The following is a 72,089-nucleotide window of genomic DNA, read 5'->3' as shown; positions in this document are numbered from 1 at the left end:
CATATCTCATGATGATGGTAGAGGACATCAAGTAGGACTATAATAACTCACTTAAAGAAATACAGGAGAACACTGCCAAACAGGTAGACGACTTTAAAGAGGAAGCACAAAATTCCCTTAAAGAATTACAGGAAAACATGACCACACAGGCGATGGAATTGAATAAAACCATCCAAGACCTAAAAAGGGAAGTAGACACAATAAAAAAAAAAAACTCAAAGTGAGACAACGCTGGAGATAGAAACCTTAGGAAAGAAATCTGGAACCATAGATGCGAGCATCAGCAACAGAATACAAGAGATGGAAGAGAGAATCTCATGTGCAGAAAAGATTCCATAGAGAACATTGGCACAACAATCAAAGAAAATGCAAAATGCAAAAAGATCCTAACTCAAAACATCCAGGAAATCCAGGAAACAATGAGAAGCCCAAACCTACAGATAATAGGAGTGGATGAGTATGAAGATTTTCAACTCAAAGGACCAGCAAACATCTTCAACAAAATTATAGAAGAAAACTTCCCAAATCTAAAGAAAGAGATGCCCATGAACATACAAGAAGCCTACAGAACTCCAAATAGACTGGACCAGAAAAGAAATTCCTCCCGACACATAATAATCAGAACATCAAATGCACTAAATAAAGATAGAATAGTAAAAGCAGTAAGAAAAAAGGGTCAAGTAACATATAAAGGCAAGCCTATCAGAATTACACCAGATTTTTCACCAGAGACTATGAAAGCCAGAAGAGCCTGGACAGATGTTATACAGACACTAAGAGAACACAAATGCCAGCCCAGGCTACTATACCCAGCCAAACTCTGAATTACCATAGATGGAGAAACCAAAGTATTCCACGACAAAACTAAATTCACCCATTATCTCTCCACGAATCCAGCCCTTCAAAGGATAATAACAGAAAAAAACCAATACAAGGACGGGAACCACGCCCTAGAAAAAACAAGAAGATAATCCCTCAACAAAACTAAAAGAAGACAGCCACAAGAACAGAATGCCAACTTTAACAAAAAAAAAAAAAATAACAGGAAGCAACAATTACTTTTCCTTAATATCTATGGTCTCAACTCCCCAATAGAAAGACATAGACTAAGAAACTGGCTACACAAACAAGAGCCAACATTTTGCTGCTTACAGGAAACCCATCTCAGAGAAAAAGATAGACACTACCTCAGAATGAAAGACTGGAAAACAATTTTCCAAGCAAATGGTATGAAGAAACAAGCTGGAGTAGCCATCCTAATATCTGATAAGATTGACTTCCAACCCAAAGTCATCAAAAAAGACAAGGAGGGGCACTTCATACTCATCAAAGGTAAAATCCTCCAAGAGGAACTCTCAATTCTGAATATCTATGCTCCAAATACAAGGGCAGCCACATTCATTAAAGAAACTTTAGTAAAGCTCAAAGCACACATTGCACCTCACAAAATAATAGTGGGAGACTTCAACACACCACTTTCACCAATGGACAGATCATGGAAACAGAAACTAAACAGGGACACAGTGAAACTAACAGAAGTTATGAAACAAATGGACTTAACAGATATCTACAGAACATTTTATCCTAAAACAAAAGGATATACCTTCTTCTCAGCACCTCATGGTACCTTCTCTAAAATTGACCACATAATTGGTCCCAAAACAAGCCTCAACATATACAAAAACATTGAAATTGTCCCATGCATCCTATCAGATCACCATGGACTAAGGCTGATCTTCAATAACAAAATAAATAATAGAAAGCCAACATTCACGTGGAAACTGAACAACACTCTTCTCAATGATACCTTGGTCAAGGAAGGAATAAAGAAAGAAATTAAGGAGTTTTTGGAGTTTAATGAAAATGAAGCCACAACATACCCAAACTTATGGGACACAGTGAAAGCATTACTAAGAGGAAAACTCATAGCTCTGAGTGCCCCCAAAAAGAAACTAGAGAGAGCACACATTAGCAGCTTGACAACACACCTAAAAGGTCTACAAGAAAAGGAAGCAAATTCACCCAAGAGGAGTAGAAGGCAGGAAATAATCAAACTCAGGGGTGAAATCAACCAAGTGGAAACAAGAAGAACTATTCAAAGAATTAACCAAACGAGGAGTTGGTTCTTTGAGAAAATCAACAAGATAGATAAACCCTTAGCTAGACTCACTAGAGGGCACAGGGAAAACATCCTAATTAACAAAATCAGAAATGAAAAGGGAGACATAACAACAGATCCTGAAGAAATCCAAAACACCATCAGATCCTTCTACAAAAGGCTATACTCAACAAAACTGGAAAACCTGGACGAAATGGACAAATTTCTGGACAGATACCAGGTACCAAAGTTGAATCAGGATCAAGTTGACCATCTAAACAGTCTCTTATCCCCTAAAGAAATAGAAGCAGTTATTAATAGTCTCCCAGCCAAAAAAAGCCCAGGACCAGATGGGTTTAGTGCAGAGTTCTATCAGGCCTTCAAAGAAGACCTAATTCCAGTTCTTCACAAACTATTCCACAAAATAGAAACGGAAGGTACTCTACCAAACTCATTCTATGAGGCCACAATTACTCTGATACCTAAACCACAAAAAGACCCAACAAAGATAGAGAATTTCAGACCAATTTCCCTTATGATTATCGATGCAAAAATCCTCAATAAAGTTCTTGCCAACCGAATCCAAGAACACATCAAAACAATCATCCATCCTGACCAAGTAGGTTTCATCCCAGGGATGCAGGGATGGTTCAATATACAGAAATCCTTCAATGTAATCCAGTATATAAACAAACTCAAAGACAAAAACCACATGATCATTTCATTAGATGCTGAGAAAGCATTTGACAAAATCCAACACCCATTCATGATAAAAGTCTTGGAAAGATCAGGAATTCAAGGCCCATATCTAAACATGATAAAAGCAATCTACAGCAAACCAATAGCCAACATCAAAGTAAATGGTGAGAAGCTGGAAGCAATCCCACTAAAATCAGGTACTAGACAAGGCTGTCCACTCTCGCCCTACCTATTCAACATTGTACTTGAAGTCCTAGCCAGAGCAATTAGACAACAAAAGGAGATCAAGGGGATACAAATTGGAAAGGAAGAAGTTAAAATATCACTTTTTGCAGATGATATGATAGTATATATAAGTGACCCTAAAAATTCCACCAGAGAACTCTTAAGCCTGATAAACAGCATCAATGAAGTAGCTGGATATAAAATTAACTCAAAGAAGTCAATGGCCTTTCTCTACACAAAGGATAAAAAGGCTGAGAAAGAAATTAGGGAAACAACACCCTTCTCAATAGTCACAAATAATATAAAATACCTTGGCGTGACTCTAACTAAGGAAGTAAAAGATCTGTATGATAAGAACTTCAAGTCTCTAAAGAAAGAAGTTAAAGAAGATCTCAGAAGATGGAAAGATCTCCCATGCTCATGGATTGGCAGGATCAACATTGTAAAAATGGCTATCTTGCCAAAAGCAATCTACAGATTCAATGCAATCCCCATCAAAATTCCAACTCAATTCTTCAACGAATTAGAAAGGGCAATCGGCAGATTCATCTGGAATAACAAAAAACCGAGGATAGCAAAAACTCTTCTCAAGGATAAAAGAACCTCTGGTGGTATCACCATGCCGGACCTAAAACTGTACTACAGAGCAATTGTGATCAAAACTTCATGGTACTGGTATAGTGACAGACAAGTAGACCAATGGAACAGAATTGAAGACCCAGAGATGAACCCACACACCTATGGTCACTTGATCTTTGACAAGGGAGCTAAAACCATCCAGTGGAAAAAAGACAGCATTTTCAACAAATGGTGCTGGCACAACTGGCGGTTATCATGTAGAAGAATGCAAATTGATCCTTTTCTATCTCCTTGTACTAAGGTAAAATCTAAGTGGATTAAGGAACTCCACATAAAACCAGAGACACTGAAACTTATAGAGGAGAAAGTAGGGAAAAGCCTCGAAGATATGGGTACAGGGGGAAAATTCCTGAATAGAACAGCAATGGCTTGTGCTGTAAGAACAAGAATCAATAAATGGAACCTCATAAAATTGCAAAGCTTCTGCAAAGCAAAAGACACTGTCAATAAGACAAAAAGGCCACCAACAGATTGGGAAAGGATCTTTACCTATCCCAAATCGGATAGGGGACTAATATCCAATATATATATAAAGAACTCAAGAAGGTGGACTCCAGAAAATCGAATAACCCCATTAAAAAATGGGGCTCAGTGCTGAACAAAGAATTCTCACCTGAAGAATACCGAATGGCAGAGAAGCACCTGAAAAAAAGTTCAACATCCTTAATCATCAGGGAAATGCAAATCAAAACAACACTTAGATTCCACTTCACTCCAGTCAGAATGGCAAAGATCAAAAACTCAGGTGACAGCAGATTCTGGCGAGGATGTGGAGAAAGGGGAACACTCCTCCATTGTTGGTGGGATTGCAAGCTTGTACAACCACTCTGGAAATCAGTCTGGCGGTTCCTCAGAAAATTGGACATAGTACTACCGGAGGATCCCGCAATACCTCTCCTGGGCATATATCCAGAAGATGTCCCAACCGGTAAGAAGAACACATGCTCCACTATGTTCATAGCAGCCTTATTTATAATAGCCAGAAGCTGGAAAGAACCCAGATGCCCCTCAACAGAGGAATGGATACAGAAAATGTGGTACATTTACACAATGGAATACTACTCAGCTATTAAAAAAATGAATTTATGAAATTCCTAGGCAAATGGATGGACCTGGAGGGTATCATCCTGAGTGAAATAACCCAATCACAAAGGATCTCGCACAATATGTACTCACTGATAAGTGGATATTAGCCCAGAAACTTACGGTACCCAAGATATAAGATACAACTTTCCAAAGGCATGAAATTCAAGAAGAACGAAGACCAAAGTGTGGACACTTTACCCTTTCTTAGAAATGGGAACAAAACACCCATAGAAGGAGTTACAGAGACAAAATTTTGAGCTGTGACGAAAGGATGGACCATCTAGTGATTGCCATATGCAGGGATCCAAACCATAATCAGCTTCCAAATGCTGACACCATGGCACACACTAGCAAGATTTCGCTGAAAGGACCCAGATATAGCTCTCTCTTGTGAGACTATGCCGGGGCCTAGCAAACACAGAAGTGGATGATCACAGTCAGCTATTGGATGGGTCACACGGCCCCTAATGGAGGAGCTAGAGAAAATACCCAAGGAGTTAAAGGGAACTGCAACCCTATAGGTGGAACAACAATATGAACTAACCAGTACATGGGAGCTCTTGTCTTTAGCTGCATGTGTATCAAAAGATGGCCTAGTCGGCCATCACTGCAAAGAGAGGTGCATTGGACTTGCAAACTTTATATGCCCCAGTACAGGGGAACGCCAGGGCCAAAAAGGGAGAGTGGGTGGGTAGGGGATTGGGGTGGTGGGTATGGGGGACCTTTGGGATAGCATTGAAAATACAAACGAGGAAAATACCTAATAAAAAAAAAAGAAAATGCAAAATGCAAAATGATCCTAACTCAAAACATCCAGGAAATCCAGGACACAATGAGAAGACCAAAACTACAGATAATAGGAGCAGATGAGTATGAAGATTTTCAACTCAAAGGGCCAGCAATATCTTCAACAAATTATAGAAGAAAACTTCCTAAACCTAAAGAAAGAGATGCCCATGAACATACAAGAAACCTACAGAACTCCAAATAGACTGGACCAGAAAAGAAATTCCTCCCAAAACATAATAATCAGAAGAACAAATGCACTAAATGAAGATAGAATAGTAAAAGCAGTAAGGGAAAAAGTTCAAGTAACATATAAAGGCAAGCCTATGAGAATTACACCAGATTTTTCACCAGAGACTATGAAAGCCAGAAGAGCCTGGACAGATGTTATACAGACACTAAGAGAACACAAATGCCAGCTACTACACCCAGCCAAAATTTCAGTTACCTTAGATGGATAAACAAAAGTATTCCACGACAGAACAAAATTCACACATTATCTTTCCATGAATCCTGCCGTTCAAAGGATAATAACAGAAAAAAAAAAAAAAAACAATACAAGGACGGAAACCACGTCCTAGAAAATGCAAGAAGGTAATCCCTCAACAAACCTAAAAGAAGACAGCCACAAGAACAGAATGCCAACTTTAACAATAAAAATAATAGGAAGCAACAATTACTTTTCCTTAATATCTCTTAATATCAATGGACTCAACTCCCCAATAAAAAGACATAGACTAACAGACTGGCTACACAAACAGAACCAAACATTTTGCTGCTTACAGGAAACTCATCTCAGGTAAAAAGACAGACACTACCTCAGAATGAAAGGCTGGAAAACAATTTTCCAAGCAAATGGTTTGAAGAAACAAGGTAGAGTAGCCATTCGAATATCTAATAAAATCGACTTCCAACCCAAAGTCATCAAAAAAGACAAGGAGGTACACTTCATACCCATCAAAGGTAAAATCTTCCAAGAGGAACTCTCAATTCTGAATATCTATGCTCCAAATACAAGGGCAGGCACATTCATTAAATAAACTTTAGTGAAGCTCAAAGCACACGTTGCACCTCACACAATAATAGTGGGAGACTTCAACACACCACTTTCACCAATGGAGAGATCATGGAAACAGAAATTAAACAGAGACATAGTGAAACTAAAGGATTTATGAATCAAATGGACTTAACAGATATCTACAGAACATTTTATCCTAAAACAAAAGGATATACCTTCTTTTCAGCACCTCATGGTAACTTCTCCAAAATTGACCATATAATTGGTCATAAAACAAGCCTCAACAGACACAAAAATATTGAAATTGTCCCATGCATCCTATCAGATCACCATGGACTAAGGCTGATCTTCAATAACAACATAAATAATAGAAAGCCAACATTCAAGTGCAAACTGAACAACACTCTACTCAATGATACCTTCATCAAGGAGGGAATAAAGAAAGAAATTATGGACTTTTTGGAGTTTAATGAAAATGAAGCCACAACATACCCAAACTTATGGGACACAATGAAAGCATTTCTAAGAGGAAAACTCATAGCTCTGAGTGCCTCCAAAAAGAAACTAGAGATAGCACACATTAGCAGCTTGACAAAACACCTAAAAGCTCTAGAACAAAAGGAAGCAAATTCACCCAAGAGGAGTAGAAGGCAGGAAATAATCAAACTCAGGGGCAAAATCAACCAAGTGGAAACAAGAGGAACTATTCAAAGACACAACCAAACGAGGAGTTGGTTCTTTGAGAAAATCAACAAGATAGATAAACCCTTAGCCAGACTCAGTATAGGGCACAAGGAAAGCATCCTAATTAACAAAATCAGAAAGGAAAAGGGAGACATAAGAACAAATCCTGAAGAAATCCAAAACACCATCAGATCCTTCTACAAAAGGCTATACTCAACAAAACTGGAGAACTTGTATGAAATGGACAAGTTTCTAGACAGATACCAGGTACCAAAGTTAACTCAAATCAGGTTAATGATCTAAACAGTCCTAAATCTCCTACAGAAAAAAGAAGCAGTCATTAATAGTCTCCCAACCAAAAAAAAGCCCAGGACCAGATGGGTTTAGTGCAGAGTTCTATCAGACCTTCAAAGAAGATCTAATCCCAGTTCTTCACAAACTATTCCACAAAATAGAAGTAGAAGGTTCTCTACCCAACTCATTCTATGAAGCCACAATTACTCTGATATCTAAACCACAAAAAGACCCAACAAAGATAGAGAATTTCAGACCAATTTCCCTTATGAATATCGATGCAAAAATCCTCAATAAAGTTCTTGCTAACCGAATCCAAGAACACATCAAAACAATCATCCATCCTGACCAAGTAGGTTTCATCCCAGGGATGCAGGGATGGTTCAATATGAGGAAATCCATCAATGTAATCCAGTATATAAACAAACTCAAAGCAAAATCCACATGATCATCTGGTTAGATGCGGAGAAAGCAGTTGACAAAATCCAACATTTATGATAAATTCATGAAAAAAGTCTTGGAAAGGTCAGGAATTCAAAGCCCATATCTAACCATGATAAAAGCAATCTACAGCAAACCAGTAGCAAACATCAAAGTAAACTGTGAGAAGCTGAAAGCAATCCCACTAAAATCAGGGACTAGACAAGGCTGCCCACTCTCACCCTCTCTATTCAACATTGTACTTGAAGTCCTAGCCAGAGCAATTCGACAACAAAAGGAGATCAAGGGGATACAAATTGGAAAGGAAGAAGTCAAAATATCACCTTTTGCAGATGATATGATAGTATATATAAGTGACCCTAAAAATTCCACCAGAGAACTCCTAAACCTGATTAACAGCTTCAATGAAGTAGCTGGATATAAAATTAACTCAAACAAGTCAATGACCTTTCTCTACACAAAGGATAAACAAGTTAAGAAAGATATTAGGGAAGCAACACCCTTCTCAACAGTCACAAATAATATAAAATACCTTGGCATGACCTTAACTAAGGAAGTGAAAGATCTGTATGATACGAACTTCAACTCACTGAAGAAAGAAATTAAAGATGATCTCAGAACATGGAAAGATCTCCCATGCTCATGGATTGGAAGGATCAATATAGTAAAAATGGCTATCTTGCCAAAAGCAATCTACAGATTCAATGCAATCCCCATCAAAATTCCAACTCAATTCTTCAACGAATTAGAAAGGGCAATCTGCAAATTCAGCTGGAATAACAAAAAACCGAGGATAGCAAAAACTCTTCTCAAGGATAAAAGAACCTCTGGTGGAATTACCATGACTGACCTAAAGCTGTACTACAGAGCAATTGTGATAAAAACTGCATGGTACTGGTATAGTGACAGACAAGTTAACCAATGAAATAGAATTGAAGACCCAGAAATGAACCCACACACCTATGGTCACTTGATCTTTGACAAGGGAGCTAAAACCATCCAGTGGAAAAAAATACAGCATTTTCAACAAATGGTGCTGGCACAACTGGCAGTTATCATGTAGAAGAATGCAAATTGATCCATTCCTATCTCATTGTACTAAGGTCAAATCTCTTTGTATTAAGGAACTCCACATAAAACCAGAGACACTGAAATTTATAAAGGAGAAAGTAGGGAAAAGCCTCGAAGATATGGGTACAGGGGAAAAATTCTTGAATAGAACAGCAATGGCTTGTGATGTAAGATCAAGAATCGACAAATGGGAACTCATAAAATTGCAAAGCTTCTGCAACGCAAAAGACACTGTCAATAAGACAAAAAGGCCACCAACAGATTGGAAAAGGATCTTTACCTATCCTAAATCAAATAGGGGGCTAATAGCCAATATATAAAGAACTAAAGAAGATGGACTCCAGAAAATCAAATAAACCCATTAAAAAATGGGGCTCAGAGCTGAACAAAAATATTCACTTGAGGAATACAAAATAGCTGAGAAGCACCTGAAAAAATATCCAACATCCTTAATTATCAGGGAAATGCAAATCAAAACAACCATGAGATTACACCTCACACCAGTCAGAATGGCTAAGGTCAAAAATTCAGGTAACAGCAGATGCTGGCAAGGATATGGAGAAAGATGAACACTCCTCCATTGTTGGTGGGATTGCAAGCTCATAAAACCACTCTGGAAATCAGTCTGGCTGTTCCTCAGAAAATTGAACATAGTACTACTGGAGGATCCTGCAATACCTCTCCTGGGCATATATTCAGAAGATGTTCCAACAGGTAAGAAGGACACTTTCTTCACTATGTTTATAGCAGCCTTATTTATAATAGCCAGAAACTGGGAAGAACCCAGATGCCCCTCAACAGAGGAATGGATACAGAAAATGTGGTACATTTACACAGTGGAGTACTACTCAGCTATTAAAAAGAATGTATTTATGAAATTCCTAGGCAAATGGATGGACCTGGAGGGCATCATCCTGAGTGAGGTAACACAATCACAAAAGAACTCACGTGATATGTACTCACTGATAAGTGGACATTAGCCCAGAAACTTAGAATACCCAAGATATAAGATAAAATTTGCTAAACACATGAAACTCAAGAAGAACGAAGACCAAACTGCGGACACTTTGCCCCTTCTTAGAATTGGGAACAAAACACCCTTGGAAGGAGTTACAGAGACACAGTTTGGAGCTGAGACGAAAGGATGGACCATCTAGAGACTGCCACATCTGGGGATCTATCCCATAATCAGCTTCCAAACGTTGACACCATTGCATACACTAGCACAATTTTGCTGAAAGGACCCTGATATAGCTGTCTCTTGTGAGACTATGCTGGGGACTAGCAAACACAGAAGTGGATGCTCACAGTCAGCTATTGGATGGATCACAGGGTCCCCAATGGAGGAGCTAGAGAAAGTAACCAAGGATCTAAAGGGATCTGCAACCCTATAGGTGGAACAAAAATATGAACTACCCAGTACACCCCCACCCCCAAGAGATCGTGTCTCTAGCTGCATATGTATCAGAAGATGGCCTAGTCGGCCATCAGTAGAAAGAGAGGCTCAGTGGCCATGCAAACTTTATCTGCCTCAGTACAAGGGAACACCAAGGCCAAGAAGTGGGAGTGGGTGGTTGGGGAGTGAGTGGGGGATTGTGGAGGGGTGGACTTTGGGATAGCATTGGAAATGTAAATGAAATAAATACCTAATAATAAAAGATGAAAAAAAGAAAGAATATTTTTATTTCCTTACTTATGTCAAACTGCAGTGATAACATTTTCATTCTTCAAGTATCCCAAGTGGTTGTTTCTGAGCTAGGCATGCATCTAGAACTTAGGAGCACATTCCAAATGATGATGAAACGATTAACCAAAGGGCATAAAAGGGGAACTAATGATTTGCTATAGGTGCAATGACAGAAGACAAAATATTGACTTGGTTTATCTATATAAAACTTCAGTAAAACTTTAGTCAGAAAAGTTAGGGTTTTTAACTTCATGTGAATGAGAAGAGCTAGTGAAAGATGATGAATTATTAGCAAGATAAATACTCTTAATAGATATACAACTTTCTCTGTTGTAAACTATGTATTCAATTTTTAATTTGAATTTATGTGTAAATTTGTGGTGAACTTTTTACCATGTGATCATGTATTCTGAATTATGTATAAGTGCTGAGGACAAAAATAGAAGAAATTCCCATTTCTTTAGAGAATTGAAGAACTTTTTGAGAGAAGAACCATTTAGAAAAACTTTCCTAGAGAACTTTTATAGAAAACTTTTAAGAGAGAAATTAGAAATAAGCATTAAAATCACATTTTAAATGTTTCTTTCTCAGACTATCCTTTATAAGTGGGCCATTTATTTCTGCAAACAAAGGTTAGTTTGCCATGCTGAACAACCAGACCAGACTCTCCCACAACTCTACTAAATAGTTTAGGATAAAGTTCAGTGGGGTGCTCTGCACCTGTCTCATCTTAAGAATGAAAGAAAATCTTGTATAAGAAGACTAAACGCACAGACAGAATACACACAGAGAGACACAAATGACATTTCTGGGAAGAAAAAAACTGAACTAGAAGGCTCTTTTAGATGGTCTTCCTTCCTACACATGAATAGCCCATAAACCCAGAGATTATTCACAAATCAAATATGAACTAGCAAGTTCTTCCTATAGGGACGTTGGTGAGAATACTCCATAGTGCCTGGCTGGTTAACAAGTTCTTATCTACTTTGCCTATCTTTGACTCCAGATTAAACATAGAGACAGGCAAGACGATAGATAACCAGGCACCAAGACTTACAAATTGGAGCAGAAAAAGCTCAACTATTTGAGTTAGGGGGCACAGTAAATCCCAGATGAGCCTCCAAATGTAAGGGTCTATTATTTGCAAAGAATAATATTCCAGATTCAAATAGTATGCAACAGTAAAGGACATTTACTCTTGGGTCTACTATAAATCAGGATGGAGGACACATGAGTGGACTTTGCAGCATCAGTATAGAGCCTGTGGGGGTAGAAGAAGGGGACTTTTACCTTTGAATGATTGCCTACATCTCTACACATATGGGTGCCTTTGTGATTGGTTAATGGGGATTTGGTGAGTTTTTCTCATCAAGTTTACTTGGCTAAAGTTAGGTGGTCAGGCAGCTTCTATAGCTGCTAACTGGATGTCTGTGAAGTGGGCTCACGAGAGGTGGTGGGAAAGCTTACTGATTGCCTCTCAGGTGTGTGGTTTTTTAATTTTTTTCTGAAATTGATTTGTTTTGTACTTTTCCTGGTCTGGTAAACAGAAATTTGGGGCTAATCTCCCAAATTACCACTTTGAAGCAGGTCATTAAGTCACCCTGGCTTAGGCTAACTCAGTCCTTTCACTACCAGAGAATAGTTTAAATGCTCTAAAAAGCATATAAAGAAGTATTGGTAACCACTGAAAACCTGGTGTGTAATAGAATGTGGCCTGAATATATATTCAAATGGTGAGCTCTGATTAAATTCAACCCAAATAATGAAACATTTCTATGGTGATAATCACATGGTCTGTGAATTACAGTTGTACCTAGAACACATGCCTAACATAGTTCACGGCTTTAGGTTCAATTCACAGCACAAAAATGCACTAAATGCTTGATGATGACAGAAATCTTTTTCTTAGAATTATTTAGTACAGTGGGATTCTATCACTCAGTTAATCTCCTGATTTTCAGTAAATATAAACTTGAGAATTTACAAACACATTTTGTAAGAGTCAATATATTTAGAAACAGCATAAAAATTATTACTTAAAATTATGAAATGTGTTAGTGTTGAAGTACAAAGATAATGTTATAATCGGTGGCTGTTAGTTTGAAGGAAAGTAGATTCAGTGTAAACATTAAGTCGTTTGGTGATGGCTTAGACATCACTACGCAGAGAAGAGGGAAAGATTGCCACAATCATATTAGGTAAAACTAAAGGTACTTAAAAGATATGGTATCCCTAGAGAATATTAGTGTGGATATATTTTCTTCATTCTTTATCTATTTAAGTCAGTATATGTTTTTCCTAAATATTAAAAAAAGTGCATTTGAATTTGATACTACAGAGCAAGAACTGCAATTAGAAGAGTTGCAAGGCCTAGTCAGCCATCACTGGAAAGAGAGGCCCTTTGGACTTGCAAACTTTATATGCCCCAGTACAGGGGAACGCCAGGGCCAAAAAGGGGGAGTGGGTGGGTAGGGGATTGGGGGTGGGTGGGTATGGGGGACTTTTGGGATAGCATTGGAAATGTAAACGAGGAAAATACCTAATAAAAAAAGAGAAAAGAAGAAGAAGAAGAAGAAGAAGAAGAAGAAGAAGAAGAAGAAGAAGAAGAAGAAGAAGAAGAAGAAGAAGAAGAAGAAGAAGAAGCAAGAAGAAGAGTTGCAGGGGTGCCTGCTGTGTCACATATACACCAGTAGGTGGCAGACAGGAGAGAGGTTATGTCCACCCACTGTGTTCTGACCTAGGAAAATTTGAATGATTAACAGCCTAACACTCCCTGGCAAAAGAAAGCCTAAAATGACCACTATTTCAGTGCTGCATAAACCCCAATGACTCCCAGAATGAGGAATAGGCTAGAGACTAGAACTCTTTCTAGGCCTGAAGGCCAGAGGCTAGAGTATAATCACAATACAGACACATGTCCCATCCTTTGGAAAGTTAAGATTTGTACATGTTACTGTTGATACCTTCAGTGGTTTTATTTGTGCCTCTGCCCACATGGGAGAGGCCAGTAAAGATGTCATCAATCATTTATTGTATGTATTTTTAGTAATGGGACAGCCAAAGATGATTAAAACTGACAATGGTCCTGGATATACTAGCCAAAAGTTTAAACAATTTTGCTCACAATTACAGATCAAGCATATTACAGGCATTCCTTATAATCCTCAAAGACAAGGAATTGTCGAAAGAGCACCCCAGACTTTAAAAAATACCTTAATCAAGCTGGCTACTCAGGAAACTATCTATTTCTTTAAAGGAAATTCAAATTTGTTATTGTCTCATGGACTCTTTGTGCTAAATTTCATGACCCTTGATATTTCAGGGTGCTCCGCAGCTGATCGCTTGTGGCACCCTAAGACAAGTTTAAGCTATGCTCAAGTTTTGTGGAAAGATCCCTTAACGGGAATGTGGAATGGACCGGATCCAGTTATTATCTGGGCTAAGGGCTCAGCTTGTACCTATAATACAAAAGAAGGGGAGCGAGATGGCTCCCTGAAAGATTAATAAAACCTTATAATAAATTCCAGGGTAATGCCTGAGAAAGAAATATTTTCTCTTACAGGAGGAAGTATTGGACCGTGACCATGATGAACCTGATGGTCCTGGCCTGGATACTATTCCTGTTCTCCATCGTGAAGACCACCAATAATCGGGCCTATCAGGTTTTTAATTACACCTGGGTTATTCAAAATCATGCTGGAGACATAGTTAATTCCAGCTCCAAAATTGATGCCAAGCCCCATTGGCCGGATCTAGAAGTAGATGTCTGTGTCCTTGCGCTTGGTGCAGACGCTGCCTGGGACACCGTACACTCATATTTTTACCCTCAATCTAAGCCTATTAATAGCCCAGATCCTGACTATATTGGACATCTTGCAGCTTATAATTCATATATTAAACGAGCCTCTAGGGCTGACCATACCAGTGGATTTTATGCGTATCCAGGAAAACATCGTGATAAATCCCTCTAGTATAAATGTGGCTACCGTGATTCATATTTTTGTAAGTCATGGAGCTGTGAAACTACAGGAGATGCATATTGGAAACCCACCTCCTCTTGGGACCTTATCATCATTAGATGGATGTACCTTCCCATACATTTACAACAGAGGCTAGGAATAACCACCGGTCGGCCTCTTAAGACCCTGTGCAAAGATGACTGATGTGTCCCACTCCTTATTAAATTTACGGAGGTGGGGAAACGATATACCCATTGGAATATAGGAGGAGAATGGGGGCTTTTACATTGGGAATGCAATGTTATGGAAATTGAATGTAAGGTTCCTGGCCTTATTTTTCAGATAAAATTATTAAAAGAAGTTCGTAATAAACATAAGGCATCCATAGGACCCAACCCCCAATTGCATCACCCCCCCAGCCAAGCCGCAACCAACAGCTAGGTTGCCCCCCTCCACAGTGGAATCAACTACCCCGCATGTTCAGATGAGCACTCCTTATCAGCCTACCATGCTTCCTGGCCCTAAGCCGTCTACTGAATTATTGCTTCCCATTTTAAATGCCTCAGCTCTTGCCCTAATAGATAAAAGACAGGAGGATGGTTCCCCTGATTTTGAGGAGTGTTGGATGTGTTTCTCCACCACCCCTCCCTTCTATGAGGGTATAGCCCTGTTCAATAATTTTACCCTTCTTAATGATGCAGAACAATTACTCTTTGAGCCCATACAAATTACCCTAACTGACGTTTCTGGAATTGGAAGTTGTGTTGTGGGGCCTCATATGTTCCCACCCCTCCAACTTCAAAGTATATGCAATGATACCATTGTGGTAAATAATACCTATAAATATCTATAGGCACCTAATAATATATTTTTAGCATGTTCCTCAGGCTTAACCCGACATTTAGTCAATGACGATTTTATGAAGAGAAAAGATTATTGTGTTTTGGTCCAATTGTTTCCCATTCTTCAAATTCATGATTCAGATGATTTGTTAGGGTTTTGGGAAAGGGGCACAGAATTGCCCCGCAGGAGCAAAAGAGAGCCTGTCACTGTGGTGACCCTCACAGTCCTCTTGGGATTGGGGGCTACAGGGACAGGCACTGGCATTGCTTCCTTAGTTACTTCCCAGCAAAGTGTGCAGCGCTATCATGAGCTTAATGCAGCTATTAGTCAAGATGTAGAAGATTTAAGAGAAGGTATAATCAATTAACAGATTCTTTGGCATCCCTTTCTGAAGTAGTGTTACAAAATAGAAGGGGATTAGATTTACTCTTTTTACAGCAGGGAGGAATGTTCACAGCTCTCAGAGAAAAGTGTTGTGTGTATGTGGACAAGACAGGATTTGTGAAAGATAGCCTTGCCAAGGTAAAGGCTAGCCTTGAAAAAAAAAAAAAGAGAACAACAAGAGTCTTGGTATCAGAATTGGTTCTCCACCTCACCCTAGCTATCCACCTTATTGCCTTCCATTTGGGACCCATTGTGGGATTCCTACTATTAATTTCTTTTGGTCCTTGGGTTTTTCAACGATTAACTCATCTTGTTAAATCACAGATAGATTCTGCTCTTTCCGACAAATTCATTCATTCATTATCATCGTCTGGACACCGAGACTGACAAAGAAGAACCTCCAGCTGTGACCACATCATGTGAGCCCTCATCTGTTTCAGTTCATTATCATCGTCTGGACACCGAGACTGACAAAGAAGAACCTCCAGCTGTGACCACATCATGTGAGCCCTCATCTTGGGGAGAAGGCTCAACTTCCATAACCTCTTAAAATAATTCGTGCTGACCTTAAAGCCCCTCTCTCCTTAATTTGGCCCTAAGGTGTTCCACCTCGAGACCTCGTCAGCTCTAGGGTTAATTAGAACTCCTTTAGGAGATGCATTGGACTCAGAACTGTGCATACTGGACTATAATAACTCGAACCCAGTAAGGGCACCAGCATGGGTACAGGCTAAGCACTGCAGGGGAAGGTCCAATTCGACCATTTCTGAGTTCCCTGAGAGATATACCCATTTAGATGGAGGTTGGTATTAGCTCCAGTCACAACTGAAGGGTCTTTCTAAGGCTCTGCCTCCCCTCCCTAAAGATACCAAGAGCCACAAGTGTGGGTCATGAACGCACCCACTGGAGGAATCGGGTCAATGCTCCCCCAGCCTTGAGTTCTTATGTTTACAAGTAGAATTGGTTTCTGATACTTATGGTATTAGCCTTGTCTCTCCCCATCTGGTTATCTCTGGTGTAAACTGGCCTTGCTGTCTCTGCCTGTAGTCGGTCACTCCAGCAAGCCTGTGATGCTGTGACCCTAGATGTGTCAGAACTCCTTTGGATCAAGATAACCCTGGGTGTTGGCTGAGGAGTTGGTAATGTAGAAAACAGCCTCTTGTCCTGGGTGCAGGTGAAAACAAAAAGGAACCCTCTAGGTGGGCTGGTGTTCCTGTGTTCCCTGGGTCCTTGGGTGTCACAGTTAGACCAGTTATTGGCCAGGGTGTTGGGGCCTCTACTGTGGTCCTGGATGTGTCAGAAGTTTTGGGGATCATGTTGTCTCTGGGTGTGGGCTTAGTGGGATGGGATCCAGAGCACAGTTTAGACTCCCATGCCCATGTATTTGTAGTAACTTTTGAATGTTTAGAAAACCTAAAATAAAAGTATGATATAAAAAACAAACAAAAAAAAAAAGGCCAGACACTGGCACACACTTGTAATCCCAGCACTTGGGAGGCAAAGGCATGCAGATTTCTGAGTTAAAGTCCAGCCGATTATACCGGATGAATTCCAGGAAAGCCAAGGCTCTACAGAGAAACCCTGTCTCAAAAAAAATAAATAAATAAAACAAACAAACAAGCAAATAAACAAAAGGTACTAGAAGGAAAACCCCAACCCAATGACATGAAAGAAACTATAGGAAATAAATGAATACACACCAATAAAGCCAAAAGAAGGAGTGCACACACATGCATGCACCCACACACTAACACATACACCAGCAACATCAATCCAATGATTAATAATCATTACTCATTAATATCTTTCAACATCAATAGACTCATTTTCTCAGTAAAGAGACAAAACTTACAGAATGGATATGAAAACAGAGCCCATCATTTTGCAACATACAAAAACCATATCTCAGCATTGAAATATTTTTTTTCAAGTAAAGGTCTGAGAAGAGATTTTGCAAGGAAATGGACATAAGAATCAAACAGGTTTAATTGGCCTAATATTGAACAGAATAGACTTCCAAACAAAATTAATCAAAATTGATGTGTAAGGTCACTTCATATTCCTCAAAGGAAAAATCCACAAATATAAAGTGTACATTGTGAAAATCTATGCCCCAAATGCAGAACACACACATTCATAAAGGAAACATTACTAAAGCTTAGTCCACAATCCACCCTCAAAATTATTAGTTAGAGACTTCAACTCCCCACTGTCACCAATGGAAATGTCATCCAGACAGAAACTAAACAGAGGAATGATGATGCTGACAGGTGTTATGACTCAGATGGAGCTTAGGTATATCTCCATAATATTTCATGCAAATGCAAAAATATACTTGTTTCTCACGACATTATGGAACCTTCTTCAAAATTGAGAAGTCATAAAATTCTCAGAAAAGATGCAAGAAAGTTGGAATATAATAGATCTACCTCAGGACCCAAATACAATTCCTAGGCATATATCCAAACGATGCTCCACCATACCACAAGAATACTTTCTCAACTATGTTCATAGCAGCTTTATTCATGATAGTCAAAAATTGGAAACAACCAAAATATCCCTCAGCTGAGGAATGGATAAAGAAAATATGGTATATTTACACAATAAAATATTACTCACCTGGTAAAAACATGGACATGATATTTAATAGTAAATTGATGGAACTAGAAAATATCACCCTGTGTGAGGTTACCGAGTCCCAGAAAGAGAAAGGTGGTATGTAATCACTTAAATGTACTTATTAGCCATAAAGAAAAGAATAACCATGCTACTATTCCACAGACCCACAGAAATAAGCTGAGGATAAGGTGTGATTTCCCTCATTTTCTGAGCAACGAAAGCCTCTGTGCACATGCTTCCTGACAAATTCTTACCCTCTTAAGGGCTTTGATGTTGTGTGTTTTCCACGTGAATGGATTTAATGTGATTTGAAAAATCAAATGACATATTTCTTTGTGTATCTTAATTTTGTATTCCAAATATGTATTTTCTCACATCAAAATATGTTAATAGCTAGGCTTGGTGATGCATGGCTATAATCTCCACTGATAAGAAAATTTAAACATGAGTGTCACAATGGCAAAAACTACCTTGGCAGCTTAGTCCTTAACTTTTATAGATTTAAAAGAGGTAAGTTTGTGGCACTGTGGTAGAGTATTGCTTTGCAGACACCATGCTCTAAGTTCAGTCTCCTAAGGTGCTGGCACCAAAAGTGAGTGAGTGAGTGAATGAATGAATGAATGAATGAATGAGAATGGAAAAAAAGAGGAAAAGGGTAAACATATTGGACCTCATGCACAATAGACATTTTTCAAAGCTAGTAGTATACCTTTCTTTACTGTTCCTGATGTCATTACATTTGAAATCATGCCAGTGCTTAACAAAACTATGTGTGAATTAAAAATTTATACCCATTTTTACATAATATATGTATTTCAAAACATTTTACTTATAATTATACACAATGTAAGTTGTTAAAAATACACGAGTTGAAAAATATAGCCTATAAAGTCTTCAAACGCAAGGCTTTGGCTTGGTCTTACAGAAATAGTGTAAAATGACACTGATGTTAAATTATTAAGAGTGTAGCCATTCCCCTCGCAATCATGGAGTCCTTTGATGTCTCCTTCATATGACTCTTGATGACTGAATAGTGCCTCTACTGGTTAGTCTCTCTTTACTTTGAGACCTTGAAAAGTCTCAGCTCACATAGTGTACATACCCGACAGGTGTTTTAGAGGACTCCACACTTTATTTTTAATTGTATGTTTTCTTGCTGAGAATCAGGATTCCCTGGGGCCAAGTGATTCCTGAGCCCTTGGAGACTCATAGTGATTCTGCGAAGCGCACACAATCTAGGGCTAAGTGGGTGCAAAGGAGATTATACTCCCAGGAATTGAGGGAGTGTTTGGATACTAGAGGGCCTGTACCAGGACAAAACAATGCTTTATAACCTCGATTTACATCGACCAGACAGCCATATATTTTGTCAGTTTGTTAATGTGCTCTCAGGATTAATTACTCCAAGATTCTCAATTGAACAGATTTCTGTGTTTTATCAATTATTTATCAATGTTAGCATGAAATTACTCATTGCTTTCTCTCTCTGGATTGTGCTCATTGTACTCCAGGAACAAATTTCTTGTTACCTTTTAAGTATTTCTGCTTCTCCTGGCTACTATCAAGATGGGGATTTTGTGATTGGAGGACTCTTATCCCTTAAAGTGTCAGGTAGACACAACAAAAATAAATTTACTTCTGGAAATGAATACAATTTACCAGAATATGTTTACATGTAAGTTTTTTTGGCTTCTTTCTTTAAAAATATTGCTACAGTATTTAATATATATTTGAATATATATATATGGATCAAACCCTCCTCTACTGCTACCCTTCCACTGTCCAGTGTGTTCTCTCTCTCAAATTCATTCTCTGTTTCTTTGTCTGTCTCTCTCAACTTCATGGATTCTGTCTCACTCTCACTTTTTACTCTGTGGAGTTTATTTAGGCATGCCAGTACAACAGGAGTATAGGGCATCATCTAGAGTCTATGCAAACTAAAGCTCCTAGAAGGAAACTTACTCTTTGTTTCCCTGTAGTCGCCAAATGTCAATAGCTACTCAGCTATGCCTGGCTCTCTGTGTGTCTCTCCCCTACTAACTCTGAATGCTTTTTAATATGTGAGAAGATGTTGAAAGCACTTTGCAGTTGGGAACAATTTTCCTTTGTAGTTATTTAGTACATTGTAGCAAGAACGCTTTATTTTTCCGGTTTAAATTTGCTTGATACTATTTTTTAAATTACTATGGTTGATTAAGCACTGTAATTTCTTGAGGTTTATCATATTTTCGAAGACCACATGAAAAACTGTTTCAGTGTTGGCTATTTCAATGTTTTATTTTCTTATTTTATTTCTTCCATTTATTTCTTCAATTTTTATTTCTAAGACACAAATTTCACTGTAAAAAGTTAAATTTATACATTTCAAAGCATGAGATGGTTCAAAACTTTAATCCCAGAACTTGAGAAACAGAGGCAGGTAGATCTCTATGAGTCTATGATTAACATAGTCTACAAAGTGAGTTTCAGTCCAGCCTGGGCTGAATAGTGAGACTCTGTCTCAAAAAATTCAAAACCAAAAATTGTGAAATTGATAATAAGTTGTACTATGAATCTTCATTTTTAAGATGAATTCATTCATTTAAGATAAATACATTTTTAATATAGAATATCCTGTTTATTTCTTTGATTGTTGTGTATTAGGTTGTTAAAAATAAAAATCCAAAATTGAGGGGGTGCATGAGAGGGACTCCAGGGAGAAAGTAGAGGGAAGTAACTGATGTAATTATGTTTTATTAAAAACTAATATTAAAAAGAACACAAAATCATCTTTCCAATTTTTCCTCCTAGTGATTTCACCAAACATTATCAGCACATATTGGCTATGGTTTTTGCTATAGAAAAAATCAACAAGGACCCAAATATTCTGTTCAATATGTCCCTGGGATTCCATGTCTTCAACGTTGACTTTACTGAGATGAAGGCCATGAAAAGTTCTATGGTTTTGCTCTCAGGAGAGAGCCCCCCAGTTCCTAACTACAGCTGCAGGCCTGAGAAGACTGATAAGCTGGTTGCAGTGATAGGAGGCATTTCAACAGGAATATCAACTCAGATCTCCCGAGTTCTAAGTCTCTACAATGTCCCACAGGTACACATATAATAATCATTCCTTAGGTTAAACATAGTAACATAGTAAAAAATGCTAGTTATCTCAGCTATTGTTTATTGATTAGGTTTGGAACTATTTAAAATTTACTATTTATTCATCATTTTAACTCTAGTGTATAAGTTATTCATAAGATTAAATCATGCTTGTATAACAAATTTAATTTGAAAACCTTTAATTTTGAAAAACTATACATAAAGTAATGACAATCTGTATTAAAACTACTTCAAGAAAATGTCCTTTGCCTTGTGCCACTGTTAATACTGGTTTTCTTTTGTAATCAGTTTTAGAGCATCACCAAGCATGAGGACTATAATAATTCTACTAATGTATCTCCAGTATAACAACCATGGACATTTTCCTGATTCTTTCACTGTGGTAACAGCTCATATTGCCAACATAACATTTCCCTTTCCAAAGAACATGAGTCAGACTTACTCTGGCTCATTGTTGGCAGTGTTTGTAGGTTTTCTATTTTGATATGAATGTTTCAATTTTTGTGTTTAAAATTCTTTCTGTTGATCAGTAATGACCTCTTATAAACAATGCCAGAGTAGTAGCAAGTTTTATTCAAATGTACCTTATTTATTAAAAAACTTGAGAAGGACTTTAGAAATATTGGTTTGTCAATAACTGTTATCTGGTACTTTCCATTTTTGGCGATATTCATGAAGTAATTCAAAAGCTTTGTTCAGTGAATTGAGCTGCAAGTTTATGTTTAATTTTTTCCTATTTGTTTACTTTTAAGACTGGTTCTCTGTTGTGTCTGGCCAGCGGATCACAACCTGGGTTCTAGTCTGGAAAGGCATTTTGAAAACCTGGAAGAGAAGAGGGGCTAGGTAGCGAGAGAAAGAATTGTAGCTAAGACAGTCATTCTGATCAAAGCTCATGTTTTACTGTTGCAACACTCAGTTATGAAGGAAGGGGGAGGGGACCCGATTCCCGTTGAATAATCTTGGGCTCCAGTAGTAGGGTGAGCACGTGGTGGCACCAACAGCAAAGCTGCATGGTCCAGCATTGGGCGTGGCAGAACGAATGAGCAGGAAGCTCCACCCCTGAGCAAGCAGGTTTCAGGCTGGGGGAGGGGAGACTACATTTCCCCCCTTTTGTTAACAAAAATTTTTAAAAAAGAAAAAGCTGGACTGAGGAAAAAAATGTATCTATGCTCAATATCTCTGTCTGAATTCTAGGGCTAAGGATAAAACCTGTCTCCGTGGGATTCCCTAACTTTTCTTATGGTAAACTGTATCTGGCTGAGACTGTCCTTTCTATCCTAGTAAACAACTAACTGAAAAGCCTGGAGCTGCAGGCTCTGACTTTATAATGCTAATTAGTAGTGAATAGGTAGCTTCCTAGTTGAATTTTAAGTAGAGTGTTGGAACCCTGGCTAAGTTTGACTGAACAAATGTGAAATACACTTTATTAAGAATAACACTGAGTTGATATTCCTCCGTATTTTTGGATGACAGGCGGGAAACAGAGAGAAGGGGTATGACCGTACAAGGCCAATTGGCTTTTTATTTTGGTGTGGGAGGCAGTGAAGACAGTAAGGTCTCCAACCTCTCTCCCCCCTATTAATTAAGTTAAATAAGGCAACGCTTAACTGAGGTGATCAAAAGATTTTCTCATCCGTAAATGAGTGGGCTTTTAACCTTGGCTTGGGTGGACATTGACCGGATTCCTCCCATGAGTGCTGTCACGACCCACACCTGTGGCTCTTGGTATCTTTTGGGGAGGGGAGGCAGAGCCGTAGATATTTTTGGTTTTTAGCCAAAATTAGATACCAACCTCCTTTTCAAACTGGGTATAACCCACAGGAAACTCAGAAATGGTCAAGCTGGACCTTCCCCTGCAGTAGTTCTCTGCACCAAGCGATACCCATACTGAATTCGTACGATTATGAACCAGTATGCACAGTTCTGAGTACTGTGCAGCTCCTAAAGGAGAATTATCAACCTCAGATTTAGCAAGGCCTAGGCAAGAATTATGTCATTAGTAACGCCACGACTTGCAGCTAAAATAGGAGCTGGAAGTCGTTCCTCCTCATCCCTATATTTCCCACAGCCTGGGGAACTAAGGACACCTTGCAGAAACAGCAAGGGTGAAAAGCCAGAGGCCAGCTAAGGGACTAGGCCCGTCTATCAAAATAAAAAACAATCTCTATTAATATTTGAAATTTCTACTTTTCTAGTCCTCTACGAAAACCTAAATTTTAACTCGGACTGAAAGCCACGTGCTGGATTGTCCTTGGAATGGAGATAACAGCTGCCACCTGTGTGCTCTAGGGGGGCGGGGATGCACATCCAATGGTCCTGCTGGAGAATGTTGATTAACCTGCTTGATAGACAAAAATCTTAGAGAGTGAAGGGTAACATCCCAAAGCTTCTTTTGGGGAAGTTCAGGTACTTTATTCAGTTGCAAATTGTAAAACTAAGGCTAGTCTCCGGCCTCCTGTTGGGGAGCTGGCCCAGAGAGTAGCAGGAAAACAGCTTTTGTTCCCAGCTGAATTTTAAGCACAAGAGGAATTTTAGTCTTCAGAATGATACTTACGAGAAGAGTCAGAATCTGTGTTCATCTAACGAATTAATCTTTCTGGCAGCCAACGTGCTCCATCTTCATCTCGTGAAAACATACAAACCGAGCCCCTTCCCCAGATTAGAACCAGATCTGGACCCTTCTATTCGCTAGTCAGGGGATCCTTCCATTTTACCAATGCATAAGAATTAGAAGTAACTAGATGCCAGTGGCAATCCACTGCAGACTGACCTTTAATATCGGTTGCAAAATATTTAGAACAAATAAGGTAAAGGCAAGATGAGCCTTTGGTGACCTTGGGGGATGTGCTCTGAATTAACTTTGTTAAGTAATTTAGAATATAGGAGTCTCTAACATTGGACTGAATATTAAAGCAGTCTAAGATTGAGTTAGAATGACTGGTCACACTGAAGAAAAGATAAAAATCATTATGACTCTATTAAATGACTAATTTTACTAAGTGAGAATATACAGTCTCTGATGAACTATTGCCATAAAGTTAAAAGGCTAGAAGCTAGTCTAAACTGGAAAAATGACAAGCAAGGATGGATCTAAAACATGAATTTAATTTAGTTTTTTAGTCAATTCAATCAGGACACTGAGTCAACTTACCTGCCAGCTCGTCACACGAATTAATATGTTTCTGAAGCATTCTGTGGAGAAAACCTGTTTTTCCCTTTCCCAATAAGGTAGCTGTTTTAGGATCAATCTATAAGCCAATAAGTAGATTCCTTTAAGATACTATAAAGCATTTATTAAATTCTTTGACATTTAAATTTTAAATTTTGTAAATAAAGGTAAGATTAAATAGTGTACATGGGAATGCACTAAATAGTATGTACGGGGATACAATTTCTCTATTTTTTGTCTTTTAAGAAGTTAAAGTTTTAAAATTTCACAATACCTAACCTTTTGAATAAATAACTTGTTGACAAAATATTTTAAATACTTGGCTGTAAAGGGGCAGTGACTAATCACACTATCAATCATTTTTCTTAAGGAGTGGTTGTAACTAGAAGGCTTGCAAAGTTATTAAGAGTCACATGTGCATAATTTATTTATTAACTAGAAATATGCATAAGCAATTGTAAATTTGAGAATTAATAGTATCTGAGGGATGAACAATTTAAGCAATTGCGAGCTCAGAGATATGGCATTGACTATTAATATACAAATTAAGGTTTGATTGTTCAGCATTTTAAAACAACATCTACAGCACACAACTATATTATTTGTGCTGGAACAGGGGAAACTGTGTGTCTTAAGACTCTGCCCCACAGCAGCTAGTTGGGCCCACGTGGGCCAACAATCGGCTGGGAGGATGAGAAAACTGACTTTACAATAATATTTTTTCTGGCCAAAGAATTCTTTTGGGCACAACTAATATTTAATTACCAATGAATATAATTAATAACAATTATAAAAGCTTTCTTTATTTTTTGTAAAGCCTTTTGTAGTAAACTAAAACACTAAGTAATAAAAGTATATTGTCTCTGAATCCTTTGGGTGAGAGCAAGGACTTAAGGTAAACTTCCTTTGAGAAACAAGAGTTAATACTTTTCACTTAGGAAACAATATACACTGAAAGATTAAAACTCTTGACTTCTTGTATAGAAGCAGAAACAATAAAAATTTTTCTTACATAAGTTAAAGTTACCATACCTAGAGGCAAATTTTCTAGTGATTACAGTTCACTAGAAGCAAAACTCTTAGAATTTAAGCATTATTTTAAACATCTGAATAGATCTGCAACACTGTTAAAAAGAAATTCTCTTGAACACAGGGAATAACATTTTCAGGCACTGTTTGCAAAACACAAGAAGGCCACAAGCCACTCTGTGGCTGCCCAGAGCCCTGTATTGACTCAAACGTAAAATACTTTTTTTTTAATCTGAGCATCCTGGCCCTCCTGTAATAAGGACCGATTTTAGAGAAACAATATAACTGTCTATGTCTCTAAATTTTGATACTCTTTCTTAAGATGACTTACAGTTAAAACGTTCTTCACAACTTTAGTATTGTGAAAAAATTGCCCGTACTGCAGTTTCCTGCCAGGCAGCAACTATAGCCAAACTGTTTGTCTAATCTATTCATAAAGACAAACATAACTAGATAACTCTGTCACAGTTTTCTATGAAGTAAGCTGTATGAGCGCTCTCATAAGATGATTACTCTTGTAATTATCTTAATTACAGTATACAGGTGAATTAAAGATCTTGAATTTGAAATTAAACTGCAAGCTGCAGTCAATGGAACAATGGCGGTTTTAACCATAATTTTTAAGTTTCTTGTGCAAGGTTAGGATAATACCTACAACCTGGGAAAGCAAAACCCCAGTTTAAAACAATTTATTATCTTTAAAATCAATATTAGAAGCATTACTATCATATTACGAAGTTTGGATGTCAATTAATACCTACGAACACCTATTAAAGCAAGCTCTACTGCTTTAATAAAGAGGCATTGTTTTAGATCTTACCTTAAATTTTACTATTTAAAATAGGAACCACATTAATTATTATCTAAACTAGAAATATCTTTAGAGACCCAGCCTCTTGGCCTGCTTTATGCCACGTGTCAGAAGGACTCTAAACTTGAGTTATCAAATTTAACACTAACCACCTGTAGCAATGTAACTATTATTAATCTTAACCAACAACTTATGAGCTGAATGTGAAAATATGCAGAGCACATTTTCAATAAAAAAGAACCAAATGAAGCAGTTACATTTAGACCAATCAGAGAATATTAATTTTTTGTAGCTACAATCATAGAATAAAAAGCACTTTACCATTGTCAAACACATTAGTCACAAACCATTTATCAGCTTTTTTACCCCAAAACTAAGAGGCTGTGCACTCGCCCTTATTTCCTAAAATGAACAGTTTTTTCCAGCAGGGGCCCTCCTGCCACGTGTCTGATTCCTGGCTGAAACACGTGGCAGCTCTAGGCTTTGCAGATAAAGTTTTTTTATACCATCTTTATTATCCAACATAAAATATAGAACATTCATTCATACAGACTGGACACGAACATACATGAATTGAACACGAGAACAGATTGGTGCACCAGACATTAGACGAGACACAAAAGGGAACAGAGTACTCCTGCTATAAGGCCCAGAGAGAAATTTCTCTCTGCTTTTTGGGACATTTTCATCCCTCATGATGCAGTTTTTATTAACTGCAGCAATTCGCCTGTTCCTTTTAATAAACCCTTTCTTTTCTCACGCCTAATATAGCTTCTGAGAGGCACTGCCTACTGCCTGTTACCCAGCTCCTCACTGCTGAACCTAAGTGAACCAGCGCTCGGGTTTAATGCTGTTTCAGCTTAGCCCATGCCTTCTCCGGTATGAATTTCCTTTATCCTTTAATTATTTTATGGAGCTCCGAACCAGTAGTGTCTCTTCCAAAAATCCTTTGCCGTTTCTCAGCCCCGCGTTGGTTCGCCAATTGTTGTGTCCAGTCAGCGGATCACAACCTGGGTTTTAGTCTGGAAAGGCATTTTGGAAATCTGGAAGAGAAGAGGGGCTAGGTGGCGAGAGAAAGAAATGTAGCTAAGATCATTCTGATCAAAACTCAATTTTTACTGTTGCAACACTCAGTTATGAAGGAAGGGGGAGGGGACCCGATTCCCACCAAATAATCTTGGGCTCCAGTAGTAGGGTGAGCATGTGATGGCACCCACAGCAAAGCGGCATGGTCCAGCAGTGGGCGTGGCAGAACGAATGTGCAGGAAGCTCCACCCCTGAGCAAGCAGGTTTCAGGCTGGGGGAGGGGAGACTACAGTTCTCATCATGCAGTCCCGATTGTTTTGAATTTCTGATGTGGCCCAAGATAGCCTTAGAGAAGTCATTCTACCTTTGCTTGTCCAGGACTTGGGATTAAAGGCATGTGCCGTCATGTCTGACCAGATGCTTATTTTTATGTGTTTTTATGAATGGATTTTATTTCTTCTTTTAAATATTTGACTTTGGACATATGCTTGTTATGGCATTTATAATGATTTCACTTATTTATAAGAAATGTGTATATAATTGAACTTGGCTCATTTTTGTCACAGAGCCTCCTCCCTGCCTCTCACTGGTTTCCAGACTCTCACCTAACAGCTCTCCATTCGGTTTTCCTGCCATGAGCTGCTTTGAATAGATTTTTGCACAGGGCAGAGAGATAGAAAACCACTCCACTTTAATTTTTTGACATGCATTTAGATATTCAATTTTCCTTGCAATTTGTGGAAGCAATTGTCTTTTCTCCAAAATATGCTTTTGACTTTAGCTCTGTGAGTTTATTTATTGGTCTTCTGTTTAGCTTGTCAAAAGGTTTGTCGTATCCCAACAATAGTCTTCTATGTTACTACAGCTCAGTAGTATAATTTGAGATCTTGTGTTGGAAAACATGTACCAGTACCCTCCCTCTTTAGGATGGCTTTGTCCAGTTGGCCCAGTTGGGTTTTGTGTATGTGTGTGTGTTTCCATATGAACTTTAGAATTGCTTTTGCTACTTTTGTGAAAAGAGTCATAGGAAGTTTGCTGAGAATTACCCTTAATGATATACAATTTTGGCATATTTTGTAATATTAATTTGGCCAATCTGTATGCATCCACATTCATCCCATTTCTAGCTTCATCTTCAAAGCCTTTAAAGTCTTCCACCTCCTTGTTTAGGCTTATTTCTTGATGCTTTTTTAAAAAAATTACACATTGTATTATTCCCATTCTTTGTATCTCTAAAAATTCATTATTGACCTGTAGAAAGCTACTGGTTTGGATATCTATTCTGTGTTCCCTATTTTGATGAATGTGTATATAAGGTCTGAGAGTTTCATACCTAAAATTCCAAGAAGAGCCCATGAGAAAACATTCCAACATAAACATATCATATAAACAGGAATAATTTACCTTCTTCTTACCCCATTTGTGTGTGTTTTCTTATTGTATTGATTTTCATAGAAAAATAAATAACTGGCAATAGTGAATACTCTCTAGTCCCCTTTTTGTAATTTTTCTAGTAAATTTTGAATTTTTCATATTATCCATGTCAGTGTCCCTGTATTCAGTAGTTAAGGAGTAATGATATTTGGGATGTCACACTTCTTTGGGATTTCATGTTTCTGTGGTCTCTGTGTTCAAGTTGGAAGTCTTTTGGCTTGGATATTTCTTTTTATTTTACTTGTATATCTTATTATTTAGCCATCTAATCCATTTATGTAAATACATTTTTAATATTAGAGAGATTGAGAGAGAGAGAGAGGTTGGGCAGAGAGAAGTGAATGGTTATGAACCACCTGACACAGTTGCTGGGAATTGAACTTCGATCCATAGAGTTATTTTTTATCAGCAGATGATGCATGGGTTTCATTATGGCCCAATCACATGCACTTTGTTCTCACTGTCTACATCCTGATGCTGCTTACACTCTCCCACCTTGCTGTTCTGATCCATGAACAAACCTTTTTCAGCGTTTAGATCAGTGTTTTATTACTTTCCCCTGCCTTAGGATTTCCTTTACCATTCTAGTGGTTCCCTTTCTAGCTCTCTCTCTCTCTCTCTCTCTCTCTCTCTCTCTCTCTCTCTCTCTTTCTCTCTCTCTCTCTCTCTGTGTGTGTGTGTGTGTGTGTACATGTATGTGTGTGTGTGCATGTATGTGTGTATAGTAAGTGACACCTGTGTGTATGATGTGTGTCAGGTGTGTGTTACATGCCATTGTTTCCCAGGACTGTGCAGGTAGGTATGTCAGCAGATCCATACATGGATACCAGATAGTCTTCCTACATCTCTATCTAAACTGCTGTCTTGAATCAGGGTCTTTCACTTAATGAGAAGCTTGAGATTCTGTGCTGACTAGTGAGCAAGCTCTTAGGATTTACCCATCTATATTCTGCTCTTTGGGGTACAAGCAAAGGCAGGCATCTCTGACTTGCTGTGGAGAGGCTGAGGATTCTAATACAGGCCCTTATGCTTGCAGAGCAAACACTTGCAACCCAGAGTGCCTCCTCCAGATACTCATGATATACATACATACATACATACATACATGCATGCATACATACATACATACATGCATATATACATATATTACATATAATTTTAATTTAGTGTAAAACGTGAATTTATCATGGCATTTTCATGCATGTATAGCATTATAGATACTCTTCAGTCCCTTCAGGCTTTGGCCTATCATACACCACAATTATAGTCTGACTGTGAGGTCAGCTCATAGTGAGCAAAATAGTAAATTAAATCCTCCCTCCATAAACTGCTTGAGCCAAGCCCTGTCCTACCTAACTATTTAGTTTGTTGCAATTGTGAACTTCCATTTCCACACTTGTGACCTGAGACAGACTCATCCAGGCCTGTTCATCTGCCTGCAGACTATGTGAGGTGCTATTACGTCCCATTCTCAGCCTCCACAGTAGGTCAGTGTTAGAAGATCTGTTCTCGCCTGAGATGGCAGCCTACCATAGCCCTCTCAGTCGTGGAGTGTGACAAACTAAATTTCATTTGCTTGGTCAGCTCATCTACCTGCAGGAGCAGCTGTCTTCCTGGGAGCAACAACTGGATTGGAGACCTGAAAGAAGCCTAAGCTTGTCCTGTCAGCAGGACAACAGGTCTTTTTACCACAGACTCTTGCCTTATCTTTTGGATGCATTTTTGTCCCAGTTCAAAAACATATTTTTTAAATGTATGGTTTAATCTTCGCAAGACCAAGGGCCTCTCATCCCATTGATGGCCTACTAGGCCACCCTCTGCTACATATGCAACTAGAGATAAGATTATATTTCACAGTACAGGGTAACGCCAGGGGCAGGAAATGAGAGTAGGTGGGTCGGGGAGCAGGGCAGGGGATGGATGTAGGGGACTTTCAGGATAGCATTTAAAATGTAAATGAAGAAAATATCTAATAAAAAATTTATGGTTTAAGAGTCGTTCACTCAGATTTTGGACTATTTTCGCAAACATAATTGGAAACTGTTTCATGGGCCTCATGAGCCCATTGATAATGTTTAATAATATAAAAATTGTATCAAGTTGCATCATCTATTTAAAATGCTTACTTTGTGCATTTACTAAGAATTGATACTTCTTTATACTAATGTTTCCTTCCTCAGTGTACTCATGTTTGCTTCATTTTCTGATTTCTTCTTTCCTAATTCTCCTTATTGTCCCTATCTACCCCTCTCTCCCAGTCAATTAACATGCATTGAGTGTCTGTATCCAATCACCATTATTTTGAATTCAATAAGTGAAATGTTTATTAAACATTCTAATTCAGATACCTGGTGAGAAGGCAGTGAATGGAGCCAGGGTGTTTTAGTGGGCATTTGGTTTTAGGGGATTATTGAGGGAATTTGTGTGGAAAAGGATTTCAAGTTCCAATTGGAGCCATGGGACACTGGGATATTCAAATATCACCAGTGTAGAAATACATAGAAGATTCTATAAGGCAGGCCACTAGTGTTGGCTAAACAAAGAAGAAAAAAAAATCCCGAAACTCATTTAGGAGCACTTTTTAAATAAATTCATTGTTTCTTGGCAATAAGTGATGTGAATTTTAATAATTGATCACTTGATTTGGCAAATTAATGATCTAGTTCACGACCAACACCAGAGGAGATAACCTAAAGTAATGTGAATGGCAGTGTAGTCATCTCAATTAAACTTTTCTGGTAAGAAGGACAGCAATGTGATGTGAGGGAGCAGAGGCTACTCTTACATAGAAACTTTACAACATTCATTGAGGTTGATAGTCAGCATTCTATCCTAAGCAAGCTTGTATTAAGCATTAGAGAAAGCCAAAAACAAAGGATTGTGTAGAGAAATACAGACTTCACTAGTGGGTTTTAAAATGCTTCTTAGATTCTTCTTTACTGGGCAATTAGTAATGGAATTGTGACTTCAAATAAAAAGCTTTTAGTGGTAATGTTTCTTCACTTCCATATAAAGAGGAAGAAAGTTTTGGTATGGAAAGTGTAAGATTTGCAAATGCTTTAATTTGACTGGTTGTGTCTGAACTGAGAGAAGGAGATAGACACTCTGTGACCCTGTTTGATACATTTAATAAACGTGAAAAGAAAAAAAGATACACTTCATGAAAGGACTAAAAAGCAAATGATGAATCATAGGTAACATTAATTATTTCTTAGCAAAGTTATTTAACTCTTTAATTTCTCCTAGAGTGCATTAAGAGAAGAGGTAAACCAAATCATTTGAGAATAAACCTAATAGTCATGTCTTAAGTAGTAACTTTCTTTCTGTTTAGATCAGCTATGCTCCTTTTGATCAGAGTCTTGGGACCATTGTCCAGCTCCAGTCTCCTTACCAGTTTCCTGTGCACACTGCAGCTCTGTATCAGGGAATTATTCAACTGCTGCTATACTTCACTTGGGTCTGGGTTGGCCTGGTAGTCCCAGATGATATTCGGGGAGAACTCTTCCTTAGGGACATCACAGAGGAGATGATGAACCATGGACTTTGTGTTGCATTTGCAGAAAAGATTCAAGGTATTCTAGCTGAGGACAAAGTAAACACGAAGCTTTTTAATGAAAAATTCACATTGACACGTGTTATCATTGCATTTGGTGACACATATTCTCTTCTGGCACTTGCTGTTCACACCACTTTCTATACTACTTTTCGTAATGTCTGGATCACAACTTCTGATTGGGATATCACATTTTATTTTCAGCAACCTAAAAGTTATGAATACTTTGGTGGAGGATTATCATTTACTGATCGCATGGATCAAATTCTGGGATTCAAAGATTTTCTTAGAAATGTTCAACCTAGAAAATACCCTCAAGATATCTTTATTCAGGATGTATGGATGGTCTTATTTGAATGTCCATATTTAATTGATCATGAAGCCAGGCAACTAAGTCAATGTGAGCCAAATGGCAGCCTGAGCACACGACCTCTGCATGTTTGGGATATGAATACCTCACCCTGTAGCTCCAAAGTCCATGCTGCTGTGTATGCCATTGCCCAGGCACTCCATGAGGAGCTGTCCCTCAGAGTGGAAGGAGGCTCACTGGACAAAAGTGTACTCCGGGCTCCTCTCCCTTGGAAGGTAGCTATAGCTGGTCTTGTGTTTTCCTAGGTTGTTGTAACTTGACTTTTGAGTTCTGTATTTTATTTCATGAACTTTCATAGTTCCTTTCTAATTAGTGATATAATTCAGGAAAAACACATTATAGTGTTTAAAGTTGAACTAACATTTCTGTCTGAAAACAATATAAGCATGGTGCTGAAAAACAATTGTCTTTCTAAATTAAGCACATTCAAATTATAATTTTCATGCCCTTACATTGCCATGTCTTTTTATTATTGCTTTTATTGTTTTGTGAAGAATCTATACAATACAACTCAAATGCTTTGGACAAGTATAAATCTGAGATATTTATTTTAAGGTATTTTAGGCACATTTGATGCCAACAGTTTGTTTTGTTTTGATAAACAAATCCTAGAAAGAACACATAGCTGTGATAGGGCACACATTTTCATCAATGACTATTCTCCAGTGTGTGTGACTTCATGAGTTTGAAGCCAGTCTTTACTGTATAGTCAGAACTCATCTTTAAAATCAGTTCCCAATCACATCTGAAACAAAAAAAGGTTTCTCTAAAATGAATATGGATTGAATGGAGGGGCACTAATCACAACATATCAACTTTTCAAATGTTTCCCTCCTGTGCAGCTGCTTATCTTTTCAAACCTACTGAGTTTCTAACAACATACCAGGGTTCCTTCCTCTAAATCCTTGTCAACACTTTATTTTTTGAGATTGTTTAAATTTGCTCTTTGTTTGCTACTTTCAAAACTAATGAATGTTGGATATTTTCTAAGTTTGCCCCTTTGCATTCCCTACTCCTCCATCCTCTGTTGGAGACTTTTTCCTAAGCAGCACTCTCTCATTCTAATGACTTCTTGGTGTAGGTAGGATCCTCTGAATTTAATTAGAGTTTTTAACACAGGAATGGGGGTTATTGCTGGACTAAGGGATAATTATCCCCTTAGAGCACATAAATCTGTTGTGTGTTTTGAATTTTGACATCGGGCATGCTAACACATACAAAGTGGTATAGCTCATGGTGAGCTGCAATCCCCTTTCTTAAATCAGTGATGGTAAACATCTTTCCATGATTTATGGCCACAGGTATCTCTTTCTTGATAAAACAATCTAACTGACATTTTTTTCTTATTTTTACTTTTTGACTAAGTCATTTCATTAATTACCTATAAATTGGGATGACAACACTTCATTAGGTGTCTTGCTTGCAAATATCTTCTTCCACTCCATGAATTGTCCTTTTACACTGTTGGTTGTTTTCTTTGTTGTGCAGATGCTTTCTTGATAGGAAATTTTATCTTAGCTTTCATTGACTGTTTTTTATATCCTGTTTGAAAAAAATGATCATCAAGACCAAGGCCATTATAGGACTTCCCTCTCTGATTTACTCTAGGAGTTTTTTGTTCTGAGGTTTTGCTGTGTTTTTATATTATTTGCTGTATGAAACAGACAAAAATCCAACTGCAGTTTCTCACCCTGTTTTCACACCAGCCTTTGGACAAGTGACGTCATTTCATCCTTTGCATGTTATTGGTGTTTTGTGTGTTCAGTTGGTTTCTGGATTTCTGTTCAGCTCCTCTGTGATGTGTGTACATTATATGCCAAGCTCGTACTATTGCAATTTTATAAAACCATTTGGAATTGGAAATGCAATGCTTTAAATTTTTTCTTCTTCAAGTTTGCAAAAGGCATGTCCTGTGAGGAATTTAGGCCTTGAGAAAGACATTCAGATTTTCATAGAGACTGCCCTAATCTGTGAAACATTTTGTATAATGAACTATTTAAAACAGCATTAACTCTTCTAATCCTTGATACTATTTCCTTTGTATATCTTTTCAATCTTTTTTATCAGTATCTTACAGGTTTTACCATAGGGATATTTTACTTACTTGGTTAAATATTTTCCTAATTAGAAAAAGTATTAGGAATATTATTTTATTGTTTCTATTGCCATATATTTATTTACATGATGTTGGGTTTCATGAGGATAATTACATACAAGTGTATATATAAATACTCATTTGACTATGCTTTCCCTCAATTCCCTCACTCCACTTTCTATTCCCTGCAGAGGTGTAGTAGTTTGAACCAGAAATGTCCCCCACAGGCTGTGGATTTGAACAATATGTTCTCAAGGCATTTTTCTAGGGAAATTTGGATGATGGAGAGTTCCTGCAGTATACATCAATGCAGAAGTGTTTTGGCATTTATTTATCTTCATCTTACTTCAGGGCCACCCTCTTGTCTTGCAGGTGAGGATGGGAACATCAGCTTCCTATTCCACCTCATGTGTTTTCTCTCATGCTCCTCACCATGATAGACTCTGGTCACCCTGGAACCATAGGCCCAAATAAACTCTTCCTTCTGTGAGTTGCTTGGGTCACAGTGCTTTATCACAGCAACAGAGAATTAACTAATACACACTTGTGTTTGTCACATTTGGTCCTCTACACAGTTTTGCCTTTACTCCCAAGTCTCCCATTTTTATGTACTTGTGTGTGTGTGTCTGTGTGTGTGTGTGTGTGTGTGTGTGTGTGTGTGCGCGCATGTGTGCACTTTTGTCTGCGTCTGTGTGTGTTCAAGCATGTGTACAGTTATGCATAAGTGTGTGGACCTGTGTATGCATGTGTGCATATAGGTGCTTATTAATGTCCCTGTTTGTGGACATTTGTGTTATAAACTAAACACTACAAATGAGTTTAAAAAACTACAATATGTGACTACAGGAGTCTGACTTTCCTTATTATGACAATTTTCTCACAATAATTTTCTCATAAATGGCATAGCATCATTAGTCTTTATAGATGGATATATTTCCAATAAGTGTATTGCAATTTTTTAACCATTCTTTAATTGGTAAACACTATATTAATTACATTCCTGCTGCTGTGACAAAACACTATGACCAAGTAAAATCATAGGAGAAAGGGTTTGGCTTCCAGTTCTAGAGGTAAGGGTTTCCTTGTTTAAAGGAGGCATGGCAGGAAACATCAGGTATGATGATAGGAAGAGGAGATCATATTTAAACCAGAAGACAAAGCAAGAGGAGCAACAGAAAATTCTCTATTGTCTCAAAGCCCATCCCCAGTGACATGTATTCTCCTGCAAGGCTACATCTCTGAAATCTCCTGAAACACTGACAACCTACTAGGTGACAAGTATTCAACACCTGAATCTATGGGGAACATTTTTATTTAAACCACCACACACTCCTAAGCTGAGTCATGAACTCATTGTTGCAGTAAGCCCTAAAGTCAAGTACTTCTGATACACGGACTTAAAAGTCCTTCAAGTAAACACCAAGAAGTGATGGAGCTGGAACATATGGTAGGACCTGTTCGTTGTTTTTGTTTTTGTTTTTGTTTTTGTTTTTGTTTTTGTTTTCGAGGAGTATCCCTTCTGGATTCCAGAGTGACTGGCCTAATTCACATTCCCACTAGCAGTGTGTAAGCATTCTCTTTTCTACATATTATAGGCAATAACTGTTAATATATGGGTTTTCTATTACTGTGATAAAGCAACCAAAACTGAATTATGGAAGAGGGAGTTAACTTTGGCTTAGGTTCCAGATGGAGAGTTCTTAATGGTGGAGAGGTATAGCAGCAGAAAAGTAGAATAAGAAGCAGAGAGATCGGGGGCTGGTGAGATGGCTCAGTGGGTAAGAGCACCCTACTGCTCTTCCAAAGGTCCAGAGTTCAAATACCAGCAATCACATGGTGGCTCACAATCATCTGTAACGAGATCTGGCTCCCTGTTCTGGAGTGTCTGAAGACAGCTACAGTGTACTTACATATAATAAATAAATAAATCTTTAAAAAAAAAAAAAAGAAGCAGAGAGATCATATCTTCAACCACATGTAAGAACCAGAGAAAGTATGTGGGATGAGGCTACACAGTCTTAAAGCCCAGTCCAGTGGCCTAGTTCCTTCAGCAATGCTCCTTGGTCTAAAAATTCCATCACCTCTGAAAATAGCACTTCTGACAGAGACTAAGTATTCAAACACCCGAATCATCTCGGAGCATTGATTATTCAAATTATAATATATATTTCTACTGTTTGAGTTCTATGTGTGTGTGTGTGTGTGTGTGTGTGTGTGTGTGTGTGTGTGTGTATCTTTGAGAATTCTCAAATTTTCTTTCAGTGTGGTTTGATCCGATTAATTCTCCTTCCCCCTACCTTTCCCTTGCTGTGCCCAGATTTGCATCCTACACCCTTAAAACCCTTCAAGATCAATTCTTGCTGTACTAATAATATTTGATATATTGCCTTCTGCTGGTGCATGATCAGCTTTCCTGAGGTGATACTCTTAGAGAAAATTGACCATCGCTTCCAATAGCTTACAAATGCCAATGGCATCCGAGGTACAGGTGGGACTCAATGCTCAAATATTTTAGACCGGCTTGTGCTTTTGACGTCTCATACATGCTATCAAAACTGAACTCGTATGTGCAGCTGCTTTGCAGTGTCCAGAAGATACTGTTTTCTTGTAATCATCCACTGCCTTATTATATGGGGATTCATCCACTGGCTTGTATTCCATAAGGCTAATATTGTATCATTAGAAACATTTTTAAATGAAACTATATTTTGCTTATTTTCTTTTCTTCCCCAAGTTCATCCATCTCCCCACCTCCTTTCAACCATATGTTCTTTCTAAAAAAAACAAAAACAAAAACAAAAAACAAATACAAAAAACAAAACAAAAAAACAAACAAACAAAAACAAGACCAAACTCATTAGAATTAACCACCCAAAACAAGGCGAAGAAAATAAAATCGCATCCTCCCAAAACAATTTAAAACAAAATGTCACACTGTAAGCAAATTAAAACATACATACACAAAAACAATGGAGTCCATTATGTTGGGCATTTGCTCCTGAACATGAGACCTGCCCTGGAGTGGTTGATATACCCAGTGTCACTCTGTGGGAGAAAACTGGTTTTCCCTGTACCAGCAGGTATAAGTGAATGTTCAGTTGTTCATTTTTAACCGAGTGACTAGATTTTTATTCAGTTCATTCATTCATTCACTCATTCATTTGCTCTTCTTAAATAAAACAAAAATAATTTAATAAAACAAAACTATGACATGGAAGTCAGACAACAGAAAGGAAAGTACCTCCTCTTCTATAGCGTTCTCTGAACTATAAGAGAAGGGTTATTGTTTTATTATTTTTTAAAAATATTCTTCTCTCATACAATACATTCCCACTGCTGAATTCCAACTCTCAATTACCACCATTCCCCTGTCCATCCCTACTCAACCTAGATTCCCTGGCCCTCAGTTATCCTTCTCTAAAAAGTAGGAATTCGGAGGATATCAACATGGCATAACAGGATAAAGTGAGTTAGGCACAGACCCTAATATCAAGGCTAATAATACCCAGCAAGAGGAAAAGGGTACCACAAGTAGGCAAAAGAAGAGTCAGATATACACACTCCTCTACTGTTAGGAGTCCCATACCACAACAAGCTAAAAAGCGATAGCATATATGCAGATGACCTAGTGCAGATATGTACAAGCTATGTACTTTTGAATTCAGTCTCTGTGAGCCATTATAAACACTGATTCTTTGATTCTGTGGGGTGTGTTCTCCTGGTGTCTTGGACTGCTCTTTCTCTTACAATCCTTTCTCCTCATCTTCCATGGGATCCACAAGCAATGCATAATATTTGGCTGGGGTCTCTGAATCTGTTCCCATCAACTGTTATATGAAGCCTCTGATAAACTCTGGTCTAGGCACTGCTCTATGACTATAGCAGAATAGCCTTAGAAATCTGTTTTTGACAAGTTGCTATTGTGGTGGTCTATCGTTGTTTAGTTCTCTCTTAGTTTTCTGAGCAACCCAGCTTCAGGTTCCTGGCCATTCAGGCAGTTGTCTGGTATGGGATGCATCTCATGGCTTGAGTGTCTAGTTATACGAGTCATTGCTTGCTCACTCCCACAGATGTAGAGCACGTCCCAGCACATCCTGCAGTCAGGACAGGTTTTGGATCCAAGTTTTTATGGCTGAGTTGGTGTCCAAGGTACACTATTGAGAGTCTTGCCTAGTTACAGAAGATGGCCAGTTCAGGTTCAATATTCTCCATAACTAAGTCCTTACTAAGGTCACTTTCATAGGTTCCAGAAAGTGTCTTCTTTCCTCTAGGTTTTGACATTGCCTCTAAATGCCCCACGATTCCATCTCTCTGTGTGTCTTCCTGTCCATTACTTCTACCTCCATACCTCCCTCCCTGAACCCTTCCTTCTTGTTCCCATCTCTGTCTCTAATCACCCAGAAAATCTATTCTATACTCCATCCCCAGGGAGATCCATATGACCTGTACCTTCCAACCCCAGATTTCTCCTTGTTACTTAGTCTTTTCTGGGTCTGTGACTTGCAACATGATTATCCTTTATTTTACAGCTATTAACAACATTAACATAACTATATGCTATGTCCTCCATTCTGGTTCTCGGTTGACTTACTGTGGATCTTTTTTGGTTCCATCCATTTGCCTGCAGATATCACAGTCTCATTTACCTAAGAGCTGATTAGTAATCCATGGTGTAGATGTCTTATAATTTGCTGATCCATTCTTCAGTTGAGATGCTTTTAGGTTTAATCCAGTTTCTAGCAATTTTAAATAAGGCCACTGTGAACTTAGGTGAGCAAGTGTCCTTGTGGCAGGATGGAGTGTCATTTGGGTTTACACACAAGAGTAGCATAGCTATATCCTGAGACAGATCGAATCCCAATTTCCTGAGGAGCCAGCATATTGATTTATATAGTGGCTGTACAAGTTTTCAGTCCCTCCATCAATGCAGAAGTGCCCTCCTGCCTCTACATCCTCACCATTATGAGCTCTGTCTTTGAGCTTAGTCATTCTAAAAAGGTGGAAGACAGAATCCCAAAGTAGTTTTGTTTTACTTCCCTAATGGCTAATAATATTGAATATTATTTTACATGTTTCTCAGCTAATAGAGATTCCTTTATTGGGAATTCTCTGCTTACATAAGTACCTCATTTTTTTTTCATTTAGATTGTTTGGTTTGTTGTTGCCTATGCTCTTTAGTTTTTTATATATTTTGGATATTAGCTCTCTGTCAGATGTTGAGTTGGTATAAATCATTTTCCATTATGTAGACTTTTGAAGTTATTCTTTGACTTGCAGAAGCTTTTTGATATCATGAAGTCGCACTTATTAATTATTGATGTAAGTGCCTTCACTATTAGTGTTCTATTTAGAAAATTGTCTTCTGTGCCAATGTGTTTAAAGCTGTTCTCTACTTTTTCTTCCTTCAAGCACAGTGTGTCTTATTTAATGTGATTGTTAATTTGCCTTGAGTTTTCTGTGGGTGATAAATGTAGAGCTATTCACATTATTAAACATGTATATATAGAGTTAGAATAGCTCCATTTGTTGAAGATTCTTTCTTCATCAAAAATCAGTTGTCCAGAAGTGTGTGGATTTACCTCTGGGCTTCAGTTCAATTCCATTGCTCAACATGAGTGTTTCTATGAAAATACTTTGTGGCTTTTATTACTATAGCACTGTGGTATGATTTAAAATTAGGAATAGTGATACATCTTGAATTTATTTTACTATTTATTATATTACTTCTACTGATCCATGAGTATGGTAGACCTTTCCATCTATAGCTATCTTCTTCTGTTTCTTTATTCCACGGCTTAAATTTTTATCATAAAAGGATTTTTCATGACTCATTTGGCTCCCCCTAAATATTTGATATTGTTTTGTGACTCCTATGAAGAGATATGTTCCTGATTTTTTTTCTGTTTGTAATTTTGTAATTTTTATACAGGAAGGCTACTTTTTTTTTTTAGTTAATCTTGTGTACAGCCACATCTATGAAAGTGTTCATCAGTCATAGGAATTCCCAGGTAGGGTTGCTTATGTATACTCTCATGAAATCTGCAAATAAAAATATCTTGAATTTTTATTTGCTAATTAGTACCCCTTGAATTCCTTCAGCTATCTTACTGCTGTATTGCCCATTTGGTTGAAAACATGTAATCTCCAGTATTTGCCGTGTTTTTGTCTGAATATATATGTGTGTGTGTTTCTGTGATACAGGCCTAGTGCTTACATGGGTTAGCTCTATGACAAATGTTTGATATACAGAACAATAACAAAAGCCACAGGAACATACAGTTTGAGACAGAAAGGGCAGTTAATGTAACTATGTTTGTATATTTATAAATAAACTTATAGTGCAAGTTCTGAACATTACTTTTGACTTTTAGCTCCATCCATTCTTACAAAAGGGACAGCTTGGGAGAAGTTCCAATAAGGAGAACATTGTGAACAAGGAGATTTTGGCAACCGAGTTTGACATCTTTAATTACCAGTCTCTGCAGAGTGGTACAAAAGCTCAAGTGAAAGTTGGCGAGTTTGTCTTTGAATCTCACAGTGTTCAACATTTTTCACTAAATGAAAAACTCATAACTTGGGGCAAATATGGCAAGGAGGTGAGTATCTTTGCATTCAGTACCATGTGCTGTCCTCAGAGTGGAATTCCTCAGATAAGAGAGTTGTCAGAAGCAATCAGGTTTTGGCCTAGGAAGAGCAAATAGGTTTAATTGCCAAAAACCCAAAGCTTCTGATCGCAGAATAGCAAGAGAGAGTTAAACTCAGGAATCCATCAGCTTCTGGGTCCCAGAAAAGTAAGAGACAGTTAATGGGTCTTTAGCCTTTGCCTGTCATCCATCCCTGGGTTCCACCTGAATACCTGACTGCTGGTGTGGGACCCCAGCAAGTTACATCATTCCTGTCTATTCTTATGAGTGTTGGGTATATGCTATCTTTGACTCACTGTTTCAAATCTTTCTCTGATTCATCACTTTGTCTGCACCATCAATTAGATTTTACTTTCAACTATATATTCTTTATTTACATTTCAAGTGTTATCCCCATTCCAGGTCCCCCCCCTTCAGAAACCCCCTATTCCCTCACCCCTCCCCATTCTTCTATGAGGGTGTTCCTCCACCCACTGACACAATCCTACACCCTGCCCTCCATTCCCCTACACCCCTACACTGGAGCATCTATCAAGCCTTCATAGGACCAAGAACCTCTCCTCCCATTGATGCCTGACAAGGCCATCCTCTGTTACATATGCAGCTGGAGCCATGTGTACTCCTTGGTTGGTGGCTTAGTCACTTTGAGCTCTGGGGGATCTGGTTGGTTGATATTGTTGTTCTACCTATGGGGTTGCAAACCCCTTCAGCTCCTTCAGTTGTTTCTCTAACTCTGCCATTGGTCCTATGGTTTGCTGCTAGCATCTGCCTCTGTATTTGTAAGGCTCTGGCAGGGCTTCTCAGGAGGTCTTTCAGCTAGCATTTCTTAGAATCCACAATAGAGTCAGAGATTGATGACTGTCTATGGGATGAGTTCCAAAGCCTGACTGACTCTAGAATGACTTTCCTTCAGTTTCTGCTCTGTACTTTGTCTCCATATATGCTCCTGTGAGTATTTTGTTCTTCTTTCTAAGAAGTACCAAAGAACCCACTCTTTTGTCTTCATCCTTTTAAAGGTTCATGTGGTCTGTGAATTGTATCTTGAGTATTTGGTGCTTTTGGGCTAATATCCACTCACCAGTGAGTACATACTACATGTGTTCTTTTGTGATTTTGTTATCTGAGGATAATATTTTCTAATTCCATCCATTTGCCTAAGAATTTTATAAATTCATCATTTTTAACAGCTGAGTATACTCCGTTATGTAAATGAACCACATTTTCTTTATCCATTCTAGTGTTGAAGGACATCTGGGTTCTTTACAGCTTCTTGCTATCATAATTAAAGCTGCTATGAACATAGTAGAGCATTTGTTATTGTTATCTCTTGGAGAGTCTTTTGGGTGTATACCCAGGAGTTGTATAGCTGGGTGCTCAGGTAATATGATGTACAATTTTTTGACTGCTTCCTTCTACCAACTAATTTTACCTTCTTTGTTTGGTATTAAAGATGTGCTAAGGGCTGAGCAGTACCACAACTAGAAAAGCTATTTTCAGTAAATAACACAGTCTCTGTATGAACAGTATAATTAAATATCCTGGACATATATTTCTAGATTTGAATTTTAATTTTTTATGCACATTAATCCTCTTATTTCTGGAACTGATCACCCTGAATATCTCACTGATATGTTAAAAAGAGATATAACATAGAAGTGTGGAACATTATGGTCCTCAATAGACCAAATACATTTTCTCCAATGGAAAACATTGGGTACAACAAACACTTCAAAGCAGATCTCATGATCAGGATGAGTTTTGTAGCACAATAAGGGAATCAAGAATATTAATACAAATGTTTTTATCTGGGTACAGTTTAGTGGTTTGTGTTTTGCTTTGTTTTTCTTTTTGTGCTGTTGTATTTTATTTTTCTAGATTTTGAGGGATTGTTGTTTTATTGGGATTTTGGTTTGTTCTTTGAGAAAGAACATAGATTTGGGTGGGTAGGAAGGAGGAGAGGATCTGGACAGACTTAGGGAAGGGAAAGGATATGACCAAGGTATATTCAACGTTTCAAAGTTGTTTTAAATATGATATTACATAGTATATAATATATAACATCAATAAAAATAATAGCTGAATGAAATAAAAATCAATTGTTCAAAAGGAGAAAGAAGAAAGAAAGAAGAAATGAAAGAAAGGAAGAAAGAAAGAAAGATAGAAAGAAAGAGATACATTATTCTCACACTCTTTAAACACATGGTAGGTTTTTGTTGTTACAATACACAATAGGCCTGTTGAAATCTACCCTCCCGATGCTAATATTGGATGTAATTTATTGTCTGCCTTCCCTCCTCCCATGTCTTCTCCACAGATTCCTTTGTCTGTTTGCAGTCAAAGCTGTCCACTCGGATTTAGGAAAACACCTGTTGAAGGGAAATCATTCTGTTGCTTTGATTGTCTCCCATGTCCAGAGGGAGAGATTGCAAATGAAACAGGTATTTATAAAATGATTTTGAATGTGGAAATTTATAGAAATGATTCTGAATGTTGGAATGATTCGCAATGGGGCAGGGACTTGTAACACACATCCTGAAAACAGTTAACTACTAATACTTTAAAACAAGTTCTTGCTGGGTAGAGGTTGCATAGGTATTAAGTTTCAGCACTCAGTAGTTGGATCTCTAATTTTAAGGCTAACCTATTCTGCAGAGTGAGTTCCAGGACAGCCAAGTCTGTTCAGAGAAACCCTATCTTCAAAAACAAGTAATCAAAGATCCAGTCATTTTTGTTACTGTTGGTTGTTTCTTTATTGGTTAATGGGTTACCTTGTCCAGATTGGTCTCAAACATCTGGTCTCCATTAATCCTTCAGGGTTAACTTCCTGGGTAGCTAAGACCACCAGAGTGTGCTTGTGCATTTGGCCCTCTTTTGCCTTTTGCACAACTGCATTGAATTCAATTTACTTTCTTTGCACTCTGCTTTTCACGAATGATTATGTTACTGCTGTAGCAATAGCAATGGTTAAAGTAATTGCTCCCTGCATACCCTAAACTATGACCAATGGTCAAAGGTAGAGTCACTGTATACCCCTAAGAATTAGCAGTTCCAGCAAACCCTAAACAATACCTATAGTTCATACTGATCCTGTGGAATTACTTTGAATCTTATGGGAACTCTTATTATGCATTCTCTGAGATGGTAAACTAGCATGAGGTCACTGTACAACTAAGCACTGAGAGATCCCACAGGATGAGTGATGTGCAGGCCTCTGAGTGACGTACAGAAATATTCTTTCCACTGCACCCAGACTGTCCATATGTCACATCTTCCTTAAATTCATTCTAAATGCAAACCTCCCCAGAGCAGAACAGCAATGGTTTCTGCCATCTTTGTATCTTTACTTCACATTTAAAATCAATTTCAAAGCAGCTAATATATTATGCCAACTTTATTCTCCTGAATGAAATGTTTATTTATCAATGATTGTTTAAAATACTAATATTTCACTTTGTTTTGTTGGTAAAGTAGTGGTAAAGTAGACCATGTGATTATCACCATAGAAATGTTTCATTATTTGGACTAAATTTAATCAGAGCTCACCATTTGAATATATATTCAGGCTACATTCTAGGACACACTAGGTTTTCAGTGGTTACCGATACTTCATTATATGCTTTTTAGAACAATTAATCTATTCTCTGGTAATGAGATGACTAAGTTAGCCAGAGCCAGGGTGACTCCATGACCTGTTTCAAACTGGTAATTTGGGAGACTAGGCCCAAATTTCTGTTTATCAGACCAGGAAAACTACAAAACAAATAAATTTTAGGAAAAAAAACCCCTGAGAGGCAATAAGTAAGCTTTCCCACCACTTCTCCTGAGCCCACTTCTTAGACATCCAATTAGCAGCTATTGAAGCTCCCTGACCATATAACTTCAGCCAAGTATACTTGATCAGAAAAACTCCCCCAAGTCCCCATTAACCAATCACAAAGGCACCCATATGTGTGGAGATGTAGGCAATCATTCAAAGGTAAAAGTCCCCTTCTTCTACCCCCACAGGCTGTATATTGATGCTTCAAATCCACACCTGTTTCTTCCATCCTGATTTAGAGTACACCCAACAGTAAATGTCCTTTACTCTTGCATACTATTTGAATCTGGAATATTTTTTGTTGCAAATAATAGACCCTTACATTTGGAGGCTCATCTGGGATTTACTGTACCCCCTAACTCAAATAGTTGAGCTTCTTCTGCTCCAATTCCTAAGTCTTGGTGCCTGGTTATCTATTGTCTTTCTGGCTCTGTGTTTAATCTGGAATCAAAGAAGGGGATGGTAGATAAGTACTTGTTAACCAGCCAGGCACTACGGAGTATTCTCACCAACCTCCTATATAGAAGAACTTGCTAGTTCATATTTGATTTCTGAATAATCTCTGGGTTTATGGGCTTTTCATGTGAAAGAAGGAAGACCATCAAAAAGAGCCTTCTGGTTCAGTTTTTATTTTTCCCAGAAATGTCATTTGTGTCTATCTGTGTGTATTCTGTCTGTGCTTTTTGTCTTCTTGTACAAGATTTTCTTTCATTCTTAAGATGAGACAGGTCCAGAGCACACACAGAACTTTATCCTAACCCATTTCGTAGAGTTGTGGGAGAGTCTGGTCTGGCTGTTCAGCATGGCAAGCTAACCTTCGTTTGCAGAAATAAATGCCCACTTATAAAGAAGGATAGTCTGAGAAAGAAACTTTTAAAATGTGACTTTAATCTTTATTTCTAAGTTGTCTCTAAAAAGTTTTCTATAAAAGTTCTCTAACAAAGTTCTCCTAAATCGTTCTTCTCTTAAAAAGTTCTTCTTTAATTTCTAAGGAAGTGGGGATTTCTCCTCTTTTTTTGTCCTCAGCACTTATACATCTTTCAGAATACATGATCACGTAGTAAAAAGTCCACCACAAGTTTACTCATAAATTCAAATTAAAAATTGAATACTGAGTTTATAACAGAGAAATTTGGATATCTCTTAAGCGTATTTATCTTGCTATACATTCATCATCTTTCAGTAGCTCTACATATTCACAGAAAGTTAAAAACCCTAACTTTTCTGACTAAGGAATTACTGAAGTTTCACATAGATAAACCGAGTCAATATTTAGTCTTCTTTTATTGCACCTATAGCAAATCATTAGTTCCCTTTTTATGATACTTGGTTAATCGTTTTAGTATCATTTGGAATGTGCTCTTAAGTTCTAGATACAAGCCTAGCTCAGAAGCAACTAACTTGGGATCATTGAAGAATGGAATTGCTCTCATGGTAGTTTTGAAATAAGTAAGGAAATAATAACAGTCTTATAATAAGTGATATTAATAGTGATATTAATAATTGCGACTATAATTTTGGGAATTCTTATAGGATCATCATTAAGTATTAAAAAATCATCTCTTTGACTATATAGCATCATTACAAGTCAGTGCATCTTCCTTGTTCTGCAGAAACCTTCTCAAAATAATGGGCTAATAACTAGTGTGTATGTGGTGTGTCTGTGTGTGTGTGTGTGTGTGTGTCTGTGTATCATATTAATCCCAAGAATCCTTCCTTGAATGTAGGATTCTTTGGCCTTGCCTAGAGAAGCATAACTGTCATTAATTTTATAGTCCATGGTGGAACCATCTCAGGAAGATTATCAGTTAGTTTTTAGCTCCTCTTTGATGACTCCTGGCAACATGTTACTGTCTATAAGGACAGAGACTACAGATCCTCAGATGGCATTTCCTGGTCAAAAAGACCTCTATTTGTTTGAAAGACTTTTTTTGTCATCAGATGCAGTACTTCCCTTGCTCCTTCTTCTGCATGAGAGTCTATCCTGCTCCCTCTACTTGATTCCTGCCTCTGCCCCTGAATATGATCTCAGTCCTCCTCCTTATATCCCTGATCAACCAGCACAGGAAGAGGAAGAGGAAGAAACAGCCCTTGACTCCTCTGAGTCTTCTGACTCCATTTGGACTCTTACACTTGGGCCTGTACTTCCCAGAGCACTGACTCTACAACCTTATTCCTCCAGGACCTGCAAATGCACAGATGATACAGTTCATATAATTTACAGATAATATATTTGTCATTTGCTAGTAATGGCATTGTCTTAGTCAGGGTTTCTATTCCTGCACAAACATCATGACCAAGAAGCAAGTTGGAGAAGAAAGGTTTTATTCAGCTTACAATTCCATGCTGCTGTTTATCACCAAGGAAGTCAGGACTGGAACTCAAACAGGTCAGGAAGCAGGAGCTGATCAGAGGCCATGGAGGGATGTTCTTTACTGGCTTGCTTACTCTTGGCTTGCTCAGCCTGCTCTCTTATACAACCAAGACTGCCAGCCTAGAGATGGTCTCACCCACAAGGGGCCTTTCCCCCTTGATCACTAATTGAGAAAATGCCTTACAGTTGTATCTCATGGAGGCATTTCCTCAACTGAAGCTCCTTTCTCTGTGAAACTCCTGCTATGTCAAGTTGACACAAAACTAGCAAGTACAGGCATTTATAACTGAAAGATGCAAACTTTTCCATTTTCATTGAGAAACTCAATACTCATAGGTCTTTTAGATTCAGTCATGTAACTCACTGGCCCACCTTAGGCAATGTTCAGCAACTGCTCCAGGTCCCCTTCATGACAAAGAAAAGAGACAAAGAAATCAAGGTTACTGCATGTAATTTCCTTCTTAGAAGAAATGGACTGCTATTCCAAGTCTAGTCTGATAATGTTGCAGCCTTCTCTAGGCTCAACCTAACTGATGGAGGTAAGGAGAGTCTCTCTCTGGTACTACCACCAGGTTTTGATGGGGGTTTACTGAGAAGCCATTAGATAGCTCATAAATTTATCTAAGGTAAGCCAGGTGATATAGAGAATAAATATGTACCACAGAGAATACCTCAAAAAAAATTTTTGAAGCTGATATAAGGCCACAGGGGAGAGGAAGATAAACTAAAATGGACATGGCTTTAAATACTATCCACCCTTATGTGGATGAAAAAGGGGGATATAAAAAAAGAACTTACCTAAAAGTTGGAACCATGAAAGAGACCAATGGCTTATTTATCCAAGAAATAGGTCCTGGTGACCTGAAATTGGCGAAAGTGCCTCTGGATCATAGCTGCCACTCCCCTGCTGGTCAAGGATGCTGACAAGATCACCATGTGACAAAAGCTTGTTATCTCTACCCCCATATTATTGATGGGACACTTTGTAATTTACCTAGCCAATGGCTGTCCAACCCCAAACTGTTACACTGACATTCAGGGGTCACTTGGGGACTGCAAACTGCTGAATGCTGACTTATTAAAACTTGATGTTAATCATTAGCCCAATCCACATGATGGACCCTTGCCTTTCAGCTGGGTCACCTCACCAGATGCTTCTTATCTATGACCTATTGCCCAATCTTTGAATAGCATTTCAGCCTTCCTGAGCCCCCAAGGAAACAATGAATGTCCTAATAACAGAAAAAAATCAATTATTAAAAAAATGGCATCCATTATGTCACCTCACAAGCTGAGGTGCTAAGTAAAAAAGGACCTGTATTTCTGACATTAATTCATGATTTTTAAGTTTCAATTGACTCATTAGGTAATGACTATGACTTTGGGGAAAAAATTTTGACAGATCAATGATTCAATTCAATTACAAATCAGAAGTTGGAATGAGAGGGCACAGTTTTCAGAGCCAGGCTGACTTCCTAACAGGCTGGCAGTTTTGAAGACTACACCCAAGTTTCTGTTTCCCAAAACTGCAATCATCCAAAACAAGTCAATTCCAGGATAAGAAAATTAACTTCATGGGCAGCCATGAGGAAGCTGCCCCACCACCTGGCCAGAGCAAATCCCTCAAGCAGCCAATCAGTAGCCGTAGAAGCTGCCCCACCACCTAGCTTAAGCCATATTAGCAAAAGTCTCCAGAATCCCTCAGTTACTTAACCAATCATGAAGTCATTCATACCTCTGAAGTTAGAGACAACCAATAAAGGGAAAGAAAGGTAAATGTCAGACACTTCTACCCAAAGGGACTTTAAATGGACCCTGCAGAGTCTACACTTCTATCTTCAATCCTGAAGTATGATAAACCCCTGCATATGGGTTCTCTGCAAAGGAAATGCTCTTTGCTCTTACATACTTTTTGAGTCTTAGATTATTTGAGTATAGATTGAACAATAATTTACTGGTATTATTAGAAAAAAATTTGATACAGAACCTCACAGTCAAATATGCAAATTTTTCTACTTTCCTTTTTTCTTTTATCAGTTTCTTTTTCTTTCCCTTCCCTTCCCTTCCCTTCCCTTCCCTTCCCTTCCCTTCCCTTCCCTTCCCTTCCCTTCCCTTCCCTTCCCTTCCCTTCCCTTCCCTTCGCTTCCCTTCCCTTCCCTTCCCTCCCTTCCCCTCCCCTCCCCTCCCCTTCCCTTCCCTTTCCTTTCCTGCCCTTTTTGGCCTTTTTGCCCTTTTCCCCTTTTCCCCTTTCCCCCTTTCCCTTTTCCCTTCTTTTTCCTTTTTTGCAATTTTCCCCCCTTTCCCTTTTTTCTCCTTTTCCCCTTTTTTCCCTTTCCCCCTTTTTTACTTTTCCCCCTTTTTTCCCTTTTTCCTTCCTTTCCTTTCCTTTCCTTTCCTTTCCTTTCCTTTCCTTTCCTTTCCTTTCCTTTCCTTTCCTTTTGAAGCAAGGCCTCACTATGAAATCCTGACTGGCTGGGAATGTGGTATGTAGACCAGACTGGCTAGTAATCCTCCTATTTCTGTCTCCTCATTATGAGAGTTACAGATATGTATTACAGTGACTTGCTATAATCATATTCCCTATTAAAGTTTGGTCCTATGCAAGTGTCCTTCAGAGTAAATGAAGTATAAGATTAGTGAATAAGGCTTTCTATTCCACTGGATTTGTCTTAAATATTCAAAGACTTACCTCTACTTGTATCTTTTTAAAAAGGGACACTATGTGAAGAAACTTACTAAATTTTTCTGTGAAAGTACAGATACCTCAAAAACATAAATGTATATAATAAATGTATGTTGAAAATTAAGTGCAAAATTATTTTTCCAACAATAAAATTTAGAATTCAGTGAAGAGTTTTATGGCATTCAAGCAAACATGCACTTGTTTTTATCATAAGAAGAATATATTCACCTCTAAAATGTATTGCCTAAATCATTATTTCTAAGACAATGATATATCATTTGGTAAAATCAAAATCAAAGAAACAAAAGAAAATACCACTGCTCCTAAACATAGGTGTCAGTAACGTTGGCAAGTTTTACCTTCTAGGCTTTCCATAGTAATAACTAAGAGCCCCCAGAAATAAGAGCTCTAGGGAACATAGTGGAATATAAGGTAGAAAGGTTGTAAGAGCCAGAGAGAGGATATCTGTAGTGAAGCAGTATTTATCAGACATGACAGGGTACTTGAGCATTGAAACTCACAGAAGCAACAAAGCAAGCCAGACCATATCCCCAAATTGATGGGGACAAGCTCATATTGAACCAGCCCTCGCAAAGAGCTATTGGTACTTGATGCCTGCTGGAGTGAAAGAGTCAGTATTCTTCAGATATGTGGTCATGATTGGCTACCCATGTTATGGTAGAAGATTCTATATCCTTATGGACACATACAGGATTCAGTGAACATAGTGGGGTTAAAAAAGGAAAAAAACAAAAAAGCATAAAGTTCGGAGGAACAATTATTGGAGGGGGTAAGAGAAAGAAATATAGGGCAAAGAAATCGGTGCTGCATTTGATCAAAACATATAGGCATTTATGAATTTCTCAAGCAATAAAAAGATTTTTTAAGAAGAAAATGTACAAAATGGAAAAAAATACACACTTCAAAGTGTATTTTTCTTCCTTTCATATGTCATCAAATGTAATTTTTATATTTTCCGATTTCCCTTCATTTCATTTCTATATCAATGACTCTTTCATATTTTTCAAGTCCACTTTCTCAAGACTCCATGGATTGAAGGGTATCTGGATTTTTCTCTCGTGAAGTAAGAGGAACTAATTCATCTATGGTTGGGTTTTTTTATAGTATTATGATTCAGTGAATATAACCAGGGACATTTCTTTCAGAATTCAATAGTGATTCCACTTAAGATATACATCATAAATGTCCATCTGTGGTCTTGCCAGAGGAATATAATAAACAAATGTGCTTCCCTTTCAGATATGGATCAGTGCATCAAGTGTCCTGAAGATCAGTATCCAAATAAGCAGAAGAATAACTGTCTCCCTAAAATTAAGATATTTTTGTCCCATGAAGATACTCTGGGAGCTGTTTTGGTCTCCTTGGCCATTAGTTTATCTGCCTTTTCAGCCATGATTTTAGGATTGTTTATCCACTATCGGGACACACCCATTGTCAGAGCAAATAACAGAAATCTCAGCTATGTCCTCCTAGTTTCTCTAATGCTCTGTTTCTTTTGCTCATTAATATTCATTGGCCAACCTAGCACAGTCACTTGTGTCTTGAGACAAATGATCTTTGGGGTTGTATTTTCTGTTGCTGTGTCTGCTATCTTGGCAAAGACTTTCATTGTGGTTGTGGCCTTCACAGCCATCAAACCAGGAAGCACATTGCAAATGTGGATGGTGACACGACTTTCAAATGCCATAGTCTGCTGTGGTTCCATCATTCAAGTGTGCATCTGTGCAGTCTGGCTGGGAACATCTCCCCCTTTCCCTGATGTTGACATGCACTCAGAGTTTGGGCAAATCATCCTCTGGTGTAATGAGGGATCCACCCTTGCATTCTATTGTGTTCTAGGGTACTTGGGCTTTCTGTCCAGCCTCAGCTTGCTTATTGCTTTTCTGGCCAGAAGGCTACCAGAGAGCTTCAATGAGGCAAAAACAATCACGTTCAGCATGTTGGTTTTCTGCACTGTGTGGATTACTTTTGTACCCACTTACCTGAGCTCCAAAGGTAAAACCATGGTGGCAGTGGAGATTCTTTCAATTCTGGCCTCCAGTTCTATCTTACTACTCTGTATATTCCTTCCCAAATGCTATGTGATCCTACTGAGGTCAGGTGGCCATTCTAGAAAGAAGTTTTTTAAATAACTTCCTCCTTAAGGCAAAGGAATTTATTATGATTTGTGTAAAATGAACTATGTAGGAATATAGATTCAAAAGAATAGTGTGAAGTCAATGAATTTATCTTAACTATGGCAAGTGCTATTTATTCAAGTGTCCCTGCTGTCATTGGAGATGACCAGACACAGTAAACAAAGCCTTCACAAGTTAGAATTGCTAAGTAGAGGTGACTTCTGGTATGCCTACTAGATGATTCTTTAAATCACACATCTCTAATTTTCAACATAATGTAAGAGATCTGTAAACAATTAAGCGTGAGAATTAAAGAAAATCATTTCTGTGTAAATATAAGTATTAGGTTTTTTAAAAATGTGCTTCCTCTTTGTTAGTCATATGCAGTTATTGTTATACATATTAATTTTAAAACAACCATGGGTTATGCTACAGAAATCTCATGGCTTCTGCTTCTCACTTTTATAGAGTCTCACAAACAAGACAATATGTCATTGAAATTTCAGAGTCTCAGAGGGTTTTGTGCTCTTTTCACTATTCAGGTAGAACAACATGGATAAGAGCTTAGGCAGAGTCCCAGTGGGATTCACAGACTTGCTCATCCTGAGGATATCCCACACATCAGTGGGTAGAAGATACAGCCAGGCTTTATGGTGTGCTTGCTGTTCACTCGCAGAGTTGGGAGTTTAACATTGTCTTGTACAGGTTCACCTAGTGAAAGCTGATATCATTTATATCCATTTGATTCTATTTTCATGCAGGGAATGTATTTGAAGGTAAATGTGGACCAAGATATGAGGTTCAAGGCCAAGGATTCAACAGAACATGGGGAACTGTTAAATCATGCATCCTAGAACAGGGAGATGTTCATGTATTTGTTTTTATCTAGCCAAGAAATAGCTTTAAACATGATGACCAGATCATTCCAAGGGCAAACCCAAGTTGTAGCTTGTGACAATGGAAGAAGTCATTTCTCACCCATGGTTAAAAACATGCTCTGAGAGATCTACATGACCAAAGTTGTTTTGTTTATTTTCTAAAACAAGATTTACTTATACCATCCATAGTTTTAAACTAAAGAGAGTGTTTGTGCACTGCAATATTGTACCACTATAAGGCCAAGAAACATTTAAGAAACATTGTTCTTAGGCTACTTGGTGTCACAATTATTGCTTAACTTTCCTTTATTTACATTTATACAATATTGGAATGAGTTGCTTCTATTTGGCCATAAAAACAGTGGAGAAAATTCTGCTGGAATCTGCTATGTTATGGGTAAAATAAAGTTTGTTCAAAATGTATTACTTGTTGGGCATAGAAACACTTCTTTTAAAGGTATCAGCAACTAAGCACTTGTAGGGTCTTACCACTTTAAAGAGGAGGAGTCTTCACTCTGAAAAGCTGCTAAGCAGTTTGTCAAGCTCATGGAAAGAACCTCCTGTTATTTGAGCCAGTTTCTCTCTTGAAGCTGTGCACCACCATGGTGAAAGCGAAGCATAGCATTGACAGGCAGATAGGAAGTTTCAGGGGACGTTCAGGTGGATGGCAGTTATCTCGCATCCTGTTTGCAGCTCATCTAAAAGATTATGTTCATCAAATATATGTTGCTAATTAATTTTCTGACATTCAGGTGTTTTGTAAATTGGGAAACTGCTGAAATCACTGTGTGGTTAATGGGGATTATCCATTATCCAGTTATCTCTCAAAAACAATACAATTCTATTACTGGATTATAATTTATAAATACATGGAGGAATAATGTCATGAACTCTTTAAAAACTTCTCATTCCGTAAATAATCTATTTGTGCAATTTTGCTTAAGAAATATTACAATAGTTAATGACACTTTTTTTTGTTCCTCACGAATGTTCCTTTCATTGCAGTTCTCCAGAGGGAAGCCTCACTGTGATCCTTGTGTTAATTCTTTGCTTTGTCATAAATATCAATTTCTATTGTTAAATTTTACATTGTTAAAATTGTCAGTTTTCAGTAATGTATAGATACGGCATACATTATATTTTCTCTGATTTATTACCTTTCCTAAGCATCCTTTAGTAATTTAGAGCAGTAGTATAATTTAACTATATTCAATATTTTCTTTGGTTTAATATCAAATCTCTCTATGTAGAATTATGTTAATCTTCATGTATAATTTGGGACTTTTATCAGTTTCCGATTAGAAGTAAAGTTTCTTCTCTTTCTTTTTTTTGAAACCCCCTGTTTCTTCTACTTCTATAGTAGTCTACTGGTACATATTCATACATATTACCTAGAATTTCAATATATATGCATTATTTTAACAAAAATATTTTTTTGTCAGGACTGCCTATTTTTTTTTCTAAATTATATTTGAATAATTGGGACATCAATCACAGTATCTATCTAAAAGATGCAAACTGTAGAAGCTACTTAGTCTTTGTCACACTTAAATTTTATCACATTGAAATTATGAAATGGTATCTCCTTTTATTTTTTATTTTTTGTGATTACTTTCCCTTTTCTTCTCTTTTAATATTTTTATTAGGCATTTTCCTCATTTACATTTCCAATGCTATCCCAAAAGTACCCCATACCCTCCCCCCCACTCCCCTACCCACCCACTCCCACTTTTTGGCCCTGGTGTTCCCCTGTACTGAGGCATATAAAGTTTGCATGACCAATGGGCCTCTCTTTCCACTGATGGCCAACTAGGCCATCTTTTGATACATATGCAGCTAGAGACAAGAGCTCTGGGTGTACTGGTTACTTAATATTGTTTTTCCATCTATAGGGTTGCAGTTCCATTTAGCTCCTTGGGTAATTTCTCTAGCTCCTCCATTGGGAGCCCTGTGATCCATCCAATCACTGATTGTGAGCATCCACTTCTGTGTTTGCTAGGCCATGGCATAGTCTCACAAAAGACAGCTATATCAAGGTCCTTTCAGCAAAATCTTGCTAGTGTATGCAATGGTGTCAGCATTTGGAGGCTGATTATGGTATCCATCCCTGGATATGGCAGTCTCTAGATGGTGCATCCTTTTGTCTCAGCTCCAAACTTTGTCTCTGTAACTCTTTCCATGGGTGTTTTGTTCCCAATTCTAAGAAGGGGCAAAGTGTCCACACTTTGGTCTTCGTTCTTCTTGAGTTTCATGTTTCGCAAATTTTATCTTATATCTTGGGTATTCTAAGTTTCTGAGCTAATATCCACTTGTCAGTGAGAACATATCATTTGAGTTATTTTGTGATTGGGTTACCTCACTCAGGATGATGCCCTCCAGGTCCAATCATTTGCCTAGGAATTTCATAAATTCATTCTTTTTAATAGCTGATTAATACTCCATTGTGTATATGTACCACATTTTTTATTACATTGACATGGTACATAAGCAGATTGTAGTTTATACTATTTTGGAAAATTCTCTGGTTCAACAATGATAAAAATATTTTAGTTTTTTCATCCAATCTAGGATTTTCTGGGTTTTTCAATATCTAGATTAATGTTTCCTCTTCCTTGGCTGTTCTCTGGCTTGGTCCTTAAAATATTTTTCCTTTGGCCTCTGTTAGCTACATCACATAATGTAACAATAAATAGTATTCAATACTTATCGTCTCTTAAATTGTATTTTATGTTTTATTTGATAGAGAGATAGAGAAGATATGATCATCGCTATGTATATCTTTAGCATTCGAGTCTCTTAGTACAATTTTCTATTCATTCCTACTAAAAGTGTTTGGAAAAATATGACCTGGTAATTCCAGAAGTTAGTTTCTAATGCTGAGGGAGACCTGATGAATTTCAGTTGGAGATCAAGTACAGCACACTCATGCGTTGTATTTCCATTGCTCCTTAGCCCTGGATTAGAGACAGGGCCACTGCATCTTTTCTCTTTATAAAACATTTTCATATAAGTACATACTCCATGTCGAACACATCTCAACTTACCCTCCCACCAGTCTTCTAGTTCTCCAGGCCAGATTTGAATCTACTTTGACCAAGTAGGTCCTACAATTATAATTTACAATAAACAAAATATTGATTTGCATACAATACTAATACATATCTTTTAATATTACTTTTGCTTTAATGTTGCTTATTTTAATAGTGTGAACAATGTCACTGGAATTTGTATTGGCTTACATTGAACCAGTAGGTTACTTTGGTACAATAATTGTTTTTACAATAGTATTCTGCCCGTACATGAGGATAAGAACAATTTCCATATTCTCATGCCTTCTTTAATTTCTCTTTTTCAGTGTTTTAACATATTTATTTATTTATTTATTTATTTATTCATTTATTTATTTGAAAGTAGCAACAAAAATAAGTTTATTGTTTGAGTGGGCAGGTTGAGAACTACTGCTTTTGCTTGTATCATGTTGACAGAACAGAAAAAAAAAACAAAATAAAACAAAAACTTCCATCAACTGAAATAAAATAACACTGGCACTATGCATGAAAAACCCTGCCTTTCCTATATAAAACCCAATATTTATTATTGAAATCTCACTTTTATGTTTAGGTTCAATGTTTTTTGGGAACTTTTTTATTTTTTGGAATATTTTCCTGATTTATTTCTCAATATATTTGTTATTGGTGTAGGGAATAATCAATTTTTAATATTTTGTTTGTATCTTGATACTCTGATGTTCTTTTTAGGAAATCAAAATTGGGTGGAATTTTAGGATGTTGCATTCAGAGAAACATATCATCTTCCAATAAAGCATGCTGAACTCTTCCTTACCCATTTGTATTCTTATAATTGTTTTCTCTCGTTTTATTGCTAAAGCTCTGAAATCAATGTGAGTAGAGAAGACAGAAATCATTTTCATTCTTGAATTTATGAGAATACTAGGATTTCCTCTCATTCGATATGATCTATACCTGATTATCTCTGTTCTTGTTAGTCTTAGCCTTTACTTTGTTGAGAATTTTTTCCTTCTATTTCTAGTGTCTTCAGAACTTTTACCTTGAAGGAGTATTGGATTTTTATCAAAATCTTTATCAAATTAGATGATTATAGCATTTCTGTCCTTGAGTTTGCTTACTCCAGTTCCTAGGGATCTGACTTCCTTTTTTTCCTCTTTGGAAACTAGACATAGGGGCAGGCAAAACACACACACACACACACACACACACACACACACACACACACATACACACACACACACACACACAGGGAGAGAGAGACACACACAGAGAGACACAGAGAGAGAGAGAGAAATAAAAAAACAAAACTCTATTATGATTAGCAAGAAAAAATTCAATCATAGTTTGCCTTCTATGGCCTTTAACTCAAAGATACCATCTGACTGTGCCTCCCAACTGCTGCCATTCAAGGCATTGATTATGAAAGTGAAAATACCTAGAAGCATAGCATTGTAAACAAAGCTATAAAACTACCTCCATTGATAAACTATATAAAAATTATTCTGAAAATCCAGCATAAACCATGATAAGACATTGAACAATGGGAAAAAATTTTATAAGAAGTTAATTGCAGATGACATGATAGTGTACAATAGCGATTCCAAATATTTTCCGAGAGAACAGATGCAGCTGATAAAAAGCTCCAGCAAAGAGGCTGGAAAGAAAGTTAACTTTAAGAAATTAGTAGCCCTCCATTATAAAAATCATTAACTGATTGAGAAAGAAGTTAGGAAAACAATACCTATTACAATAGCGACAAATAACATAAAGTATCTTGGTGTAACAATAAGCAAGCAAGTGAAAGATCTGTATGACAAGGACTCAAATACATCAAAGAAGAAATCAAAGAAGACTTCAGAAGATGGAAAGATTTCCCGTGCCTATGGAAAGGTAGAATTTACATAATTAAAATTGTCATCTTACCTAAAGCCATCTCCTGATTTGAGCAACCCAATCAAAATTCCAACATAATTTTTAATACACCTTGAAAGAGCAATTCTCAATTTCATATGGAAAAACAAAACAAAAAACAAAGAAAGTACTCAGGATAGTCAAAACAGTCCTGAACAAGAAAACAATTTCAAGAGAAATCACCAAACTTGTCCTCAAGTTGTACCACAGAGCCATAGCACACATTGATCAATGGAATTGAATCAACGACAAAGAAATAAATGCACACATATATTGATGTAACCTCCCCCCACAACCTGAAGCTTGATGAACCAGACCACGACTTTGTTGCCACTAAGGCGACTATCTAGGGAGCAGCTTGCCTCCCTAGATCACTCTAATGTTCAGCCACTGTTGCTGCTGCTACCTGCTGGGAGTCGGGCTAGCTATTCTGGAGACTACATCAGATCCTACACGTGGTCACCTGCAGCTGGGCTCCAAGGATGAATTGGCAGGAATGGGCTTTCCCCCTCCTTTATAAAGTGCGTCCACCATTAAAAATTTGAACCTTGATCAGAATACTGTCTTGGTTCCATCTCTGTCTTGTCTGCCTAGTTTCCCTCTCTTTCAGCGCTGGCCTGCCACTCAGGTGTACCCGTCCTTGTGAGCCGCTGGACGACTCGCAACATATTGACATGTGACTTTCGATAAAGTAGCCTAAACCATACAATGGAAAAAGAAAGCATCTTCAACAAATGATGCTGCTCTAACTGGGTGTCTACATTCTAAAGAATGAAAATAGATCCACATTTATCATCCTTCAAAAACTCAAGTCCAAGTGTTTGAAAAAGGTCCTCACCATAAAACTGGATACACTAAATGTCTTAGAGGAAAATGTGACATATCCTTAAATGCATTGGTATAGGGGCAATTTGTTGAATAGGAAAACAATGTCTTACTATATAAGATTATCAATTGATAAATGGGACCTCTTGAAAGCACAAAGTTTTTGTAAAAAAAAAAGGGGGGGGCATAAAGATGAACAGAATCCTCAACATAAGAATCTCAAATGGCCAAGAAGAACTTTAAGAAACATCCGAAGCATTAGTCATTGAGGAAATGTAAATCAAATCATCTCAGATTCCGTCTTACACTGATCAGACTGGCAAAGATTAAAAACCTCAAGTGATAATATATGCTGGCAAGGATGTAGAGCATAAATCTCTCTTCCATTGCTGGTGGGAGTGACAGGTAATATAGCCACTTTGGAAATCAGTTTGGCAGTTTCTCATGAAATTGGAAATAGTTCTAGCTCAAGATCCAGCTACACTACTCCTGGGCATATACTCAGAAGATGTTCCACAATCCCACTAAGACACTTTCCTAACATAACAGCTTCATTCAAAATAGCCAAAAATTGAAAAATGTGTAGTTGTTCCACAACTGAATAATGGATAATGAAAATGTGGTACATTTACAAAATGGAATATCATTCAGCTCTGAAAAATCAAAGACATCAAGAATTCTCTATGTAGATAGATGGATATTGAGAATATCATCTATATAGCACAGTCCCAAAAGGACATACATGGTATGTATTCACTTATAAGTGGTTATTAGCCATAAAATAATGATGCCCATGCTTCACTCCACTAAGCCAAAGAATCTGGACATGATGGAGGGCCAAGCAAGGATGTTTGAGGTTCACTTGGAATCAGGAATATAATGGTAATGGAAGGCAGAGGGCAGGAGGGAACTAGGTGAGAAAGGGAATATGCTGAACAGTTGAGGAGGTGTGGGGGAGCCAGAGGAGATGGATATTATGATAGCCATGAGAGTGAATGGAAATCTGCAAGCAATGGAGGAGGCATAGAGTGCATTTCCAGGAAGAGAAAGAGACTTGAGATAGGGGAAGCATCAAAGAATCAATGGGGGAGGGGTGTCCTTAGCTGTTACTCATAGCATTGATGATATGGAGCCTGGAGAGGCTGCTTCCTGTGGCCATTTTGGAACCCTGGTGTAGTGATAGCAACACCAACCCATCCACAAAGCCTTTCAACCCCCGATTTACCCTGACTACATGAAATAGAGGGATTCATGATAGAGTGGAGACTGAGAGAACGCCCAACCAATAACCGGCCCAACTTGAGATCCATCCCATTGACAAGCTGCAATTCCTGACAGTAATAATGATACTCTGTATATTTGCAGACATGAGTCTAGCATGATTGACCTATTTGAGGTCCCACCCACTAACTGACTCAGATAGAGGCAGACACCCACAGACAAACAGTGGATAGAGCTTTGGGACGCTTAAGGAAGAATAGGATGAAAGATTGTGGGAACAACCGAATCAACTAACCTGAAACCTTGGAGCTCTCAAAAGCTGAACCACAGCCAGAGAACAAATAAGGGCTTGTCCTAGGTCCCCCAACACATATGTAACATATGTGCAGCTTGGTCTTTATGTGGGTCTCAATCAACTGGATTGGGGGCTATCCCAAAAGCTGTTGCTGTCTCTGGGATACGTTCTTCTAGCTGGGCTGCCTTTTCTGGCCACAGTGAGAGAGTATGTGCCTTGCCTAGCAGAGACTTGAAGTACCATGGTTGCCTACCCTTTCAGAGAAGAATGTGAGAGAGGATAAGGGAGGGATAATGGGAGGAGGAGCCCAAGTTTGAAGTCTCCATTGGATCTCCCACATTAGAGGTTGAGAACAACATGAGAATGTGTGGCATCAACTAAGCAGGGTTCACTAGGATTCACACAGACTGAAGCAGCAATCACAGAACATGAGAGTCTATTCTATGTCCTCTCTATATATGCTCTTTTTGTTGAGGGTTGTGTGTGTGTGTGTGTGTGTTTGTGTGTGTGTGTGTGTGTGTGTGTGTGTGTGTGTGTGTGTATGTGAGTGGGGGGAGAGTCCTGAGAATGGGAGGGCAGTCTCTGATTCTGTTGCCTGGTCTGTGGTTCCCTTTTCTCATACAGGGTGGCCTTGTCGAGGCTTGGCGTGTTTATTGCATCTTGGTGTGTTATATTGAGTTGATATTCCTGAGAGGCCTGCCCTTAGGAGACATGCAGCAGCGAGTGTTTCTGGGGAAGAAGGAGGGAGGTGTGAGAGAATACTGGGAAATTAGAGAGAGTTGAAGCTGTGGTAAGAATGTACTGTATAAGAGAAGAATACATAAAGATTTTTTAGAAGGAACCATGAATGCCAACCTAGATTATTGTACCCAATAAAATTGTCTGCTACAGTTGAAGAAAAATGACAAATCTTTCCACTGTATAAGTGGTGAAAAGAATTTACATCCACCAAATGAACTCTATATAGATAATACTGGACTTCAGAGAGGAATTGGCATAGTTAAGACACAATAGAAAGAAAACAAATGCCAGTTAAGTGGATGGAATTAGAAAAAATTATATTGAGCAAGGACACCAAGACACAGAGAGGCCAAAGCAACAAGTTTTCTCTCTTCCTTGTTCATCTTAGCTCTAGATCTGTAGTTGTAATTTTATAACCCTGAGTCACTTAAATATCCAGAAAAGTAAAACAGAACCATATGGAACCAAACGGCATTGAAGAAGGAGTTTAGAGAGGGGGATGGAAGGATACAGTGGTACATAGTGAGAAACAGGGGAAATAGTGTGTGTGTGTGTGTGTGTGTGTGTGTGTGTGTGTGTGTGTGTGTGCTTAGCCTCTTTTTCATAATGTCTACTTGAAATTCATATGAAAATGGTGAGATCTAATAAATACTGAACATTTTTTTTATTAACAATCATTACTAAAGAAAGCATTGCTATGGAGAGATGGGAAATTTTCCTGATATCCATAGATGAGAAAGATAAGCTCTTGTCTTGTTTGAGGTCCTCTTTAATACAGGTCCACTGTACACATGCACAGGTGCACACATAGATTGGGTCTTATGTAATGACTTGAAGGCAGTATGCCACTCATTGCTGGATTTCCTTCATCCCTTTCAGTGGGTTTACACATAGAAAGTTAACATGATCTCAGAACGTACTATCTCTGTGAGTTGGTTAATGAATTCTAAGCATTTTTATATAAATGGCAAATACTAAATCTGTTTTTAAATCCTAAATAATATAGAAGTATCTATCTATTACTATCTATCATCTATCTATCTATCTATCTATCTATCTATCTATCTATCTATCTATCTATCTATCTATCTATTTATCTATCTATCTATCTATCTATTGAATGTTTCACACTTTCCTTTTGTCTTCACTTTTCATTTCCTATAGTGGTATGATTTGTTAGGATTTTTTCTCTTCATATTTTCTTTTTCCATTTTTTTCATGGCCACTATATAGAAAATATCTTTTAGTTCTGTGTTATATACAATTTCAATTACATGCATAGTTATGTACTTCCAGTTTTCTGTGCATTTTGATGTTAAAATAAATATCTTCACGAATTAAGTATCCATTACTATATCAGCATGATTACTTTTTAATTTTTTTTTCATTAATCTTCTTCACTTACATTTCAAATACTATCCAGAAAGTCCTCTATACCCCTTCCTCCATTCTGCTACTCAACCTGCCCACTCCCACTTCCTGACCCTGGCATTTCCCTGTAGTAGGGCATATAATCTTCACAAGACCAGGGCCTCTCCTCCCATTGATGGCCTACTAGGCCAAACTCTGTTACATATTCACCTAGAGACATACGTTCTGGAAGGTTCTGGTTAGTTCATATTGTTGTTCCTCTTATAGGGTTGCAGATCCCTTTAGCTCCTTGGATATTTTCTCTAACTCCTTCATTGGGGGCGCTGTTATACATGCAGTAGATAACTGTTAGCATCCACTTCTGTATTTGCCAGGCACTAGCATATCCTCACAAGAGACAGCTATATGAGGGTCCTTTCAGAAAATTTTGCTGGCCTATGCAATAGTGTCTGGGTTTGGTGGTTGTTTATGGAATGGATCCCCAAGTGGAGCAGTGGATGGTCTTTCCTTCTGTCTCAGCTTCAAACTTTGCCTCTGTAGCTTTTTCCATGGGTATTTTGTTTTCCATTCTAAAAAGGAATAAAGTATCTACACTTTGATCTTCCTTCTTCTTGAGTTTCATACGTTTTGCAAATTGTATCTTGGGCATTCAAGGTTCTGGGCTAATGTGCACTTGTTACTGAGTGCATATCATGTGTGTTCTTTTATGATTGGGTTACCTCACTCAAGATGATATCCTCCAGATCCATCCATTTGGCTAAGAAATACATAAATTCATTATTTTTAATAGTTGATTAGTACTCATTTGTGTAAATGTACCATATATTCTGTGTCGATTCTTGTGTTGAGGGACATCTGGGTTCTTTCCAGCTTCTAGATATTATAAATCAGGCTGCTATGAACATAGTGGAGCACATGTCCTTATTACAAGTTGGGAGATCTTTAGGGGATATGCCCAGAAGTGGTATTTTTTTCTGTTTCTTTTATATATTTTTAATTACATATTTTCTTCTTTTACATTTAAAGTCCCCCATACACTCCCCCCACTCCCCTAACCACCCACTCCCAATTCTTGGCCCTGGCGTTCCCCTGTTCTGACACATGTAATGTTTGCATGACCAGTGAGCCTCTCTTTCCAATGATGGCCAACTAGGCCATCTTCTGATACATATGCAACTAGAGACATGAGCTCCAGGGGGTACTGGTTAGTTCATATTGTTGTTCCACCTATAGGTTTGCAGATCCCTTTAGCTACTTGAGTACTTTCTCTAGCTCATCCATTGGGGGCCCTGTGATCCATCCAATAACTGACTGTGAGCATCCACTTCTGTGTTTGCTAGGCCCCAGCATAGTCTCACAAAAGACAGCTATATCAGGGTCCTTTCAGCAAAATCTTGCTAGTGTATGCAATGGTGTCAGCGTTTGGAGGCTCATTATGGGATAGATCCCTGGATATGGCAGTCTCTAGATGGTCCATCCTTTCCTCTCAGCTCCAAACTTTGTCTCTGTAACTCCTTCCATGGGTGTTTTGTTCCCAATTCTAAGAAGGGGCACAGTGTCCACACTTTGGTCTTCGTTCTTCTTGAGTTTCATGTGTTTAACAAATTGAATCTTATATCTTGGGTATTTTAAGTATCTGGTCTGATATCCACTTATCAGTGAGTACATATCATGTGAGTTCTTTTGTGATTGGGTTACCTCACTCAGGATGATGCCCTCCAGGTCCATCCATTTGCCTAGGAATTTCATAAATTCATTCTTTTTAATAGCTGTGTAGTAATCCATTGTGTAAATGTACCACATTTTCTGTATCCATTCCTCTGTTGAGGGGCATCTGGGTTCTTCCCAGCTTCTGGCTATTAAAATTAAGGCTGCTATGAAAATAGTTGAGCATGTGTCCTTCTTACTGGTTGGAACATCTTCTGGATATATACCCAGAAGAAGTATTGTGGGATCCTCCCATAGTACTATGTCCAGTTTTCTAAGGAACCGCCAGAGTGTTTTCCAGAGTGGTTATACAAGCTTGCAATCCCACCAGCAATGGAGGAGTGTTCCTCTTTCTCCACATCCTCACCAGCATCTGCTGTCACCTGAATTTTTTATCTTATCCATTCTGACTGGTGTGAGGTGGAATCTCAGGGTTGTTTTGATTTGCATTTCCCTGATGATTAAGGATGCTGAACATTTTTTTCTGGTGCTTCTCAGCCATTCGGTATTCCTCTGGTGAGAATTCTTTGTTTAGCTCTGAGCCCCATTTTTTTTTTTTAGTTTTTTTCATTTTTTTAATTTATTACGTATTTTCCTCAATTACATTTTCAATGCTATGCCAAAAGTCCCCCCTACACCCCCCCCACTTTCCTACCCAGCCATTCCCATTTTTTTGGCCCTGGCATTCCCCTGTACTGGGGCTTATAAAGTTTGTGTGACCAATGGGCCTCTCTTTCCAGTGATGGTCGACTAGGCCATCTTTTGATACATATGTACCTAGAGTCAAGAGCTCCTGGGTACTGGTTAGTTCATAATGTTGTTCCATCTATAGGGTTGCAGGTCCCTTTAGCTCCTTGGGTACTTTCTTTAGCTCCTCTATTGGGAGCCCTGTGATCCATCCAATAGCTGACTGTGAGCATCCACTTCTATGTTGCTAGGCCCCGGCATAGTCTCTCAAGAGACAGCTATATCTGGGTCCTTTCAGCAAAATCTTGCTAGTGTATGCAATGGTGTCAGCGTTGGGAAGCTGATTATGGGGAGGATCCCTAGATATGGCAGTCTCTAGATGGTCCATCCTTTTGTCACAGCTCCAAACTTTGTCTCTGTAACTCCTTCCATGGGTGTTTTGTTCCCAATTCTAAGAAGGGCTGAGCCCCATTTTTTAATAGGGTTATTTGATTTTCTGGAGTACACTTTCTTGAGTTCTTTATATATATTGGATATTAGTCCCCTATCTGATTTAGGATAGGTAAAGATCCTTTCTCAATCTGTTGGTGGCCTTTTTGTCTTATTAACGGTGTCTTTTGCCTTACAGAAGCTTTGCAATTTTATGAGGTCCCATTTGTTGATTCTCAATGTTGCAACACAAGCCATTGCTGTTCTATTCAGGAATTTTCCCTCTGTTCACATATCTTCAAGGCTTCTCCCCACTTTCTCCTTTATAAGGTTCACTGTCTCTGGTTTTATATGGAGTCCTTAATCCACTTAGATTTGACCTTAGTACAAGGAGATAGGAATAGATCAATTTGCATTCTTGTACATGATAACTGCCAGTTGTGCCAGCACCATTTCTTGAAAATGCTGTCCTTTTTACACTGGATGGTTTTAGCTCCCTTGTCAAAGATCAAGTGACCATAGGTGTATGGGTTCATTTCTGGGTCTTCAGTTCTATTCCATTGGTCTACTTATCTGTTGCTATACCAGAACCATGCAGTTTTTTTATCACAATTGCTCTGTAGTACAGCTTTAGGTTGGGCATGGTCATTCCACCAGACCAGGTCATTCTAAATTTTATCATTTAGAAGAGTTTTTGCCATCCTAGGTTTTTTTTTTTTTTTTTTGTTATTCCAGCTGAATTTGAAGATTGCCCTTTCTAATTCATTGAAGAATTGAGTTGGAATTTTGATGGGGATTGCATTGAATCTGTAGATTGCTTTTGGCAAGATAGCCATTTTTACTATATTGATCCTGCCAATCCATGAGCATGGGAGATCTTTCCCTATTCTGAGATCTTCTTTAATTTCTTTCTTTAGAGTCTTGAAATTCTTATCATATGGATCTTTCACTTCCTTAGTTAGAGTCACGCCAAGGTATTTATATAATTTGTGACTATTTTTTTTTATTAAATATTTTCTTTATTTACATTTCAAATGTTATCCCCCTTTCCTGGTTTCCCCTCCGAAAACTCCCTATTCTCTCCCCCTCGCCCTGTTCCTCAACCCACCCACCCACTCCTGCTTCCTTGCCCTGGCTTTCCCCTTTACTGGGGCATAGAGTCTTCACAGGACCAAGGGCCTCTCCTCCCATTAATGACCGACTAGGCCATCCTCTGCTACATATGCAGCTGGAGCCATGAGTCCCACCATGTGTATTCTTTGGTTGGTGGTTTAGTCCCTGGGAGTTCTGGGGGTACTGGTTAGTTCATATTGTTGTTCCTCCTATGGGGCTGCAAACCCCTTCAGCTCTTGGGTCCTTTCTCTAGCTCCTTCACTGGGGACCTTGTGCTCCATTTCTTTTTTTTTTTTTTCATTTTTTATTATTTATTTATTTAATTTGTGACTATTAAGAAGGGTGTTGTTTCCCTAATTTCTTTCTCAGTCTGTTTATCCTTTGTGTAGAGAAAGGCCATTGACTTGTTTGAGTTATTTTTTTTTCCATTTTTTATTAGGTATTTCGCTCATTTACATTTGCAATGCTATACCAAAAGTCCCCCATAGCCACCCACCCCCTCTCCCCTACCCACCCACTCCCCTTTTATGGCCCTGGCGTTCCCCTGTACTGGGGCATGTTGGGAGCCGCGCCCACATTCGCCGTTACAAGATGGCGCTGACAGCTGTGTTCTAAGTGGTAAACAAATAATCTGCGCATGTGCCGAGGGTGGTTCTCCACTCCATGTGCTCTGCCTTCCCCGTGACGTCAACTCGGCCGATGGGCTGCAGCCAATCAGGGAGTGACACGTCCTAGGCGAAGGATAATTCTCCTTAATAGGGACGGGGTTTCGTTTTCTCGCTCTCTTGCTTCTTACACTCTTGCTCCTGAAGATGTAAGCAATAAAGTTTTGCCGCAGAAGATTCTGGTTTGCTGTGTTCTTCCTGGCCGGGCGTGAGAACGCGCTATTAACAATTGGTGCCGAATTCCGGGACGAGAAAAAACTCGGGACGAGAGTTTACCATCACCGGTGCAAGGAAGATCCCTCATTCCAGAACCAGAACTGCGGGTCGCGGTAATAAAGGTTCCCGTAAAGCAGACTGTTAAGAAGGATTCAACTACATGAATTCAGAACTTTTCAGCTGGGGAACGGCGGTAACCCGTAAGTATAGCTTTACGAGGTACGCCTGGCCTTGAACTTTCTAAGGAAATTCAAGACAGTCTATCAGAAGTAAAGTGGAAAATAGCTTTATAAGGTATGTTTGGCCTTGAACTTTCTCTAGTGTTAGAAGCCCTTTTGTTCCTTTTCACATGTTATCAAGTGGTTAAGGCAGGGCGGATTCTGGATGAAGTTCAGGACAATCTATCAGAAGTAAAGTGGAAAATAGCTTTATAAGGTATGTTTGGCCTTGAACTTTCTCTAGTGTTAGAAGCCCTTTTGTTCCTTTTCACATGTTATCAAGTGGTTAAGGCAGGGCGGATTCTGGATGAAGTTCAGGACAATCTATCAGAAGTAAAGCGGGGAGAGAGAATAGGAGCAAAGAGAAAATATGGTTCACAAAATAAGTATACAGGCCTTTCCAAGGGTCTTGAACCCGAGGAAAAGTTTAGGTCAGGTAAGAATACCTGGGGAGAGATTAGAAGGAAGGAGAAGGAAAAAGAAAAGAAAAAAGATCAATCAGCGGAGGCTTCTAGGAGAAGGAGCCTCTACTCATCACTAGGTGAGCTCAAGGAGCCAGTTTTTAATAGTTCTGAATCAGATGAAAAGGCTATTAGGGCCTGGAAGGCGCTCTCCCGAGCAGGTGAAGCCACTGGACAATAATGACAGAGGCAGGCTCTTGCAGCCTACAAGGTCTTATTGTCCACCCTGGAGTTGTAGATCAGGATTGTAAAGGGGAACTTCAGGTTCTCTGTTCTTGTCCTCAAGTTGTCTTTTCTATATCACAAGGGGACGAAATAGCTCAACTAATAATTTTGCCAAGCCTACATGGCTGTTTTTTCTTCCTCTGGTATTCCTAGAGCTGCAAGAGGGATTGGTTCTACTAGAAATGATTCTGATTACTTAATAATGCCTTTAGATTGTTGTCAAATTTTATCTACTCACGTAGGGGTAAACCCTCGTGGCGTCAGGCCATTACAGGTCTGACAAATGGATGTCACGCATATTTCCTCCTTTGAGAGAAATCAATATTTACATGTTTAGAAGAAACCCACTTAAAAATGGGATTGTGGTATATACTGATGGATCAAAAACTGGCATAGGTGCCTATGTGGCTAATGGTAAAGTGGTATCCAAACAGTATAATGAAATTTCACCTCAAGTGGTAGAATGTTTAGTGGTTTTAGAAGTTTTAAAAACCTTTTTAGAACCCCTTAATATTGTGTCAGATTCCTGTTATGTGGTTAATGCAGTAAATCTTTTAGAAGTGGCTGGAGTGATTAAGCCTTCCAGTAGAGTTGCCAATATTTTTCAGCAGATACAATTAGTTTTGTTATCTAGAAGATCTCCTGTTTATATTACTCATGTTAGAGCCCATTCAGGCCTACCTGGCCCCATGGCTCTGGGAAATGATTTGGCAGATAAGGCCACTAAAGTGGTGGCTGCTGCCCTATCATCCCCGGTAGAGGCTGCAAAAAATTTTCATAACAATTTTCATGTGACGGCTGAAACATTACGCAGTCGTTTCTCCTTGACAAGAAAAGAAGCCCGTGACATTGTTACTCAATGTCAAAGCTGCTGTGAGTTCTTGCCAGTTCCTCATGTGGGAATTAACCCACGCGGTATTCGACCTCTACAGGTCTGGCAAATGGATGTTACACATGTTTCTTCCTTTGGAAAACTTCAATATCTCCATGTGTCCATTGACACATGTTCTGGCATCATGTTTGCTTCTCCGTTAACCGGAGAAAAAGCCTCACATGTGATTCAACATTGCCTTGAGGCATAGAGTGCTTGGGGGAAACCCAAACTCCTTAAGACTGATAATGGACCAGCTTATACGTCTCAAAAATTCCAGCAGTTCTGCCGTCAGATGGATGTTACCCACCTGACTGGACTTCCATACAACCCTCAAGGACAGGGTATTGTTGAGCGTGCGCATCGCACCCTCAAAGCCTATCTTATAAAACAGAAGAGGGGAACTTTTGAGGAGACTGTACCCCGAGCACCAAGAGTGTCTGTGTCTATGGCACTCTTTACACTCAATTTTTTAAATATTGATGCTCATGGCCATACTGCGGCTGAACGTCATTGTTCAGAGCCAGATAGGCCCAATGAGATGGTTAAATGGAAAAATGTCCTTGATAATAAATGGTATGGCCCGGATCCTATTTTGATAAGATCCAGGGGAGCTATCTGTGTTTTCCCACAGAATGAAGACAACCCATTTTGGATACCAGAAAGACTCACCCGAAAAATCCAGACTGACCAAGGGAATACTGATGTCCCTCGTCTTGGTGATGTCCAGGGCGTCAATAATAAAAAGAGAGCAGCGTTGGGGGAGAATGTCGACATTTCCACTCCTAATGACGGTGATGTATAATGCTCAAGTATTCCCTTGCTTTTTTACCACTAACTAGGAACTGGGTTTGGCCTTGATTCAGACAGCCTTGGCTCTGTCTGGACAGGTCCAGATGACTGACACCATTAACACTTTGTCAGCCTCGGTGACTACAGTCATAGATAAACAGGCCTCAACTAATGTCTAGATACAGAGAGGTCTCATGCTGGTTAATCAACTCATAGATCTTGTCCAGATACAACTAGATGTATTATGACAAATAACTCAGCAGGGATGTGAACAAAAGTTTCCGAGATTGTGTGTTATTTCCATTCAGTATGTTAAATTTACTAGGGCAGCTAATTTGTCAAAAAGTCTTTTTCAGTATATGTTACAGAATTGGACGGCTGAATTTGAACAGATCCTTCGGGAATTGAGACTTCAGGTCAACTCCACGCGCTTAGACCTGTCCCTGACCAAAGGATTACCCAATTGGATCTCCTCAGCATTTTCCTTCTTTAAAGAATGGGTGGGATTGATATTATTTGGAGATACACTTTGCTGTGGATTAGTGTTGCTTCTTTGATTGGTCTGTAAGCTTAAGGCCCAAACTAGGAGAGACAAGGTGGTTATTGCCCAGGCGCTTGCAGGACTAGAACATGGAGCTTCCCCTGATATATCTATGCTTAGGCAATAGGTCGCTGGCCACTCAGCTCTTATATCCCATGAGGCTAGTCTCATTGCACGGGATAGAGTGAGTGTGCTTCAGCAGCCCGAGAGAGTTGCACGGCTAAGCACTGCAGTAGAAAGGCTCTGCGGCATATATGAGCCTATTCTAGGGAGACATGTCATCTTTCAAGAAGGTTGAGTGTCCAAGTGTCCTTCTCTCCAGGCAAAACGACACGGGAGCAGGTCAGGGTTGCTCTGGGTAAAAGCCTGTGAGCCTAAGAGCTAATCCTGTACATGGCTCCTTTACCTACACACTGGGGATTTGACCTCTATCTCCACTCTCATTAATATGGGTGGCCTATTTGCTCTTATTAAAAGGAAAGGGGGAGATGTTGGGAGCCGCGCCCACATTCGCCGTTACAAGATGGCGCTGACAGCTGTGTTCTAAGTGGTAAACAAATAATCTGCGCATGTGCCGAGGGTGGTTCTCCACTCCATGTGCTCTGCCTTCCCCGTGACGTCAACTCGGCCGATGGGCTGCAGCCAATCAGGGAGTGACACGTCCTAGGCGAAGGATAATTCTCCTTAATAGGGACGGGGTTTCGTTTTCTCGCTCTCTTGCTTCTTACACTCTTGCTCCTGAAGATGTAAGCAATAAAGTTTTGCCGCAGAAGATTCTGGTTTGCTGTGTTCTTCCTGGACGGGCGTGAGAACGCGCTATTAACAGGGGAATATAAAGTTTGCGTGTCCAATGGGCCTCTCTTTCCAGTGATGGCCGGCTAGGCCATCTTTTGATGCATATGCAGCTAGAGTCAAGGGCTCCGGGGTACTGGTTAGTTCATAATGTTGTTCCACCTATAGGATTGCAGATCCCTTTAGCTTCTTGGGTACTTTCTCTAGCTCCTTCATTGGGGGCCATGTGATCCATCCAATAGCCGACTGTGAGCATCCACTTCTATGTTTGCTAGGCCCAGGCATACTCTGACAAGAGACAGCTATATCAGGGTCCTTTCAGC

General features: G+C 38.5%; 1 protein-coding gene, 1 non-coding gene and 1 pseudogene across 2 annotated transcripts; 2 read left to right on the top strand and 1 right to left on the bottom strand.

Moving 5' to 3' along the window:
* The first annotated feature begins 13,367 nt into the window (after positions 1 to 13,367).
* Positions 13,368 to 13,499, top strand: Gm22833. Its single transcript, XR_003956636.1, has one exon. It is a non-coding gene; the product is annotated as a small nucleolar RNA SNORA17 (small nucleolar RNA).
* Positions 13,500 to 19,993: 6,494 nt separating this feature from the next.
* On the top strand, positions 19,994 to 52,793 carry Vmn2r20 (vomeronasal 2, receptor 20). The gene is made up of 6 exons (NM_001104634.1): positions 19,994 to 20,208; positions 21,324 to 21,621; positions 32,436 to 33,242; positions 41,494 to 41,718; positions 44,081 to 44,204; positions 51,901 to 52,793. The coding sequence occupies exons 1-6, from the start codon at positions 19,994 to 19,996 to the stop codon at positions 52,791 to 52,793; spliced, it is 2,562 nt and encodes an 853-aa protein (NP_001098104.1).
* Gm18375 (predicted gene, 18375) lies at positions 32,434 to 52,791 on the bottom strand (annotated as a pseudogene).

The sequence above is a fragment of the Mus musculus genome, chromosome 6 (assembly GCF_000001635.26).
Source record: "Mus musculus strain C57BL/6J chromosome 6, GRCm38.p6 C57BL/6J".
In the NCBI taxonomy this organism is placed as follows: Eukaryota; Metazoa; Chordata; class Mammalia; order Rodentia; family Muridae; genus Mus; species Mus musculus.
Note: the sequence above shows the minus strand (reverse complement) of the source record. Positions and strands in the feature narration are given on the sequence as shown.

Excerpts from the sequence above, each read along its gene's own strand:
- Vmn2r20 (NM_001104634.1), top strand. The coding sequence starts at position 19,994 with ATGAAATTACTCATTGCTTTCTCTCTCTGGATTGTGCTCATTGTACTC. Across the intron at positions 33,243-41,493 it reads GGGCTCCTCTCCCTTGGAAG|CTCCATCCATTCTTACAAAA; the intron begins GTAGCTATAGCT and ends TTTGACTTTTAG. Across the intron at positions 41,719-44,080 it reads GGGGCAAATATGGCAAGGAG|ATTCCTTTGTCTGTTTGCAG; the intron begins GTGAGTATCTTT and ends TCTTCTCCACAG.